This window comes from Lactuca serriola, chromosome 8, assembly GCF_051521515.1.
Source record: "Lactuca serriola cultivar US96UC23 chromosome 8, Lser_US96UC23_V15, whole genome shotgun sequence".
NCBI classification, from domain to species: Eukaryota; Viridiplantae; Streptophyta; class Magnoliopsida; order Asterales; family Asteraceae; genus Lactuca; species Lactuca serriola.
In genome coordinates, this window is record NC_136415.1 from 63994893 (window position 1) to 64066981 (window position 72089).

At 36.1% G+C, this 72089-nt stretch overlaps 2 protein-coding genes across 2 annotated transcripts; one reads left to right on the forward strand and one right to left on the reverse strand.

The window, feature by feature from the left end:
• The first annotated feature begins 12030 nt into the window (after positions 1-12030).
• On the forward strand, positions 12031-16149 carry LOC145069069 (protein ESMERALDA 1-like). The gene is made up of 10 exons (XM_079016046.1): positions 12031-12670; positions 12780-12846; positions 13017-13084; positions 13174-13262; positions 13490-13687; positions 13772-13976; positions 14706-14873; positions 15072-15239; positions 15458-15648; positions 15752-16149. Exons 1-10 carry the CDS (start codon positions 12317-12319, stop codon positions 15918-15920), a joined length of 1677 nt encoding a protein of 558 aa, XP_078872172.1. The 5' UTR covers positions 12031-12316; the 3' UTR covers positions 15921-16149.
• Positions 16150-19366: 3217 nt separating this feature from the next.
• On the reverse strand, positions 19367-21657 carry LOC145070526 (uncharacterized). The gene is made up of 7 exons (XM_079017467.1): positions 21447-21657; positions 20851-21094; positions 20687-20742; positions 20507-20585; positions 20115-20253; positions 19912-20025; positions 19367-19805 (listed from the first exon to the last, which is right to left on the reverse strand). The coding sequence occupies exons 2-7, from the start codon at positions 21027-21029 to the stop codon at positions 19614-19616; spliced, it is 759 nt and encodes a 252-aa protein (XP_078873593.1). The 5' UTR covers positions 21030-21094; positions 21447-21657; the 3' UTR covers positions 19367-19613.
• Positions 21658-72089: the final 50432 nt, after the last annotated feature.

Genomic DNA, 72089 nt, shown 5'->3' on the forward strand with positions numbered 1-72089 from the left:
GACTTTTTGATGGAAGATTATCTAGAAGGATTAATCTTAACCAAGTTGTAGTGTATGTCACAAGGTTTCCGTGCATATAAAGAACGCCAAAATCCGAGTTATAACGAAGAAGTTATGACCTGTCGAAGTTTCACGACAGAACCGGCACGACCCAGCGCGACGTAGATAGTGAATTTAAGGTAGATAGATATCTATCCTTAGTGATATAAATGAGAATTGAAGATCTCATCGATAGTAGTGCAACGAAGGAAAGACGGACGGAATCGGAGTTCAGATGAAGGAGTTATGAGTTTATAACGGAGTTTTCCTGTCCCGGCCTACTAAAAATACTATATAAGTAATATGCTTATAATATATTAAAAATCAATTCAAAATTATCCAATGGAGTCTAAACGAGAGTTGTAGAGCATAATCTCACCTTCGCGGCGATATAAAGAACGTCGAAAACGGAGTTCGTATGCGAAAGTTATGAATTTCTGAAGTTCGGGGCGCGAAACCCCAAAACTGTCAGAGCCCACGACGTGGAACAAGGTTGCCACGACGTGGCAAGTGTCCTAACACCTCCGGAAGGCCCCCAGATGCAACTTGGGATGACGCATGCAGTGACGACCAAGCCCACGACGTGGAACAAGGTTGCCACGACGTGGCAAGGGCCAAATTTGCCCTATAAATAGATTTGAAGGGCCAGCCGTTTAGGGTTGCTATTTTCTCTCTTCTCTCTCCCGTTTTGCATCGATTTGCATGCCAAAAATACCCCGAAGCCCCGGTATTGTTCTCGAGCCCCGAGGCAAGTCCCGAGATCCCGAAGATCCCGAGAAGTGCGGTTCCCGAGCCGAAGCTCTGCCCGCGAGAAGTTCGATTTTTGTGGAGATCTTCCAGATCTGCTGTGGATTACTACTTCTGCAAGTTGTAGCGCTGTCCGATCATCTTCTGATCAAGTGAGTGTATACTACCTTTCATAAACACGATAATAATACAAGTATGGTTTGAGTGTATTAAGTATATTGTTGTTTATATGCGCGAGTGTGTAGTTACTTTCTTCTAACACATAAATATGAAGTATTTGCTATGAAATACGTGCTATGTGTTTATATGTTATTTTCTATTTGAGATGGGCATGGAATTTGGAGTTTTATACAGGTGTTAAATGATTTAAACTGTGTAACTGTTTATATCTACAAAAAAAATTGTTGGGTAGAACATGGGTAGATGAGATAGTTGGTGACTATGGAGTTAGCGCCTGCTGTTAGATAAACCTTGGTGACTATGGAGTTAGCGCCTATTATTAGATAAACCTTGGTGACTATGGAGTTAGCGCCTATTGTATAAACCTTGTCAACGATGTGACTTCGTGCCTATTTGATGAACCTTGGCGACTATGGAGTTAGCGCTTGTAGAGTAAACCTTGGTGACTATGGAGTTAGCGCCTATTGTAGAGTAAACCTTGGTGACTATGGAGTTAGCGCCTATTGTAGAGTAAACCTTGGTGACTATGGAGTTAGCGCCTATTGTAGAGTAAACCTTGGTGACTATGGAGTTAGCGCCTATTGTTGAGTAAACCTTGGCGACTATGGAGTTAGCGCTTGTTAAGTGAACCTTGGTGACTATGGAGTTAGCACCTATTGAGTAAACCTTGGTGACGATGTGACTTCGTGCCTGTTAAGTGAACCTTGGTGACTATGGAGTTAGCGTCGCTTGAGTAAACCCCGACGACTATGGAGTTAGCGTCTGATAACTATGGATTTAGTACCTGATCTATAAACTTTGGCAGCAATGGACTTCATGCCAATTCCTTAGGTAAATCCTTAGGAATGAATGAATGAAGGATAGTGGATTCTTAGGGTAAAACCTTAAGAAGATAATGGGGATGGGTATTTGGGTTGATTGTTTGATAATTGAATATAATAAATGTATTTTGTGGGTTGAAAACCCTATATGCTCACCAGGCTCCCAAGCCTGACCCACTCAGTTTTCTTTTCATTACAGGTAATGACACAAGAGTATAAGTCGGCGGACTTGACGAGAGATTTTGGATTATAGATCAGTAGTTGAATAACTATTGTAAGGTCTATTTTATATTGTTTATGCTTTTGGTCTGTATCGGAACATGACATCCCGAGGTTTTATTATTTAATGAAAATACATTCTCCTTGAGAAATATTTTGATAAGTTTTTATCATATCTTATTTTGGGAACAAATTCCGCAACCGTTTTCTTTAAACGATCACTCTGATTTATAAAACAAAGCATAAACAAATCGGTCTTTTCTGGCTGTGAAATTGGGGATGTCACAGTTGGTATCAGAGCATTAGTTTAAGCGAACTAGGAATTTGTAGGATTTCTAGACTTAAACTTAGAATGCTAAGCAATGATTACGAGTTGAGTGTGTCCAATATATTTTAGGTAGTACACCTAAATTGACACAGGCACTATTTTATTTTAGGAAAATTGCCTAAAAAGCTTTTACGTGCTAAATGTTTTGTGTGATAGCTATATTGATGCTATTATTTGTTCGGATCTATGGTCTGTTGCCGACCGGATCTGGAAACCTTATGTGTTTAGGATTCTAAGCGTATGGCTACGATATTAGAACTAGCATGTAAACGTTTCGGAGTGATAAGGAGATTTATACGTTTATTGTAATTAAAGCTTTCTTATCTTAAAATTCTCGCCTGGTACACCGAACGTCTGCTTGGATATAGAAGAGGTCATGGTGAAGACTCGTAGAGAAATTGAGTAAATGGAGGAAATGAAGAAGGCTTATGATAGTGGATGACACCTATCAGAAGATATCGTAAGAGTGGTATCTTGCCTTTAGAGTATGTCTTATGAAATAACAGTACGTTTAGAGGAGTATGGTACGTCTGAAGTACACCTTCGATTGGCAGGATGATGGAACGATTGATGAAATTCTTGAAGTTGTCTCATCGTCTGATATTTTCATCACCAATCGAGTTGAAGTAGAGTTGATGATTAAAGATTGAGCAATGAAGAAGTCCTAGTAGAGTCTAGGGAAATTGTTTATGATTATTTGGACACATTCGTACGTGTTAAATTGTTTTGTGATTTTCTTGTTTGGTGACTTGGTCGACTGCGGGACAACACTTGGGACGAGTATGAGTAGGTGTGAAAGGTAGTAGATGCATATACTACCGGAAGCACAGGACTCGCACTTGGATCAGGGAAAGTCACAAGGTTACCAAGAAACTAGTAATTGATTCCGTTTTGTTCAAGTGTGTCATTACCCTTGTTTCGGTAATGACTAGTAATATGGTTCTTGTTCCGACCCTAGTGGTCATATTTAAATTTGAGTTCGACGGCGAGGAGTATGTACGTGGTCTAGAGGACCGAGTTAGATGTAACATCTGACTTAAGTCAGAAGGTTGAAGTTAATGCGATTGATAGTGTCGCTCTCGTTGTTAAAAGAAGTTTGTAGGTAGAAATGCTACATGCTGAAATGTGATTATATCACATTAGAATATGAAGGAAGGTATATTCCATTCTGGAATTTAACTTTATTAAAGACCGAGTCTAAGCGTCGCATCGTGCGATGAGAGGTCGATAGAGCACGACCCATCGGTTTGTTACATTGGATAAAGGAATATATTTATCCTAAGAAGAAGAAAGAGTTCGCAATAAGGACTTATTTTGTAACTCGAAGGTTATGATTGAAAGTCCAAGATAGTACGAAGAGCAGATGCAGGATTGAGCATCAAGGTTATTACTTAGGATGGAGAGATAACGTATGGAGTCATTATACGAATCCTGTTTCGTTGATGATTCCGGGACGTAATCATCCTAAGGGGGAGATAATTGTAACGCCCGTAGATCAGGGCTAGTCAATTTAGAGACGTTAAGCATCAAAAATGACTTTTTGATGGAAGATTATCTAGAAGGATTAATCTTAACCAAGTTGTAGTGTATGTCACAAGGTTTCCGTGCATATAAAGAACGCCAAAATCCGAGTTATAACGAAGAAGTTATGACCTGTCGAAGTTTCACGACAGAACCGGCACGACCCAGCGCGACGTAGATAGTGAATTTAAGGTAGATAGATATCTATCCTTAGTGATATAAATGAGAATTTAAGATCTCATCGATAGTAGTGCAACGAAGGAAAGACGGACGGAATCGGAGTTCAAATGAAGGAGTTATGAGTTTATAACGGAGTTTTCCTGTCCCGGCCTACTAAAAATACTATATAAGTAATATACTTATAATATATTAAAAATCAATTCAAAATTAGCCAATGGAGTCTAAACGAGAGTTGTAGAGCATAATCTCACCTTCGCGGCGATATAAAGAACGTCGAAAACGGAGTTCGTATGCGAAAGTTATGAATTTCTGAAGTTCGGGGCGCGAAACCCCAAAACTGTCAGAGCCCACGACGTGGAACAAGGTTGCCACGACGTGGCAACTGTCCTGACACCTCCGGAAGGCCCCCAGATGCAACTTGGGATGACGCATGCAGTGACGACCAAGCCCACGACGTGGAACAAGGTTGCCACGACGTGGCAAGGGCCAAATTTGCCCTATAAATAGATTTGAAGGGCCAGCCGTTTAGGGTTGCTATTTTCTCTCTTCTCTCTCCCGTTTTGCATCGATTTGCGTGCCATAAATACCCCGAAGCCCCGGTATTGTTCTCGAGCCCCGAGGCAAGTCCCGAGATCCCGAAGATCCCGAGAAGTGCGGTTCCCGAGCCGAAGCTCTGCCCGCGAGAAGTTCGATTTTTGTGGAGATCTTCCAGATCTGCTGTGGATTACTACTTCTGCAAGTCGTAGTGCTGTCCGATCATCTTCTGATCAAGTGAGTGTATACTACCTTTCATAAACACGATAATAATACAAGTATGGTTTGAGTGTATTAAGTATATTGTTGTTTATATGCGCAAGTGTGTAGTTACTTTCTTCTAACACATAAATATGAAGTATTTGCTATGAAATACGTGCTATGTGTTTATATGTTATTTGTCTATTTGAGATGGGCATGGAATTTGGAGTTTTATACAGGTGTTAAATGATTTAAACTGTGTAACTGTTTATATCTACAAAAAAAATTGTTGGGTAGAACATGGGTAGATGGGATAGTTGGTGACTATGGAGTTAGCGCCTGCTGTTAGATAAACCTTGGTGACTATGGAGTTAGCGCCTATTATTAGATAAACCTTGGTGACTATGGAGTTAGCGCCTATTGTATAAACCTTGGCAACGATGTGACTTCGTGCCTATTTGATGAACCTTGGCGACTATGGAGTTAGCGCTTGTAGAGTAAACCTTGGTGACTATGGAGTTAGCGCCTATTGTAGAGTAAACCTTAGTGACTATGGAGTTAGCGCCTATTGTAGAGTAAACCTTGGTGACTATGGAGTTAGCGCCTATTGTAGAGTAAACCTTGGTGACTATGGAGTTAGTGCCTATTGTAGAGTAAACCTTGGTGACTATGGAGTTAGCGCCTATTGTAGAGTAAACCTTGGTGACTATGGAGTTAGCGCCTATTGTAGAGTAAACCTTGGTGACTATGGAGTTAGCGCCTATTGTTGAGTAAACCTTGGCGACTATGGAGTTAGAGCTTGTTAAGTGAACCTTGGTGACTATGGAGTTAGCACCTATTGAGTAAACCTTGGTGACGATGTGACTTCGTGCCTGTTAAGTGAACCTTGGTGACTATGGAGTTAGCGTCGCTTGAGTAAACCCCGACGACTATGGAGTTAGCGTCTGATAACTATGGATTTAGTACCTGATCTATAAACTTTGGCAGCAATGGACTTCATGCCAATTCCTTAGGTAAATCCTTAGGAATGAATGAATGAAGGATAGTGGATTCTTAGGGTAAAACCTTAAGAAGATAATGGGGATGGGTATTTGGGTTGATTGTTTGATAATTGAATATAATAAATGTATTTTGTGGGTTGAAAACCCTATATGCTCACCAGGCTCCCAAGCCTGACCCACTCAGTTTTCTTTTCATTACAGGTAATGACACAAGAGTATAAGTCGGCGGACTTGACGAGAGATTTTGGATTATAGATCAGTAGTTGAATAACTATTGTAAGGTCTATTTTATATTGTTTATGCTTTTGGTCTGTATCGGAACATGACATCTCGAGGTTTTATTATTTAATGAAAATACATTCTCCTTGAGAAATGTTTTGATAAGTTTTTATCATATCTTATTTTGGGAACAAATTCTGCAACCGTTTTCTTTAAACGATCACTCTGATTTATAAAACAAAGCATAAACAAATCGGTCTTTTCTGGCTGTGAAATTGGGGATGTCACAGATGACAATACACGAAGGGCTCCCACTGGAACCGTGGATACATGATACATCACTGGTCATCTTAAGCCCAAGACTCTAAATAACTCTGAAATCGGGACGCTATACGCGGAAACCACAGAACACCCTAACAGAGCATCACGATGTCCTGTCTCTACCACTGATTCCCTTACTCCCAGCACCATACACATACAACAATACATTTCCTCTGAATCCCATAACAATTTCCTATATCACTCGATGCGCAACTTCAGTGCATCCAAACACTCAATTGGAATACAAGGAAGGCGCTAACCCTTCAGAACACACTGATGATCTTCCGAAACCCTTTCCACTACTGCTCAAAATCCAAGCAAGAATACACATCCCAGCCCGGGAGTTGGCTACTCGACAATCTTCTACCCATTTTTCAACCCAGAAGTTCTCAACTGCCCATACCATCATTACGAGCCTTCCACTTGAGACGACTCTGACCACCACCAGATTCCTGATCATTGACCACCCGCCGTGGAGACACCCATCCTTCTCTCAGACATATACCACATGCATTATCTCGCCCTACACCTTTCCTTGATCACCAATGACCCTGATCTTATGAATTCAAGCCGCAGGTTTCTGCATCCAACCCCTAACCGCTCTTGCACAAATCTCCGGGTCTCTCAATAAACCACCCGATTCTCCCCCACTTAGGGTTCGAACCATCACTATCTGACACATCAACAACCTCACGAACTATTTTCACCAGCAACAACGCACCTGCCCCTGGAAAGTGCTACGCAACGCCCAATAATCCCCTTTAAGGAAATCAATCGATCTCATAACTCTGAACCTCAGGTGAAATCCTCAAGAACTTCTCGTCACGACTGCCTCTAGTCGTTCCAAGTCTCGTACCAATCCAATACCAAGCAACTCAACTATCCAATAACATCACTGACTCATAAACTAGACCACGAAATCATCATATTCCCCCACCTCGACTCATCAACCGACGTTCCAACACATGGATCATCCCAAGAACAGGGACCCACTCCCATATTTAATACCCAACATAAATAGGAAAATCACTGCACTGATTAACTCGACTGGACTCCCCCACTGATACCTCTACAATACGCCTTACTATACTCAAATAGGTGTAACGTGGTCCTCGACTATCTCAGTCCCATCTGACTATCTGCTCATGGTAAATCACTGTCTCGCAGCACACATGCTACCTGAGACTCTGATGGAAAACCATCATCAATGACAACCTGCAGGGTTTTACCCCCAAACCCGAAACTTAAACATCAGGCCTCTCATGTTCCACACACGAACATAAACAACACCACTCAGGTCATAGAGGGTGACATCCCCTCTATCGACTGATTGCTCAACTCAGACCGAAATTCGCCCCTCCCTCTAACTCCTTACCAAAAATACTCTGATAGGCTCTCGACCTCCCTCTCAAGGGATGCCTCTTCGAACTTAATCATGGCCCACAGGCCTAAAACCCATAGCGTCCAATCTCTACCTCATCAATCGTGACCGGATAACCGGAGAACCACAAGCATCATTCACTACGAACCATGGTACTCATCCCATGACATCTCTTCTCAATATGCTCCGGTGTATGGTACCCGAACCATAGCATCACTCCTCCATCTGCTCCGATGTATGGTACTCGAACCATAACATCATTCCTTCATCCGCTCCTATTTATGGTACTCGAACTATAACTTCACTCCTCGATCTGCTCCGATGTATGGTACTCGAACCATAACATCACTCCTCAATCTGCTTCGATGTATGATACTCGAACCATAACATCACTTCTCAATCCGCTCCGATGTATGGTACTCGAACCATAACATCACTCCTTAATCTGCTCCGATGTATAGTACTCGAACCATAACATCACTCCTCAGTACGCTTCGATGTATGGTACTCGAATCATAACATCACTCCTCCATCCGCTCATTAGAACCTTCAAAATATTCCCTGTATCAAGTATGGGTCCTCTGCTTTCAGTAGTACGGGCCCATACTACCTGCCACATCTACCCATACTTTCCACACGGACTATCTCGGAGCTCCTAAGTAGCTGCTCGACCTTTTCGTTCACAAATTCCGTCGCGCGCTCGCTCCCCAGCGAAATTCTCTACTCTGCCAGCGCACTCATCTGGCTAAGGTTACTCCCTAGGCTCTTCCTAGATTCCCACACTTCTCTGCCATCAGCTGCTGAAGAGCTCCTAATGATGCCAGCCATCTACCTCCTGAATATCGTCATATTCACTTGGTAGCTGACTCCCATCATCGAGAGTTCCACAAAGCACGAAGCAAGCAACATTCGAGCATCGAAGAATATATATGACTCACTCTGGGTGATAACTCCGCTTGCTCTGCTCATCCTCGAAAGTACCACCGAACTCTGCAACTCTTCCCCTCGCGGGTTCTAACTATTCTTTCTCTAAGTACCATGGTACTTATCTAGGTATCTCCCCTAGATTACTCCTCTACTCAAATCCCCTAAAGGATTCCACCTAAATATTCTCACTCATCACATACTCAAAAGCACATCGCATATAACAGCAATCCCTAGGCTAAGGCATCACAAATCAGGCCACTCTAGTCCTAAGATATGAAATACCTAGCCTGTCTCTAGCATGCAATAATATCTCATAAAGTGCATCATAAATATCTCATGACACAAAAGTAAGGGTATTTTGGGAAATCACCGTTCGGGCTCTGGCTGATTGTACACACTGCTCTTTCTCGCTTTCTCTTTGAACTCTTATTCGCTTTAGAAAATTATTCCTTTGAAAAATTTTCTTACTTCCTCAGTTTGAGTCCAGATTTACCCGAAGGCGCATCCGAATCCCTCAAACCAAGGCTCTGATACCAACTTGTAACGCCGAAAATTTCAAAACAATTTTTCATTTAAAATAATCGTTTAATTCTTAAAAACACTTTGTTTAAAATCTCATTCATAATCGAATTACAAAACATAACTCCATTTCCACTTGTATGATAAACCAGGATCCTCAAAACATGACTCTTTCTCTGGTGTGTACAATCGAGTCGGTGCCTTCCCGTGATACTGTAATAACCTGAAACACACAACACAAAACACTGTAAGCACGAAGCTTAGTGAGTTCCCCAAAATACCACATACAACACACATTAGCCACTCAAGGCTATAACTCTGTTTGACCCTCTGGTCAATGTGTCTCAGTGGGACCCTCCAGTCCCTCAACTCTATGGACCCTCTGGTCCTAAGCTCTTTGGACCCTCCGGTCCGGTTTGCTTGTGCCTTCCGGCTCATGAATCGTTGGACCCTCCGGTCCGGTCTGTAAACTCCGCATAGCATAAATCACAAAGACATAATGCATAGCATGTCACATACAATAGGATAACATAATACTCAATGTAAGCACATACGACCTTCCAGTCACACAAAACTACCACTAAAGGTAACGTATAGTGAGAAGACTCACCTCGCGTATATCGATAACTCGCAAATCCCAGAAATCACTCGCGCTCGATCCTCCAAGCTATAATCCTCCTATAACACCATAGATCTCTAATTAACACTTTCTCAACTAAGGTTGACTACCCTTATCAAGTCAACACTGGTCAACTCTGGTCAACGGTCAATGGTTGACCCGACTCGCCGAGTCTGGCGTGGACTCGCCGAGTCCCTACGGGAACCCGATCCCTCTAAATCTCTTCCGACTCACCGAGTCACTCACCCGACTCGGTTACTCCACCCCTGGTTCGTAATCACTGAACAACCCGGACCAACTCGCCGAGTCTGGGAATGGACTCGGCGAGTGCATTCCATGCACAACCCCAAACGACCTTCTGAGGTCAGATCCGCTTCACTAACTTATAGATCCAGTCTCCTTAAGCTTATTGACCACGTAAAGTTCAAGTCTTGATGCTCATCAAGCATTGAATAGCTCATGAATGGTGTTTTAGCCTCAAATACATTGATCCCAAGCCAATACCTCCATGGATGCATATAAAGCTTTGGTAAAGAGGTGCTCTGGACCTCTATGGGTCCAGATCCAGGACCTTAACTCGCTAAGGGACCATGAGGACACTAGATCTAGCCACAAATGGGTTCAAAAGCCCTAAATCTACATGAACATCACAATAACAGAGAATGATTCGAGATTGTACCTCATTTGTGATGTTCTGGACCTCAAATCTTCAAGAATCCACCCCTCTCTTGCTTCCTCTTGGTTAGATCTCCTCTTTCCTTGCTAGACAACAACTCCAAGATCAATAATGGCTCCTTCCCTCACTTGAATCACTCATTTGCTCTAGGGTTTCACTCTGGGGACTGATGAGTGCAAATGACGGCCATAAGGCCCTTTAAATATGCCTCAAACCCGAGAAATTAGGGTTTCATTAAACAGCATGGACTCGCCGAGTCCGGACGCGAACCCGCGCCCAAATCGCGATCATACTCGGCGAGTCTGAGCTCCAACTCGCCGAGTCCCCTCACAAATCACCAAAAATTATAAGAATAGCTAATACCTGGGAATCCGGGCTGTTACAGCGGGTGTAGTTTAGCTTAAGTTTAAGATACCCATTTTCATCATTTGCCATCTTTGACGGAAAATGTGAGAGAAATCGGTTTGAATGAGGGTAAGTGAATCGATGGTTCCGATGGAACCCTAGACCAATGTCTGTAAATAAGAGGGAATCAATTATGCCTGCATACGTGGACATCCATGTACTCATAAGCAACCAGTTAACCCGGTCAAAATGGTCATATTCCCTCTTTTATCCATTATTTGAAAGTGTAAGGATCCAAAAAGCTTAAAAAATAGAATAAGGACCTTTTAAACCCAAAATGAAACGTACGTTGGTGAACAGTAGCAATAACCCAAATCTATTATCTAAAATACATGAAATTTATTAATTTTGTAATCTTAATAATTCACTTGGATCCATCTTGATATCAAATCCACTAGTCAGGTCACTTATTTTCATAAAATTTCATTAGAATTCATTTATAATTTTTAACTTATTATATCAAAATAATACACCTAGATAAATCTGAGATGGAAGTGGATTCTCTATTAAGATAATCTATGGTTTCAAGTAAAAACGAAATGAATGTAATCATTTTAACCGTTTAGATTAATCGTAGATGCCTAACTAATATTTTTAATTTGTAAACTTTTTCATTCAAAACAAATTTATGTTAGAACATCCACAATATAATGATCGTAGTTTTTATTAAATTGTGAATGTTGTAACGTAATATCTTATTTGAAAGATAGATTGATATTGATGTGTAGTTAATTAATTATTCATAATTATATAATCAATGATTTTATGTATTTTTAGATAATAGATAAGTGTTAAAAATAAAATAAAAATATTATCAAATTGTGAACTAAACTACCAAAAGATAATGACCTATATAAAATATTTTACAAGTACTATTTAAACTAAAATAAAATTAAAAAAATAATAAATTATAATTTTTGTTTTTAAAATACCATTATAACCAGAAAAAAAAAACTATTAATAAATGTTTTAAAAACAAAAGTTAATATAATTTTTTTTGACAATGTCTTTTTCCTAATTTAATATACATTTCAAATAATTTGTTATAGATTATCATATCAACCCATTTTTTTTAATATTGGGATGTGAGAGTTTAATGATGTTTGATAATTTGATGTCAACATTGGAGCACGACCATTGAGATCCGGCCGAATATCCGATCCGTCTAAGATCCGAAAGTCCGATGTATATTACTTTCTATCATCACCATCGTCTTCCTCCTTCTCCACGTGATTCACAAAACACACACACACAGTCCTTCGTCTTCGTCTTCTTCTTCCTCTTCTTCATCCAGTTTCACACAAACATAAACACACGTTAGACATTACATTCTTTGATTCTCTCTTCCTCTCACACACACATCTGTGTGTGTTCTTCATACTCTGCATATATATAATCTCCGGCAAACAAAAAAGGGCGAGGGGGAACGCCGTTAATTTGGATTCCCCACCCATATCATGTGATTCATCCACCAAGAAATGCACGCCAAAAATCGGCTCCCCACCAGCGGAAACAACAGCCCTTCACCCCCTGCCTCCCCTCGTCACCTTCACCACCGCTCCTCCAAGCCCTCCGGCCGATTCACTCACCGCTCTTTCCTCCGACGTTTTTCCCGGTTCATCCTATCCGTCCTTGTTCGACGCCAACGCGTCCTACTCTTCGCCCCACTTCTCTACCTCTCCAGCATGATCTTCTACATGGGGACTGTTCAATTCGACGCCGTTTCCGGTTCAACTAGACCATCAATGGCTGTCGGCTCAGTCTACCGGAGTCCAGAGCTGTACGCTAAGCTCCGGCATGAAATGGATGTTGATAATTCGACTGCTGATGCGGTTAGTGATTTGCAAAGTTTTCCCTAATGTAATTTTGATCCCTCTTTTGTTAGGATCTTGTTCCCATTTCGAATTACTGCTTTTCTTGATTTATTCATCTTCTCTGTAGATTTCAACTCTATGGAAACGTGCTAAAGGTACAGATTGGAGGCCTTGTATTGACAAGTCTTCAGGAGGTATGAAAACTATCAAGAGTTATGTTTTAGTTTTAGAACAGGTTTGTCAATTGTCACATTTAATCTTCATATTGTTGTGATTGAATTTATATATTCTATTATGAAAGAGTTCATCTATCAATTTGTTTCTTTTCTTAGCTTTTATAAGATTCTTCTAACCTTTGTTATAGGCTTACCAGAGTCCAATGGATACATATATATTGAGGCAAATGGTGGCTTGAATCAACAAAGAACATCTGTAATCTAAATGTTCTCAATCCCATTACATTAAATTTCTTATAAAATTAAATAATAAATACATATTTTGTTTTATGCTTTCTTTTCTAGATTTGCAATGCAGTTGCTGTGGCTGGCTTTCTTAATGCAACATTAGTCATTCCCAATTTTCATTTTCATAGCATTTGGAGAGATCCCAGGTTTGTGAAAGTATATTCTTTTGTGAATAAATTACCAAAATACCCCTCTACTATATTTACATGAGACTAACTAATTAAGCCATTTGACTTTGACTTGTTGCAATTTTGGTCTAAACAAGCACTATATAACATAACATGTTTGCTAATAGAATGATCAAATGCAAGTCATGTTTGCTGTTTTCTTGAGGGCATTTTGGTCATTTCCATATTTCTCCTATTGAGTGCAGCAAATTCAGTGACATATACGATGAAGATTTTTTCATAAAAACATTGGAAAATGATGTACGTGTTGTGAACACGATACCTAAATATTTAATGGAACGTTTTGATCACAACATGTCAAATGTAATAAACTTCAAAATAAAAGCATGGGCACCAATTCGCTACTACAAAGATACAGTTCTTCCAAGGCTACTTGAAGAAAAGTGAGTGTAACTTTTGATCCATTAGTTAATGTATATTCTTGAGGGCAATTTGGTCATTTCAACATGTTTGTAACATTTTTACAGGGTTATAAGGATCTCTCCATTTGCAAATCGGTTGTCTTTTGATGCCCCTCCTTCTGTTCAACGCCTTCGTTGCTTAGCAAATTATGAAGCTTTACAATTTTCAAAATCTATTTTGAGTATAAGTGAAAGATTAGTTTCTAGAATGAAAGATCGAAGTGTTAATAATGGTGGAAAGTATATTTCTGTGCATCTTAGGTTTGAAGAGGTCTGGTTTCTTATCTTTTTAATCAATAATCTTGAGTTTTATTATTATTATTATTGTTAATAGAGTAAATTACACTTTGGTCCTTGAGTATTATAGCTCCATAAAAGCACTTATGATTCTTATTTTGAAGTTTTGTAATGTTTTTGGTTCCTATGTCGTCTAAGTTAACAGCATAACTGTTAAATATTTTAAATGACCATTTTGCCCTTGGAACAAATTGGAAAAAAAAAACCAAATTTCAAAATAATGATCCTATGGACTCATACCTTTGTATGTAGTGTTGTGGTAGATCGGAAGAACATATAGAGTAAATAAAAGAATAATATATATATTCTAAATAGCAAGTTATATTAATTTATAAATAAATTTAACTTAATATATTAACAAATAATCAATTTACAATATACACTAAAAGTAATATAAAAATTAAAAAAATTCATATACATGTATAAAAAATCTAATAAACCTTAATTAAAAAGTAAGAAAAATACCAACTTTGTCCCCATGGCATTCTTTTTTCCCCAGTTTTGGTCCAAGGGCAAAATGGTCAGTTCCAAAAATCTAACTTAAACATCCAAATGAGAACCAAATTTACAAAAATCAGCTATAGTTAGGGACGAAAATTGTAAGTAACTCGTATTATTATTGTTAAGAGTGTAGTTTGCATATGAGGAAATTAAGAGGTTTTTGAATATTCTTTTTATATAATTGTTAAAATACTTTTTATAGGATATGGTTGCTTTCTCTTGTTGTGTATATGATGGTGGAAAAAGAGAGGTTGAAGACATGAAAGCTGCAAGGGAAAGAGGCTGGAGAGGTAAATTTACAAAGCCTGGTAGAGTCCTTCAGCCTGGGGTCAATAGGGTCAATGGAAAATGTCCACTCACTCCTTTAGAGGTAATAAAATATTTAATTAATATCTTTTTTTTTACTGTAAGGGTAAAATGGTCATTTAGTCTCACTCAGACAGAAAGGAAAGATAAAGAAATAGACCATAATGAGATTAATGGATTAAGCACTTAATATTGTGAAATCTGTTTTTTTTTTGGAATGTAAGGGTAAAATGGTCATTTTGTTGATTTGGAAATTATTTAGGTGGGATTGATGCTTAGGGGAATGGGATTTGATAAAAGTACATCGATATTTTTAGCATCTGGACAAATATATAATTCAGAGAGATATATGGCTCCTTTGCTAGAAATGTTTCCTCTTTTACAAACAAAAGAGATGTTGGTATCTTCTCAGGAACTTGCACCTTATAAGGTTTTCTTTTTTTAATGTCTTTCTTTCTATGATGGAATGGAATTGATGATTCCGTCCATTTTGTTAATTTTCATTCCCTATGCCATTTCTCTTGATCCATTTCACGATGGAATGAAAAGAAACAAAATAGAATGAATCAATTGTCATTTGTCAATTCCATTCCTTTTTTTTTCGTTTTCATTCCAATGGAATGAACGATTCCATTCCTTTTTTTTTAGAACTATTCATCAAGAATGGCTGCTATAGACTACACGGTTTGTCTCCATAGTGAAGTATTTGTAACTACTCAAGGTGGAAACTTCCCGCATTTTCTCCTTGGCCATAGAAGATACCTCTTCAATGGACATGCCAAAACAATCCGACCCGATAAACGCAAATTAGCATTGTACTTTGACAATCCCAACATCGGGTATCACATTCCGATTCCATTCCATACCTTCATTCCATTCCATACCTTGATTCCATTCCTTCATTGTAACTTTACAACGATGTATGTTATGTTGTATTGTCAGATGGAGAACGTTCAAAAGACACATGTTAGGTATGAGGGCGCATAGTGATTCAAAGGGAATGGAGTTGAAAAGACCAAATGATTCCATATATTCATTCCCATGTCCAAATTGCATGTGCCATACAAATACAACAATAGAAGACTCGAATACATCATCAACGCAAGGCTAAGATTGTTTTTTAATTGGAAATTATTTCATTCTTTGATTTGTACATGATTCATGGAGTTATAGTTTGTACATTAGAGTTGTTTTGATTTTTATTTTGATTACAAGTGAGAGGATAGGAAGATGTATTTGTAAACATATTTCATTTTAAATATTGTATATTCATTCGTTCATTCATGTATGTTCAAGATTGTGATAGATTTTTTTATGTTTATAACATATGATTTTTTTCTTGGTTGTGTTCTCATGAGTATCAAGTAGACACCTATGAGATTTTTATAATATATTTCATCTATGGGACTTTTGTATTTATATTAGGAGATTGATATTGATATTATTTCATTAATGTCGGGGACTATATGCTTGGATTTTGAGGGATTTTAGGGTTGATATAAAAGAATAAGTTTCATTGAGTAAATCATTTCTACATCCGTTAAATTAGGCATTGTTTTATGACATTATATGATTTAGTGTTGTATGAATTAGATGCCTATATGATTCATCATATGATTTAGTGTTGTATGAATTGATGTAGTTGTTATTGTCACATTTTGGGATATTTGGAGCATGTAGTTAGGAGCATGTAGTTGTACTCATCATGTGATAAGTCACACCAAAGGAGCATAATATGCTCTATGAACTACTTTGGATACGAAACTCTTCCTTCACATTTGAAATATTCACTTAAGATAAAGTCTTCTTGCTACTTCAGATTGTTAAAACGAACTTTGTATTCAACATTCTCTCCGTTTGTGACAAGTTCCAAAAGATGTGGAGTCTTCAATCGAACAACAAATGTGCAACACAAATGTAACACCCAGAATCAGGAAGACCAAGAAAGGAACGAAAAGCTCTAAGTCAAAGGAGTCAACTCGTCGAGTTCAAGGAATGACTTGGCGAGTCAGAGCGGGATCCATGTGCAAGGTTAAGTGACCGACTTGACGAGTCGGCTAGTGTACTCAGCGAGTCTGGTCTGGGTTGGGAAACCCTAATTCCGGGACTTGGTACCCTATTTAAGCATCTCATTCTCATTTCTAGGGTTTCATTTACAACCCCCACTATCCAGAGCAAACCCTAGTGCCCTCCATGAAAGTGTGAGCTATTATTGTGTGTTCTTGAGTGATTTGAAGACTAGAAGAAGGAGAAGGAGTTTGAAGAGCTAAAGAGTGGTTGTAGATCCAGAAGCAGTCCTTCTTCCTCATCATTTTCTGGTAATCAAGCTCTTACCTTGATCTATGGTTTCTTAGATCTCTTCATGTCCCTTTTTTTTTAGAGTTTTGGACCAATCCATGGCCAATTCGAGTATTGAGCTTTTGGAGGATGAATAGAGACTAGATCGGAGCATCTTTGAGCCTTAGGAGCTCTGAGGAAGAAGCTTTTCTCAGCTATGGTTTCCTTTCATGGCTTAGACCTCCATTGTAGCTTGGGTTTGGTGTTCTAGCCTCATAACCCCTTGCATGCACGTAAAGTTAGCAACTTTACGTGCAATGCTAGCATAAGGAGTCCAAATCTATGAGTTGGAAGTGTTGGAATAGACTGAAAGAGACATAATAGAGTTGTCACAAGGAGGACTCGACGAGTCAGTTCATGGACTCGGCGATTCAGGTCGCAAAACCCAAACCCTTCCGTTTATGAGTCGGATTAGTGAGTGGGGTTAGAGAAGGACTCAACTAGTCTGTGTCCGTGATGGACATGAAGATCATGGTACTCGACGAGTTCAAGGAGGAACTCGACGAGTCTAAGGCAATCTCCTTAGCTGATGAAGATGGACTCGGCGAGTTGTAGAACAACTCAGCGAGTCGGTTGAAGATAATCCCGAAGTGTTAGATGAAGGAGAACTCGTCAAGCTCTCGCTAGACTCGACGAGTGGAGTCAGGGTTGTTTGGGATTTGAGGAGCATGGACTTGGCGAGTTGGTAGAACAACTCGGTGAGTCGAGTCAACTGGAAGGTTGACTTTGATCAGCACTTTGACTTTGACCATAGCTGACTTAGTTTGACTTCTAGAGTTCAGTTTGGGACTAAGTGTTATATTGATATTAGTAGCTCGGGGAGCTAGTGGAACAGCGGTTCAGAGAGTTGTCAGATAGCAGCCAGAGGGGTATCAGCAAGTTCAGCAGTACAGGTGAGTTTCCCTTTGTGTGAATGGGTTTACGGCCGCAATGACGACCCATGTAGTTATGAGTAAGAAGACCCGGGGGTTAGGTCTAGGCACTGTTTGCTAGTATGATATTCAGGACCAATGTCCAATGTCGGGCGGGTGCCCAACGAATGGTTTGCATGATAGAGTATACTTGTTGTCTGTGTGATACTTGTATGTGTCTGGTAAGGAGGTGAGTGTGGGCGAGGTCCCGTATCTCAGTATTAGCAGAGTATGGATGGGGTTCCATATCTCATCAGTAGCCTAGCAGGGGCGAGGCCCAAGTTAGGAATGGAGTGAGTGTGGGTTGGGCCCGTATCTCACTATCAGCAGGAGTGTGGACGGGGTTCCATGACTCATCAGTAACAAGACAGGGGCGGGGCCGCGAGGCCTTAGCATAGGAATGCAGTAGAGTAGTTATGGATTATGTGTTATGCGATATGTTATATGTTTGTATATGACTAACGGGCGGGGCCTAAGAGAAACAGATCTGTATCCGAGCGGGGCTCGAAGAGGCGACGGGGCCGTTGTAGCGGGAGATGCTCAAAGTAGCGGGCGTGGCCCAGTATTTGCAGTATGTGATTATGCAGGGTATGTGGTAGGTTGGGGAACTCACTAAGCTTCATGCTTACAGTTTTCAGTTTTGGTTTCAGGTACTTCTGGTAGCAGAGGGAAGAGCTCAGGATGATCGCATGACACACACCATAGTTAGTCAACCTGGTATGTTTTACTCTGATAATAAGAACATTTTTTGAATTAGCACTTTGATTTTATGTTAGGATTTATGTTATGGATTGACAATTGTGGTTTAAGTAACGTTTAAAAAAAAATGAAATTTTTAGTCGTGATTTTTGGGTCATTACAACAAAGCACCGATTTCCGAATTGCAATCCACGATGCCAAATAATCCATTATCTCCTTTCTAGAATAGTTAAGGTTATTTGTGTAACACATCAACAATTGCAAACATGTTTATTGATGTACATCCATGAACCCGAACATGAAAAAACACGTTTGAAATGTTGGATTTTGTCTATAAAATAGTTTTCATGTTCCAAACTACTAACACATAAACCGTTTATTGCTAAGTAACTACACGAGCAAAGTAAAGTACACAACAAAGATTGGTGCTAGACAATAACAATAATGTTATTAATATTATACGAAGACACATTGCTAATCATCGCCTTAAAGAACGAGAAAAAAACAACAAAAATAAGGAGGCCTTCCATATTTAAACATCATGGATCAAGATTTTATCATTGTACATATGAGTAGTGTTGTGATGAATATGAAGTAGACATTGAATATCTTTAGGAAAACTATAACCACAATGATTTAGCATTAAAGAAATATCAATGTAAATTGCCATTTAGCAACATACATGATTTAAGTATATCACACAATGATAACAACTCTAGTCTATAACAAACAATCTTTACTTAATAATAATAACTAATATAGGTTATATAGCCACCGATAAGTGAGCAAAAGCAAAACCTATTTTGACATTTCGACAAATTATATTATTTGATTTGATTTCATTCATTTGACTTTGACTATTCTAGAAGCTTGTTACAAGCACCTACACCAATAGCAGCAGCTAAATGCCAACCCGCATGAAGATATGGAATTTCAGGAAACAAATCATCAGCCACAAAAAAAGCTCCTCCTAAAAGTGCTGACATTTTATGAACATTGTGCACAACTTTTAGCCTTGGATCTTCTAAAGCTCTTCTTGCAAATGCAACCTTTTAATCAAAAATATAAGACACCATAATTATTATTACAAAAATGAACATGACTTGATGTGTCCTTTTAACAAATTGATCATCTTTTGATAAAGCAGAAGCATACCTCCATCATCCCAGTATGAACAGCTGAAACCATAAGTGGTTGAATAGGAAGACATAAAGCAGAAGCAGCCATTAGAAGTTTTGGGTTTTCTTCCCTAAGTGCCCTTGATAAACACTGAAAATAGCAATGTACTTTCATTTTCACATTATATGTGATTTAAGTTATTAAAAAAAATGTAAAACAAATAATTTTTTTTTACTAACCACTGTAGCTGTTGCTATCATTGTGTAATCAGCCCATCTTAAATACTTTCTCCATTTTCCTCTTGAAGAATGGTATAAACTTGATGCAATCCCTACTCCAATTAATGAATTTGCATAAAGTTTTGAGTTCAAATTCTTTCTGAAAATTGGAATAACAATAATTAGACTCCATAGATATAAAAGTAGAGTAAATTACGTTTTTAGTCCTGAAAAGATAATACTTTTACTTAGAACATGATTCAAAAAGGTTAGAAAAACCACAAATAAGGACCATAAGTGTAAGGAAAAACCTTTTTGGGACCAATATTGAAAATATCAGCTATACCCAAGGACCAAAATGTAATTTAGTGAATAAAGTATAAACTTTGATGATATATATGGAAAGAACATGCCTTGGAGCTTGAATTCCAACAGCAATAAAAGGAATTGAAGTAAGAACATTTGCAATTCTCTCAGCAAGATGTCTATCGCCTAGAATAAATTAAAAAATAAATGTTAAAATGTGTAGTGTAGTGGGATTTGGGATGTGAATAAATAGTAAATACATACAAAATTATATCAAGAGTTATTACCATGTAAACAGCTATTAATGGGTCTTAGGCATGATGGTCTTTGTTGCCATACTCTCCTATTATCAACAAAAAAGATAGAAAAATGTTGTAATGTTGTTTACTACATGAAGAATCTATAAGTAACAAGGAATTTGAAGGTAAAAGAGGATAAGTTTTGCACTTACTGCACAGTGTGTACTCTTAAGAGCTGGTTAACTCCTATGGTCAACCTTCCATGGGTAGACTGCTGAAAGTTTCCATTTTGAGAGATTTCTTCTAACTCAAATGGCGAATGTTGAACCACATGGACTCCATGCATGTGTTCTAGGGGTCTCCCTGTGTTTGATTGACTCTCTGGACCCATGGATCGATTGGCAATCAGTCAACAATTCGACTGATTGCCAATAAAGAATAGGTAGAAATGCACAACTGGAAAAAAAAAAGTATGGATTGTAAGCTTGATACTAATTCGCACTAGTGATGAATCCAGGATTTCATATCATAACTAAAAGTTTAAAACCCTATTTCAAAAATTGAAATTGAGTCGTGATTTAAACCCAAATCATCAAGTTTAAGTTTCAATTGCAATCTCGGAACAAAACCCTATTTCGAAGCCAATCTCGATTCATGTTACGTCAATAATCTATCAACGACAACATTATCAATCAATTGAGGGTTTTTGATGAGCAACCTCCATGTTATGTTATGAACTACAAACAAAAGCGAGAAATGAACGCATTTATGGTTATGGAAAGAGGCGGAAATGGAGGGTGCGATGTACCTGGAAATCGTTGTTGGAGCTAGAAAAACTCGTGTGGGTATGAATCAAGAAGCCATGGGAGTTTTAGAAGATATCAGAGTCGTTGGCAGATGCGAATTAAAACACGAATCTTCCAATGATGAAGAGGAAATTCGCATATTCGTGGCACTTTGATGAGCTTCTGATTTGCTAATTTTCCAGTAGGGTAGTCAAAAGTTGTCGACTTGTCGTCATCGTTCCATACGCCCCGAAAAAAAATAATTGAGATGTTGCTTTTTTGTTTGGGATTTATTAGTAACATGTTTGGCCCATATTTTAGCCCACTTGAAATATTACACAACCCAATTTTTTATCCGACCCATTTTTAAACCAAATCGAATCAAGGTAAACAAACAAAATCGTTTTGGACCGAAATCGTATTCGAGTGAAAATAAACTCGAATCCATACGAATTGGATTGGATGGGGTTGAACCAGATTGAAGAAACCGATTGGAGAAAACAAACCTATTTTTTATGTTTTTCAGAATTGAAAATTACAAAAAAGAAAGTTGTAATGGTTCGAAAATAAGTAACAAAAACTTTAGTTTGGTAACTTTATTAAAAATGAAGAAGAATCCACGTCTTTTTTTTTTTTTTTTTTTTAAATAATAAAGTATATAAAATTGATGAGAATGTAATCTTGAAGTCTAAAAATTTAGAACAAAACAAACATTTATAATGCAATGCAATGCATCTTCTTTGTTTTTCTGGTAGTAAAAGTGGTCGTAAGCGAGTTCTTCCGAGTTCCGATACAGACAATCATATAGTAGTGCTTCGTAAGCGAGTTCTTCCGAGTTCCGATACAGACAATCATATAGCAATCTCTTAGCTATTTCTTTATAATGTATTCATTTGTCCTCAAGTTTGTCTTCAATTGGTGAAATATGTTGTACATGTTTTACGCCATACAAAGTCTTTCAAAAAAAAATGCATACCACAACTAATATGGATGAGATATTTTTTTTTCATGGATATATAACCTTGTCACAAACAGAAAAAACGGATCTCGAAGCTGATTTCTTTTCTTCCCACCAAGCCAAAAATATATACATTTTTAAACTCTTGTATACTTATATGTGCTAAAAAAACCCGGTTCTAATATACCTATCAGGCTCGCTTCTAGGGGTGCTAGTACATGCTATTTAGTAGCTTCATTTTTTTAGTCTAATTGATTTGTTACTAGTTGCAAAACCTATATATTACATGAGTTTATTCAGAAAAAATAAATAAACATAAAGATCTAACAATTTAGAAAATTTAAATTTATAAGAAAAAAATAAAATATTAAGTATTAAAATTGAAGTGTTTGGTTATCTTTTAAATTAAAACTAATAATTTAAATAAATAAACAACTAAAATAATTGGATTCAATTTAGAAATTTAAAATTTTTAAGGAAAATTGTATTAATGAATTGGATATACATTTATTATTACATTTAAGTATTATATGAAATTTAATAAAATGAAAAAACCCACAACATGACCCATAAATATAATTTAATCTAAATTTATCACAAAATGGCATGTGACATAATGCATAAAATGATTACAATTGACAAAGTTATTTCATTTATTAGAAATGATTAGCGGATCTAGGTTATTCCAGTGTATTTCTCATTGAGTCATGGGTATTGTACCATATTTCTTTAAATAAATCACAATTATTTTTGAACAAATATTGTTAAATTTAGCTTTTGTCTCGATTGTAAAATTTGCGTTTTTACCAAATAAACTCAAGTTATAAGATATATTGTCAAGTAAATTTCAAACCATGCCAACATTTATCGTTAGGTTCAATGCATCGGCACAAGTAATAACCGGTGACATGTCTTGAGAATATTTTTTTAACTTTAATTTCCATCGGTTGTACAAAACATTTGGTTTTTCATTTCAAAATCATTTAATGCCAAACACATTTAAAATATTTGGTCACGGGTAAAAGAACTTGTAGGATAATACCCAAGAAAAAAGTAGATGTCTAAAAAAAAAAACTTGGTGAATTGTTTGATAAGCACCAAACTACCCTATGAATATGGGTAACCCTGTAACAGTGTGCAAGGTTCTCGTGAAACATTTTTAAAATATCATTTTGTTGTAAACCACATTCAAACATATTACATGTCAAATTCTATTGATGAGATACGTTCAAATTCGACCATAACCAAATGACATTTGCATTGTTACAAGACTTCACATATTTATTATATCGATTGTTGCTAGAATTATAAATATCACATAACATTTGTCTAAATTTATCTCTTATTTCTCCAATTTGCTTTAGCATGTCTTGCACAACCAAGTTAATAATGTGTGCTACACATCCACTATAAGAAAAAACATCTATCACAAAACTAATTTATAATTTATTTTTTAGTTGTCAAATCGCAACGATATTGTTCACACATATCAAAAGGTATATAAATAACTTTTGGTTTGCACTTTAGAAGTTGTTATTATGTAATATTAAATTTTATATAAATTATGACCAGTGTGAATTGTAATCATTTGCTTCCTCATTTCCATGAAAAACTTCAACCACAATGAATACATATAAATTTGACAATAATGCGGTTTAAGACTTTCTTGGATTAACCTTATCGGTTGTGGGTTGTCGAAGTAGTCAAAGGCAAACTTTCTTGAATGTCATTGCTTTCTGGGCAATAATTTACTCGTAATTCCAAATGATATCTTGATCCATCATTGTTGCTTAATCATGGTTTGGACCAAATTCTATCGCAATACACATTTGAATGGTTTTTCGTGTTGAATTTGTATTTTCTTTAAAGATACCGTATTTATTATATCGAGCTTTCCTTTTACCACTAGACATTTCACATAATCGAAATGTTGCAAGATTTCAAGGTTTTTTTTTCGTAGCTTTGATCACAACTGTTTCATTGGTTGAAGAACCTCCGACACCGAGAGAAGATTGTGATTGACCATTTTCGAATGTCATTGCTTGCAAAGAGAATTAAAAAGAGCTAGTAAGTAGTTTTTGAGCGGTATGAGTACCATAACACATCCAACACATATTTATACTAGCAAATCAAGGGCAATTGGGTCATTTATGCAAAAAAATCAACAAATAATGACTATAATAATAATAATAATAAAAGCATTTCTCTAACGGCTCAATAGCAAACCGATTTCTGTCAAACCACTAAGCCAACGCTATATACCGGTCCAAACCATTTTATCAATTCATCGCCCGATAGGCATAATAATCCTTCCATAATAATCCTTCTGTGATCTTATATCTTACTTGTACATGGTCAAAATGATCTTATTTCTAATTAAGATGTTTTATTCTTAATGTTTACGATTTTAACAACAAAAATTATGATGCTTAAGAAGTTAAAGTCGATAATACTATCTTTCGAGCAAATTTGAGTATAAGTTCATTTTTGTAGGATCTTACGTACAATCCTGATTCGATCTTACAACTACGAACTTACAAAACGTAAAACGATCTTAAGTAAGATCTCAATTTTGACAACCTTATTTTTTTAATGGTTTTTTATCTAGTTCCTTGTTATAAATTTTCTTTTATATAATTCCTCTGTTAAAAGAAAAACTAAATTTATCACCATTAACAACGATAAGCATTTGAAAAGATGACATCACTTGTGTTATCTGTTATCCATTTTAAACTTATAAACTATAACTTTCAGTTAATTATTTTTTCTATTTGGTCGAGTTGGACCAACGTTTAAAACACAAATTGAAAGTTGCTTCAAGAATAGATGACTAGGTGAGACTCGTATATTACACGTGTTTATTAAAAGAACCAAAAGTAACGACGTGAGTAAAAAAAGATCATTCACGTAAGTTTTGGTAACCACAAAGTCCATCTTCATAAAAAAATAAGTAACAACTGAGTCTGTAGCATTTGCTAAACCACATGAATTATTTAAGTAATTTGGTCTTAATTAATCTATATTAATAAAATTAATTACGAATGTCAATTCATAAATGGAATGTACTATCTATATTAATATACATATACATTAATTAACGGGTTTATAACCCGTGGGAAACACAATTATAAAATTAATAAAACTTTTATAATAAAAATTTATAATTATTAATCAATTATTTTAAATAAGTCATTTTAAATATATTATTAATTAAGAGATATATCAAAAATTTAAAGTTATTATAACTTCAAATTTAACATATAATTAGAAAATTTAAATTTGAATTTTGAAATGAGTTGCCTAATATATCTACATGACACATGATATAATATTAATGAGAAGTTATATTAGAGTGACACTTGGCAAAAAAAGATTAAAACTATTCATTTATTAGTTGTGAGACCCGTATATTATACGGGTTTGGTAAAACAAAAAATATATATGAAGGTTTAAACAAAAATTTATTTAAATTTGAAATTTTAGATTTGAAATTTAAAATTTAAAATTTAAAATTTAAATTTAAAAGGAAACATATTAAATACAATATATAAGTACTAATATTGTAATTTATTGGCTATTTTTAATTAAGGCAATTATTAATTGGTGTGTAAATTTGATTGTTAATTAAGAAAAAATAAAATAGGAGAAAATGACAAATGGAAAAAAAAAATTATTCAAAAATACCAAAAAATGACATGTATCTAAATTAATGTAAGAGTGACAAGTAGCAAAAAAACTTTTATTTGTTAGAGAGAATTAAAATAGAGAAGATATATTAATAAAAAGAGGAATTCACAAATAGAAAGTTATTATGTATATTAATTAATATATTAAAAAAATTCTACTATAATAAATGAAATTTTTTTTTTGTCATTTGTCACACTCTCATTAAATTTACCAAATGTCATTTTGTGGTTATTTTGAATTAATTTCTATTCCACATGTCATTTTATGATTTTTCTATTTTATTAATTCCACATAGTATTTAAATGCAATAATAAATGCATATTAATTTCCTTAATGAACTTTCCTTTTAATTTCAAAATTACTAAATTAAAGCTTCATTAATTTCCTTTATTTATTTATCTAAATTATTTGTTTAAATTTAGAGAAAAAAACACTTTAATTTTTGTAATTCAATATTTGTCTTATTTTTCTTATAAATTCAAAATTTTCAAATATTTAGAATTTTATATTTAGTTTTTTTATTTTAAATAAACTCATGTAATACATGGGTCTTATATCTAGTTAATTAATATAACGTAACATTTAATAGGTGTAATTTGAATAAAAAAGAAAAAACAACAATAAAAATGACAAGTGAATATTAAATAATTCAAAAAATCTAGAAAATAACAAGTGTCAAAATGAAAAAGAAAATTACATGTGCCAAAATCATTTTTATTTATTAGGATAGATAAACCAACTATTAAGTATATAAAAACATCCATACAAAGTCAATTAACAAACTAAGAATACAAAACAAAAATAGATGATGTGATAACACTATCCGTAAATATTCTACGTTGTGACCGAATAAAGCATGAATCTCAATCTTTTTTTTACACCATCAGTTTTAAATAATCAAACTAATAAGCATTAATTTTAAACAATTTCTTGTATAAACGATAATTTTTATACATCTATATAGAAATTAACTAGTTTACGTTAGATTTGATTACAAACTGATTAAGCTGATAATGTAAAAAAGATTACTTAAAAAGAAAAAATAGGTTGGAGTTATACAAGTGGTCCAAAATAAAATCAATAATATATAACCTCCACGAAGACACGAATGCTTTATGATGGTGATAGTCATGTGAATTTGACTATAAGACATGGCTAATCTAAGATATTTTTCTTCACGGGGACACATCAAACATAGAACTTGACTATATGGTTATAAAAGCTACATAGTATATAAATAATTTAATATATAGTAGAACTAAATAATAAAATAATTAATACAACCAAAAACCTTTCTTTTGCATTTTAGCTGGTCGCAGGTTTGGTCTGTTGATTTTGAAGGTCAAATGTGAAAAATAAAAAATGACCTCTAAAATTCCAGATTAGAATGCACAACATAAATTAATGATGGATATTGATGGAACTGTGACACATTAAAATTTTGGACTTCAAGGTATAGATCATGTGTAGTCGCACACCTAGTACCTCCTCCCCGGGGCTGCGCTGACATTGACTGGTTGATTATGGGAACGAGGGCACCAAATGAAAGAGGTGAAAACAATTTATTCCCTCAAAAACGAAAAAAGTTATATGTAATTGTTAAGTTAGAAATAGAAATAAAAGTAGCTAGATCGACCCATCAAAATTATTTAGGGCTGTCAATTCTCGACACGACATAAAATAAATGAGTTTGGGTTGAGTTCTTCAACCCACCAACTCGCCAACCCGTTTATTAAACGGGCCATATATGAGTTTTTTCAAAAAATAATGGGTTGACCCGCCAACCTATTTATATTTTTAATAAAAAAAATTATTTTATTTTTAAATGTATTTATGTATCAAGTATTAATATTTAATAAGTATTATATAATAAATTACTTTAGCATTTGAATTATCTATGTTTGTATTAATGTTTAGTTTGAACATATTTCTATGAATGTTATAAATCTTTATTTGAATGTTTAAGACTTAAGTGTCAAAATTTGGATATGTTTCCATCAACCATCAAGAATTTATTCATGTTTAATTGTCAATTTTATTTATGAAATCTGACCAACGAACCCAAATCTGACTTACGAGCATGCCAACCTGTGAACCCGTATAAATAAATGGGTTGACGGGTCATATATGGGTTTATGTTACAAACCCGCCAACCCGTGATCCGCCAATCTGTGACATGTATATTTAAATAGGTTGTGTTTGGGTTGACATATTTTGACCCGCCAACACGCGACACGTCAACCCAAACACGACACGATTGTCAGACCTAAGATTATTCAAAGGTTGTGTCCACATAATATATACAAACTATTTTAAGTTGCTACTTATTTTTAGTTTTTGACTTCCAAGTTTTTAAACTTTTCTTGTAGAGCCAATCCGGCTGATCAGCCAGCCTTTTGAATAGCTATTTGTCTGGACAGTTGTACGTATGTCGGCAGCTCGTGGGTAGTCATGGGGTCAACAATCTTGGCATCTGACAGAAAGTAAGGGAGAAAGATATACTATCTAGTAGCCTAATACGTCCGCATGTAGGCCGAGGGTTGCTGTTTGAGAAACTTGGGTTTGATTTCTACGAAAAGTTCTTTTTGTGTGTTAAGTTATTTTTTTGATAGGTGTAAGTAAAGCTTACGTTCGTCTTTCATGTGAAAAACACATTTCGAAAGATCTTATACATTCCACAGATTAAAAAAAAAAAAAATAGTCGATCATATGGTTACGAAAGAAGAAGTACCCTCAAGTCCTCAACAACTTTTTATCTCTTTCATTCCTATTTCTTTTTACTCATTTGTCTTAGTCATAAGATCATATCCACAGTCCACACTATTAGTTAACCTCTTGAAAGTTTATTTACTTATCAAATCAATAAAATTTAAGATTCTTTTATGATACATAAGCTTTTTCTTAAAGTTCTTTTCTACTATTTAAACATTGGTCTCCAATTATTTAAAATGTTTTATAAATTATTTTTCAATAATTTTTTCGTTTTTAAACACACTATATCTTTGATATTTGTATTAGTATATAGTTAATCTATATAAATATTGATTTTATTTGCATATTTACTATATTAAACAAATTAGTCAAAAAAGTAATAAATATAAAATATAAAATATAAAATATAATAAGACGGATAAAATAAAAATATTAATAAAATGAATAAATTACATGTTTTACCTAAATGAATCATTAATAAATATTGAATGATCAATGGATAGTAAAATAATAAGTTATAAAAAAATATTTACCCCATCCATATTGAGTGAGTGATAAAATGATAATAAATCATAGAAAATTTCAATTAAATGTTCTTTGGTTATAGTTACTACGCCGATAACATGGTGTTGATATGGCCAAGATGCAACAACGTGCACACCATCCCTCACCGATATTGGTGTATGTAGTGGCGGAACCAGAATCAAAGTTAACGGGTATCCCAAACGATGGATTTGGTTTTTCGGTTTTCCAAACTCGGTTTTGGGTTTAAACCCAAACCCATTCAAAAGTTTAACTTATTGAGAATTGAGAAACTTGAGTTGCTTATATAACATATGTATATGAATTATGTTTCATGTTATGGTCGATGTCGGACAATTTTAGAATTTAAAAATAAAAGGTGAAAAACTGATAAACAAAATAAAATACACTCATGTAAGGGCCAAGATTCAAAATAAGAATCTCAAAGTTAAAGGTTCAATCCTTTACCACTTGGACAACTCAGTATTTGTGTTTAATTTTCACAAAATCATAATATAATAGGTATAATCCGTATAAAACTATATAAAAGGAGCTGCAGAAATAAAAGTTTGAAAGAAGATTTGAACTTGCAACCTTCATAAACACCCCCTAACGCCTTAATCATCTGAACAAACTACAACTTGTGTTATTATCTCGCTAACCGTATTAATATTATGTATATATACACTACATAAAACGGATTTCTTCTAAAAAAATTACAGTACTGGATTTTTTTAGGGGTATCCCGGGATCTATTGTGGATCCGCCCATGGATGCATGGTGGTTAGGTGATATGTGGTCTGTATAATGCCATGGGACGCGGTGCTGAGAGAAAATGACCGTTTTTCAACGATATATATATATATATATATATATATATATATATATATATATATATATATCCTAAAAATATATAAATTTATCTATAAATACATACAATCTTAACCACATTTTCCTCCTATATTATATGCATTAGTATCTTTTGTATTCTCATATAGTGAGCAAAACCCAAATACACCACCATCAAACTGAAACACAAATACCACACTTGAGAATTAAACACAACACCATTACAATTTCTAGTTTACGATTCACTGAGTAGAAGATTCATGAAATTGCTTCAAGGTTCTCCTATTCCGCATCATAACCTATTCCAACAAACTCTTCAACAAAAAGAATCCACAAGCTACATTTCAACCAAAAATTTTCCAACAACCAATCTCAATTCCACAACAACCTTTTTCCAAGATTCTAAAATCCAACAACCGTTTTTGGTGACATGACAATACTAATTGTTTTATGCAAACATCTTTACACTACTAGAAAAATAGCATTTTACGACGCTCATTGCGCGTCGTAAAAGGCTCAGACGACGCGCAAATGCGCGTCAAGGAAGGCCCTGTCATAAAGAGAGACGACACGCATTTACGACGCCCAATTACGACACACAATGCGTATCAAGGAAGGCCATGTCATAAAGGAAGACGACACGCATTCGTGTGTCATAACCTTACGACGCTCGTGTTAATGACACACAATGCGTATCAAGAAAGCCCCTGTCAAGAAAGGTCATGTCATAAATGAAGATGACACACATTTTTGCGTATCATAATTTTAAATGTTTAAAAAAAATATTATTTATAGATTTATTTATTTTCAAATTAAATTTGTATTTAATGTTTTATAATAGAAAATAAAATATCATATACAAAAAATAGAATCCATTGCATAAATTTAATGTTATACAATTCTATTTCTTACAATATATAAATTTGCATCTAATCTACTGTGTACATCAAATTCCAACTAAGTAAAGTTACATCTTGCCTTTCATAATTCTTTGAGACTAATGCTCCAAACAGCTGATTATATGGATAAGCAGTTGTACGTTGGCCCATCTCACTCAATAATGACTTAGCCATATTCAACTCCAAGTCTTTACTGCATCTTGCTGATAATGCTGCAAGATTTAAATCAAGTGGCTTCATATTCCTTTCTTCCATCAACTTTACTTGATGCACAAGGACCAACTTGACCTGTTTCATCAGTAGAAACAACCAAGTTACCTAGCATATCTGGAGTTGAAGTTTAAGATGATTATTTTACTTGGATTTAGTTACAATTTACCTGTTGTTGATTAGTTTCTTGTATATACGCCTTTGTCTACCAGCTCCAACAACCCTTATACATGTAAAGGACTTGAAAGGGTAAAATTTAAAGACTACATAGCCACTTACAGTGAAAGACAAAAGCCACCAGGCTAGCATCTCTATGTACCAATCTATCATGACCATGACATAAACAAAACTCATTTTAATAAAACTGATTTCATTAAAATAACAAGCTAAACAACAAATCATTAATTTCAATTGATAAAACTTAATTTAAAAGATAAAATAGATTTACCCGATATGCTATCAAAGGTCAAGTGTTCTAAATTTGCTTTGTACTCTTCAAATAGGTTCCCCCAAAAAACAAATCATTAATTTCAATGCACTTGTCAGTTTCTTTTATGTTAATGCGCATTTTTCTGATACTTTGCCCTGCAATGCAATCCAATTATTCAAAATGAAAGCAAGAAAATGATGCTATAAATTAATTCTGAGAAAATGACTCCCAAAAATATGATAGCCTGCCATATAGTAGAAGAGTCCAGAATAATACCGATTAAGTAACCCCCTAGTTTCAATAAAAATGACACATTATGCAGAAGTCCTCTTACTTTCTCTTCTATTTCAAAACAGAACTGCAGTATATAACAGAAGTTTACTTTATATGTTCAATATGAGAGGGAGAGTTCAATATTAACACAAACAATGGAGTTTAACATGCAAATAATGTAATAAGTTATAATACTTGACGGGGGCAAAAAAGTCATTTAATATTTTCAAAACTATTATTAGTAAGTACCTCAACACTGGTGGTATAAAGTCCACCATCAAACATCTCTATCTTGCATTTTTTTTTTCAATTTCACCACAGGGACAGGCAAGTATTCTTCATATAACCGCCTATACAGTTCAAGAGTTTCGACAAACTAAAAATAAATACATCACTAAAATACTTTATCGATTTATCCACTAAACTAACCAATTTTAACAATCAACAACAAGTATACTAATATTGATACGACAGTTGACAATATATTAACCTATTTTATCAATTTGAGTATATAATAATAATATAATACTATAATATACTAAAGCAGAATGTAAAATTTTCACCAGTTTATGGATATAGACAACTAGATTATTTTCAAAAATAGTTTATTAATGGTTAATCACAATAGGAAATACTATTTTATCAATATCAGTATAAAAATACAATAAAGCGTAACATAGGTATTTTTTTATTCCTTAAATTTATAATTGTACCTCAGCGTCCACCTCATCCTTTGATGCAAAGGCAGTGTGTCCTTCTTGCCAAAGAAACTCACGGCTCCTAGAATAACAACAGTTTATTATCATTTCAAGAAATAGAAAATCAAGACAAAAAATCATGTCATGTGATGAATTATGAATAAGAAAGCAAAGAAGCTACCTGATAAATGGAGTCGGATTACTAAACTCCCACCGAACAACATTACACCATTGGTTAAGTTTCTAGGGCAAGTCATGGTGTCCCCTGATCATTTTGGGAAATACGGATACATCACAGTTTCACTTGTTGGTCTAATTGCAATTGGAACTTCCAATTCATAATCCCCTGATCTCGTCAACCATGCAACCTGAACGGGGAATAAGGAGGGCATTCATGTCTTCAAGAGAATAAACAACATGAGATAATGTATCAATGATGCATGTTTTAGTCCTTCCACCAGATGAATCACGAAGAAGACTAGTTAATTTGCTATCCCTGGATTACCTAAATGATAAAACCTAAAAATCAAAATCTTGAACCCATGAATGTTAAGTGTAAATTCTGTATTTAGATGAACAAACACAAGAACATAATCAAAATCTGAGACCTGTAGACATCAAAATGATTATGCACCAAAAATCCACGTGACCACCAAAGCTTAGAGTTATAACTAAGTATGTATGTCTTATGGAAAAGGAGGTACCTGGTGAGGTTTAACAGACGATAATGGAGTACCTGGTTAAGTTTCTAGGGGAAGTCAAAGCCTCTCTGATACCATGATAAAAAGTGTATTTTTGTATTTCATTTCTCATCAATTCATAACAGAAAGGAAATACTTTATAAAGGAGCATAAGAAGCTAAAAAACGACAGAGGCTAATCTACTCCTATAATCAAGGAATTTACATAAAAGAATTTATTCCTAAAATACCCTCATGACAGCTCATGCCAACATGTGTGTGGTGTGGTGGGTTACTTCATCTTCAACAGAGCAGCCAAATGTCGGACAACCACCATTTGAAACTTTCCCTGCATTTGTCCTATTGTGAGAGCCCTGGTACAGAAAATTACCATATTACCCTTCCACCAAGAAATAATATTGACTTTTTATTTAAAAATTATTATATATTATATTGTGAGGGCCCTGGTGCAGTCATATTCTTAATTAAATTTTAAACATCATTTATCCAAACAACACTGAATGGGAAGAAAAAGAAAGAACATGTCAAGTCTATCTGTTCCAGCCAACAGCAACAACTTTGGGACAGGAGATGACAGAAAATTTTCCGAGAGGCCTTCATACCTGAATTTTTTTTATTTACAAAAATAGAAAGTTAAACATAATAAAAAATTTCTTCAATGACTACAAACATCAAAGAGTTAATTTTTACCATCCTCTCCAATAATGGAATTTAAATCAAGAGAAGAAGTATAACTCACTTCTTTGATTTATCGATGCTTCTTGATATAAGATCAAAATCCATGTAGAAGAAACCCATTTGTAAAGTGTGAAATACCAAGTCCATTCTTTTCCCTACAACAACTTTTTTGCCTTGTGTCACCTTTAGTTGTTCTAGTGCTTTCTCCTGGTTGCAATAAAGATAAAAAATGTTAGCTGTTTTTTTTTTTATGCAAATGCTAATTAGGTTAATAAGACATATTCAAGGTACCAGGTGCTCGAAACAGAAATTGTGTATTCTTTATCAGGATCATTAAATATATATTTGGTTAAACAAATGATTGATTTGATAATCATAATGAATTTTTTGAAACTGCTTTTGTTAGCGATTCTGTCGGATACAAGTTTTTTGTTAAATAGAAAAATGTGTTGCATTTATGTTTTATAAACTTATGGTGTATTATGAGTTTTGGTACAATATAGGGGCATTATTATATGGCATAAAAAAACTATGGAGTGGCACTGGAAATCAACATAGTATAAAATTTGCATGAACAGGTAAACTTTATTTGTTGAGTACCTTGTCACCAATCCGGATGTAGAACAAAATTTTTGTAAAATGAGCTTCTCTAACTTCACTTTCTCCTAAATTTTCTTCAGCATCCACGATTCTAAATAAAACAAGAACAAAAAAAAGATGGTGAGACAGGCCAAACCAATCTATCACTCACTTTTGATTTGCATTTTCTTTAATAGCAAACTGGAAGCCATGGAATTTGAGGTCCTGAACATAGATTCCATTAACTTTCTTACGATGGAACATGGCAGCACCTATACATTGTTACATTGCAATACAAAAGCCCAAACTCCAACAGCTTGTATTATGATCTTAAGTTCATGGTTAGATGGATTAGAGTTAGACTTGTTCATTTCAAACCTATTCAAGCATAATTATTGCAACATTTTCATGTAGGTATCGGTGGTTATATACAAAAAATGCCAATGTCATTCAATAACAGATTCAATAACAAATCCATGTAAAATGCAGATGAATTAAACATACGAAAAAAATTTGTTGCAGAAATAAGAACAGCTACCTTCAAATTTGAGGCCGTTAAATCTATGTACATATATATTTATGAAAATAAGCATGGATTAGTAGTGAGATGCAATGAAACATAGCTTACTTTTCATCGAGCTTCTTGAGCTCTTCGGCAATCCAAGACCTTCTGGTCGAGTTCCAGCACGGAATTCACGGCTAGGGTTTCGTATAGCGGCGCCATGTCTTCAAAATCAAAAATCCACACAACATGAAAAAAAATTAACGAAAGTTCATAAAAAATCTATGAGATCCAATCGGTTAATGAGTGGAGATGATTACCGTCGGATTTCTTGTCATTCATGGCTGGATTTTCTTCCGGAGCGATGATGACGATGGCTACGTAATAGGAAAGTGCGACTTGTGATCATTGGGTCACGATCTCCACAACATCGTGTTCTTCCCCCTTGAAGTACAGTAACGATAATGGTGCCCTAGGGATTCCGATGTCAATTTTATCAATCTGATCAAAGAACTTTGTATTTGTCTCCCTTAGATCTGCCAAAACCCTTTGATTTAGTGAGGAATGGAGTATACCGTTGGGGTTGATCACCAGAGGAAATGTCGACGTCTATAGTAGACCAATGGCACGGCTCCGATTTAACCTCCTATTGGTGTAGCTTTCCTTGAGATTCTTGGGATCGCTGTATCATCTTCTCAATAGATTGAGGCATATCATTGAGTAGCTCTTTCATGGCTCTCGAGAGGTCCTTCATTTGTTTATCTTGAGTAACTGAAGATCGAGAGAAGTAAATGGAGGGTATATGAACTGAAACCCTAGTTCCAACAATAGTCGTGGTTCCAACAACTATACCCCTTTGATTTCAATTTCATGGCCTGGTGGCCAAAAAACCTTGGATTTCACTAAAAACGGGAACCGATTGAAGGTTTTTTTGGTATTTGATTGTGTGAGAGAGAGAGAGAGAGAGAGAGAATAACGATTGAAAGAAGGTAGAGGAGAACATGGCGGCTTTTCAAAATTTTGGAATTTCATTTCCCCCGCAAGCTTCTAAAATGCATGTTTATGAAAAAAAAAATATAAAGCGACGTGCGCACACTCCAAAAATATCAAAGGGAGGAAGAGTTATAGCCGCATAATGAGGTCTAGGGTTTACAGAGAAAAGGAGAAGCAGAGAGCGAAGGTTGTTGGCTGGTGGAGAGGATGAATTCGTTATCCCTTCCCGAACATAAACAACTTGATAGAACGAAACCTGCAAATGAGGTATAGGGTTTACATGGAATCCATAAAAGATAGATGAAATGCGGGGTTTTTAATTTTTTAGGATTTCATTCCCCCTGCTATTAAAGGATGGAACGCGCGCTTCCGTTAAAATTTATAAAGCGACATCCTTAGATGACACACATGTGCCCTCCGTGTTTTTGATTTTTTTTTTCTTTAAGACACTAGTCTGAGGGCGCGCAATAATGCATAACCTAAATGCTTAAATTTTTTGAAGAAACGACACCATTTTAAAGTCACTCCCTTTTGCGTAACATAAATCACTGAGCGTCGTGGATTGCGCGTCGTAAAAGGCTATTTTTCTAGTAGTGTTACGTACATGTATTTTATTGGTGTTTGAGACGGAGATTGAGAAACTGAAAAGTAGTTGAGCTTCGGAAGAAACCATAAGGTTTTGAAACTTCAACTTGTAGTTGATATCACTTGGGAAGACACGTCCTTGTATGGTAGGGTGGGGGTCGATGGGGGTAAACAAAGAAGGGTTTCATGGTGAGGTTCGATGTCAGAGACATATGCAGAGGAGTTAAGGGCTTTATAGTGGGTATGATGGAGGTTGTGTGATAATAGTGAGTTGTTTGAGCAATGACAATAGATGGTGAATATTTTGGGTAGATGAGAAAGGGAAAGCTTAATCTTGATTGTAAATTTCGAATTAGATAAAAATGGTCATGTGAAAGCAATGGAAATTGTATGTGTTTTATATGAAAGGGAGTGTAACGTCCAGCAAATTCATCATAAAATTTTCATTTTTAAAACAATAAACCATACAAACGAGTTGTTCCAAAACCAATCAAAGTGAATATATCATGTAAAAATCAGAGTAAAAATCACAAATAGCCAATGCGGAAACTATGGGGGATGTTGTGCAGTCACTAATGGGTTTTAGCCATAAGAACATCCTATGTGCTCATGCAAACCCTAATGCTTGGATCTAGGTTTTTCTATTATACATGCATTCATCCAAGACTTTAAACCCTAGATCCAGCATGTGATGATCGATATTAACATAAGAATATGGTTTAGATCTTACCTTGATTTTTATGTAGCAATAACAATCTCAAATCCTCCTTGTAATTGGCTTCTGAAAGCTTAGTGTCACAAATGTCACACCTCTAATGGCTCACAAACACCAAGAGCTAGAGGATGGCTTAGGAGAAGAGAAGGAGGCACCAAAAACGTCCAAGAAACCCTAAGGAACAATTAGCCACATTTTTTGATGCCTGGGGGTCATTATATAGTGAGGCCATTAGGGTTTTGAAACGGTGAAGTGCAACCCAAATGGACCATGCCGGGTCGGGTCAAGTCATACCAATTATAGTTATGGACTTTGACACTAATCCAACAATTATAATGGTGTTTTTTATTTTATTTTAGAGCATTGCCTTGTAATGGTGTATATGAAACTGTGATGGTTGTAGACAACTTAGGAAATAATGTATTGCATATTGATTCTTCCACTGGTTTGGATAAAGCATCCTTGTGGCATTGTCGTGTTGGACATGTCAACAAGAATCGCATAGGCCAAATCCAAAAGGTTGGAGTCTTGGAATCATTTGACTTAAAGTTAGATGATACTTGCGAATCTTGTTTGCTTGGAAAGATGACTAAATCATCTTTCATTGGTTCCTATGAGAGGGGTGAAGGTTTGTTGGACCTCATGCACACAAATGTGTGTGGACCCTTCAGAACCGCCACAAGGGATGCTAACCGCTTTTATGTGACTTTTACTGATGATTATAGTAGATATGGCTATGTCTACTTAATCAAGCATAAGTCAGAAACCTTTGAAAGATTCAAAGAGTTTAAGCAAGAAGTGGAGAATTAGCGGGGCAGGAAGATAAAGATGCTCTGATCCGATCGAGGTGGTGAGTATCTTAGTATCGAGTTCCTAGACTATCTTAAGGAATGTGGAATTGTTTCACAATTGACACCTCCTAGGACACCACAGCTTAATGGTGTGGCTGAGAGGTGCAATCAAACCTTGTTGGAGATGGTTCGTTCCATGATGAGTCGAGCTTCATTAACTATCTCATTTTGAGGGTATGCCTTAGAGAGTGTCGCCCATATCCTTAATCTAGTCCCTACCAAGAAGGTTACCGATACACCTCACAAGATGTGGACAGGGAATGTTCCCTATTTAGCACACATCAAGGTTTGGAGTTGCGAGGCTTTCGTAAGATGCGGGAGTCACACATCAAGGTTTGGGGTTGCGAGGCATTCATAAGACGCGGGACTCATGACAAGCTCGAACCGCGGAGTGAGCAGTGTATTTTCATCGGCTACCCCTAGAAATCCTTTGGATATCTCTTCTATAGGCCGTGTGACAATGTTGTCTTCATTGCGAGGCGAGGAGTCTTTCGTGAGAGAGAATTCATAAGCCAAGGAAACAGTGGGAGGCAAATTGACCTTGAAGAGCTTCAAGAGTCAAGCGGTGAAGAAACCTCAAAAACTAGTGATCAACCTGAGGAGGAAACTCCCGTTGAACCGATTGACGAGTCTATACCTCTGAGGCGTTCCAAAAGATTTAGGAATACACCTGAGTTTTATGGTTTCCATATTACTACAGAAGGTGATACATTTATCAGTGATAGCACACTGGTAAATTTGGACGAACCTAACAGTTACAAGGAAGCCATGGCGGGCCCCAAGTCTGCAAAGTGGAAAGAGGATATGGACAGTGAGATTCAGTCCATGTACGAAAATCAAGTTTGGAACTTGGTTGACAATGTATTCGGTCGTAAGACAGTTGGGTGCAAATGGATCTTCATGAAGAAGACCGACATGGATGAGAAAGTACACACTTATAAAGCGCGAATGGTTGCGAAGGGCTTTACTCAAACTCCGGGAGTTACCTATGATGAGACCTTCTCACCAGTAGCTAAGATTAAGTCTATTAGGGTTATGCTAGCCATAGCTACATTTCATGATTATGAAATATGGAAAATTGATGTCAAAACCGCTTTCCTTAATGGAAAGTTGGCTGAAGATGTTTAAATGAATCAACCAGAGGGTTTTGTCAATGCAGAGTACCCTAATAGAGTGTGTAAGTTTGAGAAATCCATTTATGGATTGAAACAAGCATCTCGTAGATGGAATCTTTGTTTCGATGAGAAAGTCAAAGAGTTTGGTTTTTCGAGAAGCGAGGATGAGTCATGTGTATATGTTAGAGCTAGTGGGAGTATAGTTAGCTTTTTGGTACTGTATGTGGATGACATAATACTCATAGGAAATGACATACCAACCTTATAGGAGGTGAAATACAGGATTGGGAAGTGTTTCGCTATGAAGGACCTTGGAGAAGCTGCCTACATCCTAGGGATAAGGATATTAAGAAACAAGAGTAAAAGAATAATTGGACTTAGTCAAAGTACCTACTTGGACAAGGTGTTAAAGATGTTCAACATGTAGAATTCCAAGAAAGGTGACTTACTAATCCAAAGCAATGCCAAACTGAGTAAGACTCATAGTCCGAGTACAAAGGTTGAGATAGCTGAGATGAGTCGATTACCATATGCTTCCGCAGTTGGGTCGATCATGTATGCAATGACTTGTACTCGCCCTGATGTGGCCTTTGCTTTGAGCATGGTCAACAGATATCAGGGGAACCCTGGTAAGGCTCACTGGACTGCGGTAAAGAATATTCTCAAGTACCTGCGAAGGACTAAGGACTGGGTTCTTATCCTCGGTGGGAGTGATAACTTGAGAGTGACAGGGTATAGTAACACCAACTTTCAGACCGATAGAGATAATTTTCGTTCTCAGTCGGGCTAGGTATTTACCCTGAATGGAGGAGCAGTTACTTAGAAAAGTTTCAAACAAGAGACTGTAGCTGATTCAACGTGAAAATCAGAGTACATAGCAGCAAATGAAGCGGCGAAGGAGGCGATATGGCTGAAGAACTTCGTTGGGGACCTTGGAGTTGTACCAGATATAAAGGGGCCTATGGAGATTTTCTATGACAGCGACAGTGTAGTTGCCTTAGCCAAGGAACCAAGGGGTCATGGTAGATCTAGGCACATTGACAGAAAATATCACTTTATAAGACACAAGAGAGAAGAAGGACTCCTCATAACAAAGAGGGTATCGTCAGAAGAGAACCCATCAGATCCCCTCACAAAGGGACTGAATAGGGTTAAGCATTTGCAGCATGCGAGGCGCATCGGGCTGAAAGACGATATTAGTTTTAATGATTAGATAATTATTTCTAAAACTTGTAATAGATAAAATGTAATTCACGTTTGATGATTAAATAAAAGTTGTTTTTTATTTATGAGTAAAGTTACTATCTTGTGTCAATTATTTACTATTGTTGCAATTTTGCATGTTTTGACTTCCAAAATAATGAGATTATTCAAACTGTCCACAGTCAATCATACTTTGGAAGTAGGTATTGAATCAAGATTGTCATGAATTTGGCATGTAGATTGTTTGAAATGGTTAGACATTGTTATGACATTCATGAGTGCTCATAAGTAATGAGTATTGGATTAAACCCACGCTCACTTGTATCACTTCATGGAATTTATCTCGAGTGATCGTGAGACGATAATATGAAAACGCATCAGTAACTTGATGTTATAAAACGTGCTGTTGTGTATGATTTGTGAGTAGTTAGTACAAGCATATTATTTGAAGTTTATGTTGGATTAGTGTCTAAGGCTGTAACTATATTTGGTAAGTACTTGACCCGATTGTGCATGGTCATTTTGGGTTGCCTTCACCATAGCAACTTGATAGGGTGATTTAGAGAGAAGATATATTATTATTAATATATTATAAGAATAATATGTTAAAAGAATAATAATATTATTTGATTAATATAAGTCATCAATTAATTAGGAATTAATTTGGTGACTTAATGAGATTAATTGAATAAAAGGGTATAAACTGTCAAATGTGTGAAAGTTGTATTTGAGCTGATAACCCTTATGGATATAGGGTTGGACGATTTTAGGGATATGGATCACCTAGAAATCGTCCAAGGCCTTATCTAGGAAGGGATTTGGATTGCTTTGAGGCTAAGTTATCCAATTAGGGTTTTGGGGTGAAACCCTAGAAGCTCACAATATAAATAGACCCATAGGGTTGAGGAAATCGGCCACCCTTGTGTTTGGAGAAACCCTAGAGCCGATTTCGCTCTTCCTCATCTCTCTCAAATCATCTTCTTTCTAGTTGGTGTTTGTAAACTATTAGAGGAGTGACATTTGTGACTCTAAGCTCCAAGAAGAAGAAGGTTTTCAAGCAAGTAACTCAAGGTATCATTCTAGATTTGTTTTCATATGTTTTAATTATTAGTATACATTAGATCTAGCCATGAAAGTATTGGATATGTTGCATGCTCAATTAGTGAAACCTAGATCCAAGCTATAGGGTTGTATGTGCATATAAGTAAAGTTCTTATATCCAAAACAATCAGTGTATCTGAGACATGATTGGTTTCAATTGAATATGATGCTTAACTGTTTTACTTGCTGAAAATCATTTTTCTTGCCCTCTGTCGACCCAACTCGGCGAGTCAGTTTTTGGACTCGGCGAGTCCCAAAGCTTGACTCGGCGAGTCCGAGCGTCAGACAGAGGATAATTCGAGATTTTGTTGTTGTTTTGTCTTGGATTGCTACCTAAGTCGTTTTATTATGTAAAAATCCAAATTTTAACTTAATTTAATGATTATCCTTGACATAAATAAAGGATAATTTCAAATCTTTTAAATATTGATTATTTATATGATAAATATTGGACTATTTAAGATTATTTGGTAATTATCTAATGACTAAAATTGGATTAGGTCAAATATAGATATTTATGAAATTAATTGTTTAATTTGAATTATTTGTTATTTGATCCCTATTGTTTGAAAAGTTCAATTTCTATCCCGAAGTTTTGAAATTTGAATTTTGTGATTAATAGTTTAATTTAGAAGAATTTAAATTTCAACCCCTAGAGTTTTACAAGTTTAAAATTCAACCCTATACTATTATATTATTAAAAGTTTAATAAATATATAAGTAAAATTAAGATGCTAGTCTTACCGTTAGTAGGCCTCATTCACGAAGTCGGTCTATAAGGTGGGTATAAGGTTGCTGCCTATAAAATGACGCTTAATGGGTGTACACTCACACCCACCGCTTGCTTGACCGGTGGAGGGTCATTAGCCGAACGGGTAGGATAGGGCAACCCTCTCTCCTCATTAATAAGTATAATGAACCTATAAAAGCAACTAAACTATTTTATAAAATTCCCAATCTTAGTTACTTTAGGAAAAGTGAATTGATGCAATCCCATGAAATTGCACTTTGCACCCTTGCTAAGAAGTTAGTGGAGCGTGTGTGGTTTACCGGCAAACTAATTGGTTCTAAGTAAAGGTGCAAAAGGGTGATTCATTGTTTATCATAGTTCGATGGAGTGTGTGTGGTTTACCGGCACATCGAATAGATGATTGTAACAATGAAGGCACCATGTAGATTTGCATGATAATTCACACCCGCTTTGTGATCCTCGGTATCCCAGTCACAAACTAGAGGGGCATATCGAGATTTAAACATGTCATTGAAGAGTTCAATGAATCTCTAAAATCTAGGAATTCTCAATAAAACTTAAGGTTATGTTTTCGTGGTGAAGAATTAGTGAATCGTCATTCACTTACCTCCAAATTATTTGCATGATTGGATTACGGAATCCCTTTTCTAACATGTAAATAATGTTGTTGGGTCCTAGCCCTAATTTTTCATTTTGGGTGTTTAGTTAGGGATCCAAATTCTAATAAAACTTTGTCCTTTCTATTTGTAGATGTCGAACGCAAACAACGCTGCTGCTAACTCATTCACATTAATGAGTCTTTGCCAAAAGGTGACCTTCGATGGTACCAACTTTAGCGAATAGATAAGATACATTCGCACCGTTGCACGCTACGAGGACAAAGAGTATGTCCTCGACCAAAAGCTCGAGAAGGTCAAACCGGAAATCGCTACTCCCGAAGAGATGGATGTCTTTGAGACACACGAACGTGATGCAACGAAAGTACATTGCATCATGATAGCCACTATGAACCAAGAATTCCAAAGTCCTATGAGGACATGTATCCGTATGAAATGCATCAGGACTTGATGGAGAGGTACCACCAAAGCGCGAGGCAAGAGCGATACGAGATCATCACGAACATGATCACCGCTAAGATGGGAAATGGAATATCTGATGGGTTTTAGCCATAAGAACATCCTATGTGCTCATACAAACCCTAATGCTTGGATCTAGGTTTCTCTATTGTACATGCAATTTATCCAAGACTATAAACCCTAGATCTAGTACATGATAATCAATATAACATATGAATTAGGGTTTAGATCATACCTTGATTGTTATGGAGCATAAGGGTTCTATATAGTGATGCTATTAGGGTTATCTAACAAGGAAACCCTAATTTGGATGCTTAAGCCCTAAGCAACCCATGGACTCCTTCCTTACAAAGCCTTGGACGATTTCTAATGGGTTTCCCCATAGAATTCGTCCAACCTTATAATATAAGGCAATCCATAGCCCAATTGCAATTATCTTATAATTACAATTCCAGTCCCTTAAGTTTAATTAATCTCTTTTAGTCACAAACTTAATTCTTATTAATTCTTGACTAATATTAATTAAACAATATGATTTCTCCTTTAATATATTATTCTCATAATATATTAATAAATCATATTTAATCCTTTCTCTCCATAATTCATCCTATCAAGTTGCTTTGATGAAGGCAACCCAAAAGGACCATGCACCATCGGGTCAAGTACATACCAAAATAGTTATGGACTTAGACACTAATCCAGCAATATCATTGACTGTGAACTTGCAAAAGATGCAATGATATGTTGATCGTCTTCGCAAGTTAAATGTTAACTTTGAGGAGGATTTGGCCATCGACACTGTTCTTCATTCCTTGCCTTTATGCTACAACCAATTTAGGATGACCTACCACATGAACAAGGAAGAAGTCACCCTAAGAAAACTCCAAGGACTCCTTAGGACTGCTGAGAGCAACCTAAAGGACAAGTCTGTTGCACCATCTCCCGCACCAACCGCTGCTCCTGTTTTGGCTATAGGGCAGGGAAAGGGCAAGAAGAGGAAAGCTCCGTCAAAGAGCCACCGCAAGGGAAAGTCCCAAGATGGTTCCTCTTATAGTGCGACCAAAGTTGATCCTGCTAAGCCCAACCCTAACCCGAAGGAGGCAGAGTGCCATCATTGCCACAAAATAGGGCATTGGAAGAGAAGCTGCCCGGAATATCTGCAAGCCATCAATGATGGAAAGATCAAGCCATCTTTTGTAGGTATATACACAATTAAATCTAGTAATTCATCTCACACTATTTCTTGGGTTCTTGACATAGGATGTGATTACCACATTTGTTCTGACTTGCAGGGACTAAGAAGAGATAGAGATGTGGAGCAAGGAAGAATAAATCTAATCATGGGAAACAGAAGATCGTCGCCTGTCACCAAGATTGGAGTGTATTCTTTAGTGCTTAGTAATGGATTAGGTCTAGATTTAAACAATTGTTGCTACTCGCCAAATATGGCAAGAAACCTCATTTCATTTCATGGTTTGTTTAGACAAGGATTTAGATATTCGTTTAATAATATGAATGGTTCTATTTATGCTTATCTAAATGATGTTTTATACTTTGATGCTATGCCTTGTAATGGAATTTATGAAACTGTTATGGTTGTAGATAACCTAGGAAATGATGTGTTGTGTATAGATTCTTCCAATAGTATGGATAAAGCATCTTTGTGGCGTTTTCACCTTGGACATGTCAACAAGAAGCGCATAGCCCAACTCCGAAAGGATGGAGTGTTGGAGTCATTCGACCTTAGGGAAGATGACACGTGCGAATCTTGTTTACTTGGAAAGATGACCAAGTCACCTTTCACTGGCACTTGTGAGAGGGGTGAGGGTTTATTGGATCTCATACATACCGATGTATGTAGACCCTTTAGATCCACCACAAAGGATGGAAACCGCTTCTACGTGACTTTCACCGATGATTATAGTAGATATGGGTATATTTACTTAATCAAGCACAAGTCTGAAACATTTGAAAAGTTCAAAGAGTTCAAGAATGAAGTGGAGAATCAATTGGGCAGGAAATCAAGATGCTTTGATCCGATCGAGGAGGAGCGTACCTAAGTCTTGAATTCCACGACTATCTCAAGGAGTGTGGAATAGTTTCACAATTGACGCCACCTAGGACACCGCAGTTGAATGGTGTGGCAGAAAGGCGTAATCGAACCTTGTTAGACATGGTTCGCTCTATGATGATTCGTGCTTCACTACCTATCTCTTTTTGGGGGTATGCCTTAGAGACTGCCGCCCATATCCTTAACCGAGTCCTTACTAAGAAGGTTGCCAAAACACCTCACGAGATGTGGACAGGGAAAGCTCCCTCGTTGGCACATATCAAGGTTTGGGGTTGCGAGGCTTTGGTAAGACGAGATACTCACGACAAGCTCGAGCCTCGTAGTGAGCGATGTATTTTCATCTGCTACCCGCAGAAATCCTTTGGATATCTCTTCTATAGACCGAAGGACAATGTTGTCTTTGTTGCGAGGAGAGGAGTTTTTTGAGAGCGAGAACTCATAAGCCAAGGAGACAGTGGGAGGCAAATCGAACTTGAAGAGATTCAAGAGTCGATAGATGAAGGAACCTCTACCACTGGCGCTCAACCCGAGGAGGAAACTCCGGTTGAACCGATTGACGAGTCCTTACCTTTTAGACGTTCCGAAAGAGTTAGAGTTCAACCCCAGTTTTATGGTTTTCATATTACTACCGAAGGGGACACGTATATTAGTGATGGTACACTAATAAATCTTGATGAACCTAATAGCTATAAGGAATCCATGGCAGGCCCGGAGTCTGTAAAATGGAAAAGGGCGATGGACAGCGAGATCCAGTCCATATATGACAACCAAGTTTGGAATTTGGTTGATAATGTGCCCGGACGTAAGACTGTCGGGTGCAAATGGATCTTCAAGAAGAAGACCGAAGTGGATGGAAACGTACACACATATAAGGCGCGATTGGTTGTGAAGGGCTTTACTCAAACTCCCGGAGTTGACTATGATGAGACCTTCTCACCAGTTGCGAAGATTAAGTCTATTAGAGTGATGCTAGCTATTGCCGCATTTCATGATTATGAGATTTGGCAAATGGATGTCAAAACCGCTTTCCTTAACGGGAAGTTGGCTGAGGATGTTTACATGGCTCAGCCAGAGGGTTTTGTCGATCCGAAGCATCCGAATAGAGTGTGTAAGCTTGAGAAGTCCATTTATGGACTTAAGCAAGCGTCTCGCAGATGGAATCTTTGCTTCGATGAGAAAGTCAAAGAGTTTGGATTTGTACGAAGCGAAGATGAATCGTGTGTATATGTCAAAGCCAGTGGGAGCATAGTTAGTTTTCTCGTTTTGTATGTCGATGACATACTGCTCATAGGAAATGACATCCCGACTCTGCAGGAGGTAAAGTCTTGGCTCGGGAAGTGCTTTGATATGAAGGACCTCAGAGAGGCTTCCTATATTTTGGGAATAAGGATAATGAGAGAAAGAAGTAAAAACTAATAGGACTTCGTCAGAATACTTACTTAGATACGGTACTAAAACGTTTTAGTATGGAAAACTCGAAGAAGGGAGAACTACCGATACAGAGTAATACCAAATTGAGTAAGACTCAAAGTCCGAGTATCGAAGCCGAGATAGCTGAGATGAGTCGAGTACTTTACGCTTCCGCAGTTGGCTCGATCATGTATGCTATGACTTGTACTCGTCCTGATATGGCATTTGCTTTGAGCATGGTCAGTAGATATCAAGGGAATCCTGGTAGAGCGCATTGGATTGCGGTCAAGAACATCCTTAAGTACCTTCGGAGGACCAAGGAATGGTTTCTAGTCCTCGGAGGGAGTGATGACTTGAAGGTGCGAGGGTATAGTGACGCTAGTTTCCAAACCGACAGGGACAACTACCGTTCGCAGTCAGGAAGGGTCTTTACCGTTAATGGAGGAGCCGTAACTTGGAAAAGTTCCAAACAGGAAACAGTAGCTGATTCAACGTGCGAATCAGAGTACATTGCAGCAGCGAAGCATCGAAGGAGGCAATATGGTTGAAGAACTTCATTGGTGATCTTGGAGCTGTGCATGCCATAAAGGAGCCCATGGAAATTTTCTGTGATAATGAAGGAGTGGTTGCCTTGACCAAGGAACCGAGGGATCATGGTAGATCTCGACATATCGACAGAAAATATCACTTTATTAGGCATCGAGTAGAAGAAGGACACCTCATGGTTAAGAGGATATCATCAGAAGATAACCCAGCAGATCCGCTTACGAAGGGACTGAGCATTGTTAAGCACTTGCAGCATGCTAGGAGTATTGGGCTGAAGGATGATATTAGTTTAGATTAGATAGTATTAGAAACGTGTAATAGATAATTGTAATTGACATTTGATGATTAAATAAAGGAGTATTGTTTATAAGTAATGTTACTGTCTTATGTTAATTGTTTAGCTATTATTTCACTTTGCATGTTTTGACTTCCAGAATAATTAAGTTTATTAAGAATAATCGAATTATTCAAACAGTCCATAATCATTCATATGTTGGAAGTAGTTATTAATGAAGATTGTCATGAATTGGTGTGTAGATTGTCTACATGGTATTAGACATAGCAAAGGGTTGCTGCAACGTTCATGAGTGCTTATGAACAAGTTTTGAGCATTGGAATAAACCCGCGCTTGCTGCTCACTTTGGAGTGATCGCAAGATGATAATATCATATGGTCTTAAAACCTAGATATATGGTTTATTATTTACTAATTGGTTGTACATTGATAACGCGAAACCGCATCAGTAAATTGATGTCATAAAACGCATTTTTGTGTATAGTTGGTTAGTTGATAAGTAAATGCATATAAGTCGAAGTTTATCTGTTACTTTTATCCTTAGAGGGTAAAAGCGATATCACAGCCGCTCGATGATTTGATTTGACTTATGTGCCGGGCCCGGTCAGGACTGAATTGATGTGTTCAATTAAGTTCTATGTCAAATAAATATGAGATCGAGAAAATAGTTGTTGGACAATGAGTATGACAATGTCTCATGGAATCGTTTGCACGATATCAAGACAGAGGACTGTATGATCCCTTATCTAAAGGACAAGTTACTGATAAGATCATAGTTGACAGTGTCTTTGAGAGCTACGATTGCTAATCGGATTGTGTTTGCATTTATAGTTACTAGACTTATCCAAGTGGGAGACTGTTGGATTAGTGTCTAAGGCTGTAACTATATTTGGTAAGTACTTGACCCGATTGTGCATGGTCCTTTTGGGTTGCCTTCACCATAGCAACTTGATAGAGTGATTTAGAGAGCAAAGATATTATTATTAATATATTATAAGAATAATATGTTAAAAGAATAATAATATTATTTGATTAATATAAGTCATAAATTAATTAGGAATTAATTTGGTGACTTAATGAGATTAATTGAATAAAGAGGTATAAACTGTCAAATGTGTGAAAGTTGTATTTGAGCTGATAACCCTTATGGATATAGGGTTGGACGATTTTAGGGATATGGATCACCTAGAAATCGTCCAAGGCCTTATCTAGGAAGGGATTTGGATTTCTTTGAGACTAAGTTATCCAATTAGGGTTTTGGGGTGAAACCCTAGAAGCTCACAATATAAATAGACCCATAGGGTTGAGGAAATCGGCCACCCTTGTGTCTGGAGAAACCCTAGAGCCCATTTCCCTTTTCCTCATCTCTCTCAAATCATCTTCTTTCTAGTTGGTGTTTGTAAACCATTAGAGGAGTGACATTTGTGACTCTAAGCTCCAAGAAGAAGAAGGTTTTCAAGCAAGTAACTCAAGGTATCATTCTAGATCTGTTTTCATATGTTTTAATTGTTATACATTAGATCTAGCCATGAAAGTCTTGGATATGTTGCATGCTCAATTAGTGAAACCTAGATCCAAGCTATAGGGTTGTATGTGCATATAGGTAAAGTTCTTATGTCCAAAACCCATCAGTTTATCTGTTCCTTTTAGTCCTTAGAGGATTAAAAGCGATATCTTGGGCCCCTTGATGATTTTGCTTTGACTTATGTGTCGGTCCCGGTCAGAACTCAATTGATGTGTTCGATTAAGTTCTATGTCAAACAAATCGGAAATCAAAAACAAACTGTTGGACAAGAAGTATGACGTTGTTCCATGTATTTGTCCGGCTGATATCTTGAGAATAAAGGATTCTATGATCACCTATCTAAAATGGCACGTTCTAGTTCAGCAAAGTTTTAAGAGCTATGATTGCTGGTCGGTTCCTGAACTCGTACTTGCAACTATAGTTATTAGACTTATCCAAGTGGGAGACTGTTGGATATGGTGTCTAAGTCCATAACTATATTTGGTATGTACTTGACCTGGTTTAGCATGGTCCATTTGGGTTGCACTTCACCGAAAGAATTTGGACTTTTGAGAAGAGGATAATTATGATTTATTAATATATTATAAGTTATAATATATTGATATGAAATCATATTATTTAATTAGTATTGATCAAAAATTAATTTGGAATTAATTTTGTGATCAAAAGAGACTAATTAAATATATAGGGATTGATTGTGTAAATCATTTATTCTTATAATGTGGGCTAATGATTTATGATTCCTTATGTTGAGCTTATCCCATATGGTGACCCATGGATACTCCATGGAGGTTAAAACGCATGGATCATGAGGAATGTGGAAAGTCATGCACATTAGGGTTTACATGGTGTAACTCTAATGTAACCACACTATATAAGAAGCCCTTTGGCTCAAGAAATTGGCACCTAGAGTCTATACAAGAGTGTGGCCGTTTTTTGTGAGCTAGAGAGTCCTCTTCCAAGTTTACAAGTTTTAGTGGTGATTTATGATTCCACTTGAGGCATTCACACTATTGGTGCTAGGCTCTTAAAGCTCCAAGCAACATGCTACAACAAAAGGTATGTTATCTAACTTGTTTTATTACCCAAGTATCAAAGTTTTGTATGCTAGCAAGGGTAATACCTTGAAAAATGAAGTTTGTATATATAATAGAGAAAACATAGATCCAAGGTATTTAGGGTTGCATGTACACCTTAGGAGTGTTAGAATGCTCAAAACCCATCAAGAACAACATTAAGCTTCTTAGATATTGCTAGCAGAGCCAGATCATGGGTCCACTTCCTATTTTCTAGTTGCGTCTCCAAACCAAGCTCTTGCTCCTGTATCACTTTATCAGTCATGTCAGCTGACTGAACGAATGAAATATGCTCCTAAAATTTGGTGACCAACCTGTTAGGGATACGTCCAATAATGTCAGGTAACTCCTCTTGTAAGGTCTGTGAGACATCAACAACAATCCAATCATGGGTTCGATCTCTCAGAAAGCAAGATGCAAACCCCAACTTCAACCCCTCATGGTAGAGACTAGTCCGTTGAGCATTATGCATGTCAGAGATCCATTACCCACTAGAAATAGGGTCCTCCTTCCCGAAGGACTCTGGGCTTCGAAAATCTTGGACACCTGACAAGAGAGAGCTTGCGCCTCAATCTGGCCAACCACAATCTCTACACAAAAAGCAGCAAGATGCTCATCCAGCAGCACCATGATCCCCAACTTAATGGTACCAAACATCATAGGAGTCGTATCTAAAATACTATGAGTGATCTCAGACGAAATGAAATCAACAATCATTTCATCAATCGGCTCAACACCAGGGACTGTACCTGAACCAGAACTAAATCCTTTCCATTAGCATATTGAAAAGCAAGCAAACAATGATTAGAACCTACCCCTGAATCCTTATCCTACAGGCTTCCTAGAATCTCCATCAATTTCCTTGATTCGAGTATGGATCATGTGCTTTCAGTAGTATGGGCCCAATACTACCTTCCAAACCTATCCATACTTTCCTCACGAATCATCCCGAATCATCCAAGTCACCTTCTGAAAATTGGGGATGTCACAAAGTGAAATCAAGGGTTGCATCGAGGGAGAAACCAAAGAGATGGGAGAGGGTTTCCAGGTGGAGCCTTCCTATTTCAAAATTTGAACACTAGAATTTTGGTATATAGAATAAGAACACAAAGAGACCAAAGACTGCCGCATCCCATATTCGATAAGAATGTGCATTGACTTGTACCTCTGTAACATCCCCTATGGCACGTATCACAATATTGTTCGCTTTGAGCTTCTGACACAAAAACTTCCCAGGAGGTCACCCATCCCTGAATTGCTCTCACCCGGGCACACTTAATTGCAAAGTTCTTATGGGATCTGCTGCCCCCACGGCTTTAAAACGCGTTGTGACAAGGAAGGTATCTACACCCCTTATAAGGAAATGTTTTGTTCTCCTTCCAAGCCAATGTGGGATCAGGTGCAACCCACCTTCACCCCCCCTCCCCATTATAGGTTTTGATGTCCTCGTCGAACACATCAACCCGTGCCCCAACTCTGATACCATTTGTAACATCCTCCTCTGGCACGTATCACAATATTGTCCGATTTGGGCTCCTGGTGCGAAAACTTCCTACGGCGACACTCATCCCTGGATTGCTCTTGCCCGAGCATGCTTAACTGCAGATTTCTTATAGGATCTACTGCCCTCACGAATTTAAAATGCGTTGTGATAGGGAGGTTATCCACACTCCTTATAAGGAATTTTTAAAATGCGTCAGGGTACACCTGATCCCACATCGGCTGGGAAGGAGAACTAAGCATTCCTTATAAGGAGTGTGGATACCCTCCCTATCACAAAACATTTTAAAGCTGTGAGGGCAGCAGATCCCATAAGAACTCTGCAGTTAAGCATGCTCGGGTGAGAGCAATTCAGGGATGGGTGACCCCATGGGAAGTTTTCGTGTCGGGAGCCCAAAGCAGACAATATTGTGATACGTGTCAGAGGGGGATGTTACAAATAGTATCAAAGCTAGGGCACGAGTCGATATGTTTGACAGGGACATTGAACCCTATATTGGGGGGGGGGGGGTGAAGGTGGGTTGCACCTGATCCCACATCGGCTTGGAAGGAGAACAAAACATTTCCTTATAAAGGGTGTGGATACCTTTCATATCACAATGCATTTTAAATCTGTGAGGGCAGCAGATTCTATAAGAACTCTGCAGTTAAGTATGCCCAGGCGAGATCAATCCATGGATGGGTGACCCCTGGGAAGCTTTTGCGTTGGGAGCCCAAAGCGGACAATATTGTGATACGTGCCAGATGAGTATGTTATAAACTCCTAGTTTTAATTTTAAGACTTCATATAATAGGTGCTTGTAAACTTTATGTATACATTATATATATATATATATATATATATATATATATATATATATATATATATATATATATATAATATATATGAGAAAAAATTAGAACGACAACAATTTATAACCAAAAAGCTACCATAAGTACATAAAACAAACACAAACAATGAAAGTTGAAGTAGCTACCACAATACAGTTGATACAATAGACCAAATGTACACATCTAATGCAAACAGTAGCAATATACTTTAAGGGAAGTAAAAAGCAACAAACCATAAACAAAACCAGTAGGACTAAAATTGGGACATAAACACCTTAAAAACAAAAAAACAATATGGAGAAATTCTTCCCATCACCAACGAATTAAAACAACACCATAACCCATTTATGAAGAAACGACATAGTGAAGCTTTATGAACGACCAACTTTGACTGTAATCGGGTATATTGATTCAATATAGTCAACCCTCTAACTTAGGATATTATTGTGTATTAATTTCAAGTCCTTACATACATCATTCTTTGTAATTGTATATTTGAATCCTTTATGATAATCAGTTTATTATGGTAAAGTTATCCTTCTCAATATGGTATCAGCCAGATAAGCAATTCTCCTCTTCCTTCCCTCATCGCTAATCTCTAAGCCATATCTCTATCTCTCTCCTATCGACCTCAGCCATGTCAACTCCTTCTTCTTCATCTTCAATGAACTACACCCTTCCCAGGAATGCTCTTCTCCATATGATCACTATCAATTTAACCTCTTCTAATTATTTATTATGGTGAAATCAAGTTGCCCCCTTTTCTAATTCATCAAAATTGGCTCAGATTTGTTAATGGTTCCAAATTGGTTCCAGAGAAATTAACCATGGTTGAAGGTAGAAATAGATCAACGGATTCTTCTTCTTCTACAATAATCTCTTACAGAGGAATCCATGGCTGAAGTCCTTGGCTATACCACCTCTTAATCCCTCTAGTCTGCCTTAAAAGTCGCATACAACTGTAACACCACATTTTCGTCATATAGTATAAATAACCAGTTAGGTATATAGGCTTTTTTTATAAAGGACTATTAAGGATAAATAGTCTTGATGAAAGTCATAGTAATTGGAAAATCGAACTCGTGCGTATAAAAAAAGCCTAAATTTTATTTCGTATGAGGAAGTTATGATTTTTCAAAGTTTTGGCACAACAGTGCACAACACTGAAATCAAAATTAAGATCGATTGAGTATTAGGAGAACAATCCAAACGAGATTCGAAGATCTCGTGAACAAGAGTCCTTCGATATAAAGACTGTCGAGAACGGATGTCGTATGGATAAGTTATGATTTATATACAAACTTTAACAGTATAAGCATGCTAAAAATATAAATTTAAAAATAAATTGAGAATTATTTAAAGGAGTCTAAATGAAATTTTTAGTACTCGTCGATAGCAATACATGGATATAAAGAACGTCGAAAAAGGAGCTCGTATGAGAAATATACGATTTCTAAAGTTTTCTGAAAAACATCCCATGCAGAGGCATGACCCGCGCTTCTAGAAGCAGGGGCGTGGACCGCAAGGCTTTCAACATGTGGAAACAAGGAAAATGAGAGTCTTCACCCTAAGACGCGGCACGACTTCCCAAAAATCAGTATCAATAGCTGCCAATCCCCCTCCCCTTCAATTTCACACCAAACTCTCTCTAAAGATCGACTTTCGGGAGATTTTAGGGGTTTGGAGGAAACTTCCTTCTAGCAAGGTTAGGAGGCTTCAACGATCATAACGGATAGAGGAGTATGGTATCATGGTTCTGCCTTTGATCTTCCTAGTTTTCACCATAAACTCCTGTAAGTTGAGCTACACTTACTACGATTTAAGTGCAACTTATATTTATATTCATAGTCCTTGTTATGAATGAATAAATAAGAGTTACCAGTAATTCCAGTCATAATACTAATTGATCTACTTATAGAGATGTGTCTAGAATGGTCACATTGGCTTGGTTGTTGGATTTCAGAAAGGCTATATGCCGAAATGGTCCTGCCTCCCTACTGTCCTATCTAGTTGATCCTTATTTAATAGAACTCTTAGTATTCATTGGGATTATTAAAAGATCTACCTTTCATTACCAGACTACCATAGATATTAATAAGTTATAATATTATATATTAATACATGTAAGGCACATTACTCGCCAGTTGGAATGCCAATAGGATCACCCAGATAGTTGTCAATCGTTTGAGTAATTGTCCATGTGAGTTTTCCATACTATGCTATATAATCTAGTATCTATCGGATATAGTTTCCGTGTAGTATGCTATTAGGAAATTAGACCAGCTTAGTAGTTTCCTGTTGTGCGGAGTGTATTGATATATTATTTGGGGAGTTGAGGGAAGACCAGCTTCGTGCTGAAGGCCAATAGAGTCGAGCGGATCAGCTTTACGCTAAAGGCTAAGATGCGAACCTGATTTACGTTGAAGGCAAAAAGGGGTGGACCAACTTCTTACCTTCGTGCTAAAGGCCAAGTGGAGGACCAGGTTTATGTTGAAGGCCATTATGTGTATGTATTTTGGTATATGGTATTCCGGGGAACTCAGTAAGCTTCATTCTTACTCAGTTGATTATAAATGTTTTCAAGTACTCAGTTCATTATAAGGGCAAGGCTCGACTATACACACACACACGTATTCGCAACATATTTCCGTGTAATATAATTATACTCTAATATTTTGAATAACTGAAAACAAAAAATTTGGGTTGAAACTCGGGACGTTACAACAGCCACATCTCCACTGAATGTGATCAAATTATTAAGGATTCTCTCAGGAATTTGAAGAAAGGAACCTCCTATGTGTCAGATTATGGAAAAAACTTTAAATCCCTATGTGACCAGTTAGTAGCCATTGGTCATTTTATCTCTGATGATGAAAAATCTCATTTGTTTTTATGTAGTTTAGGTTCTGCCTTTGAAACCTTCTCCACAGCCTATCGAGCAGTTCAACCTAGACATCCCTACCATGATCCCTTGGCCCTAGTTGAAGGTCATGAATTTTTTCTCACATCTCTTCATGTTTCTTCTACACCACAAGCATCTTTTACTACATCTCAGCAGCCGTATTCCTAAATAAACACTTCTCGAGAACGAGGTCATTCCTTTTATCATGGTCGTGGAGGTTATGGGAGTCAAATTCGTAGACCTCCTCATTTCCAGTTATGCAGAACGAATGTATAGTATGCAAATTTGTGTCCATAATTGTCATCATATGCGCAATAGTCACCTTCCTATGTGTTAAATATAGCCCAAGCTTTTCACTAAGAATGCCATTTGAATGATTCTACACCAAATTGGTATGTGGATTCTGGTGCTACTGTGCAGATGGCTCCATCTTCTGGTCATGTTGATTCATCCATTCCTTATAATGGTAACAAATTCTTTATCTTTGAGAATGGTAATATTCTTCCTATTACAAAATTCGGTACAACATCACTCTCCTCTTATATGTGATGTTCTTACTGTACCACATATCAGGTAGAAATTACTTTCTGTGAGAAATTAAATAATGATCTTCTAGTTGATGTTATTTTTTCCCATTCTTATTTTGCTATTCAGAACACAGACACCGAGGAAATCCTAGAAAAAGGCATGCATAAAGATGGACTCTACATATTGAGTTATAGATCTCAAGCTCTTTTTGCATCAACTATTTGTTCATCGAAAGCATCTTTTGAAACATGGGATCAATGTTTGGGACACGTCGCTTTTGATGTTATTTCTCATTTAAAAGAAATTGGTTATTTAGTTGTTTCTTCCATTTTACTTAAACCTGTACTTTGTACTTCATGTCAACTTTCTAAACAACAACATTTACCTTTTGTTTTGAATAATAAACGTGACTTCAAAGTACTTGACTTAGTACACTATGATTTTAAGGGAACCTGCACCGATTACTTCAACAGAAGGTTATGGTTTATATGTCATTTTTATTTATGACTATTCGCGGTTTGTGTGGTTCTACCCCTTGCAAGGAAAATATCAGTTTCTAGATGTGCTAAAAACCTTTATTCCTTTTGTTCAAACTTAATTTCTTTTGCAAGCTAGATGTATTCCAAAGTGATGGTAGTACATAATTTTTAAGCCATCAAGCAAGAAATTATTTCAGAAAATGGCACACATCATCAACTGTCATGTCTCTATTCATCACAACATAATGGTCGGGCCGAATGCAAACATTTTAATGTAACCGAGACCTCCTAGCTATGTTATCCGGAGAAAATGTTCTAATAGCTCAATGGGTAGATGCTTTCTCTTCCGCTATCTATATTATAAATCAGTTGCCCAGTTCATTGCTGCAAAATAAATCACCTTTTGAGCTATTATATCACTCTACACCCACTTACAACAATTTCAAAGTTTTTGGGTATCTTGTTTTTCCTTATTTGAGGCATTATACTTCTCACAAGCATAAACCAAGAAGAATAGAATGTGTTTTCATTTACTATAGTTCTTAACATAAAATTTACAAGTGTCTGGATCCAAGTAAAAATATTGTTTATATCACCCTTCATGCACGCTTTAATGAATCGTTCTTTCTCTTCTCTAGAAAATATCATATGTTGATGTCTCTTCCCTAAAACTAATAACCTACACTGATGACACTTCACCATAACCTCCAAGTGACTCGCCTTCTGCTCACTCGCAACCTGACATAACAACTTTCATGAAGCCATGCTCTACGTGCCTCTTACCTGGACATCAACCAACTCCTCTTGAACCACCCGTTAGTTCCATTCAACCCTCAGTTGTTTCCTCACCAAGCATCCCCGGTGGTATGCATCAAACCCATCATCAACAAACTACGAGTTCTACCCCTTTTGATCCTTACAAATCCTTCTCAGCATCCCATGGTTACTCATAGCCGAGATGGTATAGTTAAACCCTGAAATTTATTTAATCTGATCTCAATCACTCAATATGGAATGTACTTGGCTTTGTTTGTAGAAACAAATCCTAAAGGGTTCAAAACAACATCCGAGCACAATTTGAAAGATGCGATGAAAAAGGATATTTTAGCTCTTCATCAAAACAATACTTGGACTCTCGTTCCTCGTCCAAAATCTTCAAGGTTGTACCCAAATTCCAGTTTTTGATTTTTCGCACACTTTTAGTCCTGTCATTAAAGCATCCACAGTTAGATTAGTCTTATCTATTGCTATTAATAGTTGTTGGCATCTTCACCAACTTTACGTGAAAATGCTTTTTTAAATGGTTATTTATGAGAGACTATGTTTATGGAGCAATCTCCTGGGTTTATTGACTCTACTCACCCTGATTATGTTTTTTTGGCTCAACAAAGCTCTATAATGTCTTAACCAAGTCCCGAGGGCTTGGTTTTACAACTAACTATTTTTCTCTTACAACAAGGATTTCGTTTCAGTTAAGTTGCACATCCTTGTTTGTTTTTCATCTAGTTTCATGCATATTATATCTTCTCGTATATGTAGATGATATTATTCTTACAAGAAATCATGAGTAATCTATAAGGCAGTTCATCGATCGTTTTCATTGAGAGTTTGCCATTAAATATCTTGGAAAATTAAACTATTTTGTGGGTCTCCAAGTCAGCTACACTTCATATGGTTTATTCTTAAATCAAACCAAGTATGCCCACGATATTCTAGTTTGTTCTTTGTTATTGGATGCCAAAACTGTGGCGACTCATCTTTCCATGAACGATGTTTTCTTAAGTTCAAGAACTCCTTATTCAAATCCTACACAGTATCGCTCCTTGCTGACACACTTTAGTATCTTCTACATGAACTCAATGCCTTACCTCTGGACCATCAAAACATTTTGTGACAATTTGAGTGTTATATTTCTCAGTCAGAATCATATTGCACATCAGCGAGCTAAACACATTGACATTGATTATCACTTCATACGAGAGCTTGTACTTGCTGGAAAACATCACACAAAGTTTGTTCCTACTGAGCTTCATGTGGATGACATTTTTACAAAACCACTTCCAAGACCGTTATGTGAATCCTTTCGGGAATGCTTACGGGTTGGTCTGGCTCCAATTTCGTTTAAGGGGCGAGGGGGTAATCGACTATATTTATTAAATATAGTCAACCCTCTAACTTATGATATTATTGTGTATGCATTTGTATTCCTTATATATGTCATTCTTAGTAATTATATATTTGAATTCTTCATGCTAATCAATTTATTCTGGTAAAGTTATCCTTCTCTATAGATTACACCACTGACAACTAAACTTCAAACTTCAACAAACTCATATTGAGAACAAAAGCACTAGCTAAACTTAAAACTTCAAATGTATATTGAGAACAAAAGCACTGGAAGTCCAAAATAGCATTAAACTTTTGGTGAATTCTCAAAATAACATTTAACTTTACAAAATCAAATCAAATCAGCTAGAAACCACTGTATACAACACCAAACTTCGAAAATAATTATTCTTTAATTCAAGGAATGCAATCACCACTTGGAAACTATAACCATCAAAACAATTGCAGGCCAAAGAAGAAATTTAATCAATAAAATCATCCCTCTAGACCATGATACCATAAAAAACTTCTCGAGTCCTTATAAACCTTTTAAAAATGAAAATTTAAATATCCTAATATTTTTCCTTTGTGCCTTTTAAAATTGTGACAAATCTCCTAAACTATTTTTGGGAAATAAAATTGTATGTTTGTCATAATTTTAAATGAATAGGAATGTGGATATAAAGTAAAAATAAGAGGACATGTTTTTTTGAACGGAAAATCTAAACTTTTTATAATTCCACCTATGTCCCAATGTTTCAGACTAAAATTAAACCCTCAACCTTAAGGTGAGAGGATAGTATTTGATACTATTGGGCTTGAAGTCCTTTGATAAAAAAAATATAAAAAAAAAATAGAAAAACATTTGATTTCTATTTAAAAATTAATATAACACGAAACGAAAAAAAAAAACCCAAAAGCACTCCCTAAGGGAAAAAATATACCTAAGAAAGCCACTTTGAAGTTTAAACAAGTATAAGGTGTTGTTTGTTTTTTTTTTTCAAATAAAATATCTGCATATGTTTATAATAGAAGAGGTGGACCAAATATCTGTAGTCTGAAAGAAGAAGACTGTTTGTCTTTTAATGTCTAAAGGCTGCTAAAACAAACTAAAATCTAAATAAACTTTTTTTTTAAACTTACAAAAGTTTTTCAATACCTTTATGTCTTTATCATAAATAATTAACAAATTTGCATCAAATTTTATGTATTGCTGTATAAAATATGAAAATAAAATAGTACGAATTATCGTGTATATTTGATAAAAATCAACAAGATTTTGTTATAAAATTATACATAAATATTATAATTAAGGATCAAATAATTTAACATATAAAATAGATGAAAATAAATTTCGATTTTAAAATAAAAATTTTCATTTTAGTTTTTCATTTAAATCAATTAAAAATTGGCAATAAATTTTTTTTTTCAAGAAATGAATGATTTTATATTAAATAATGTTTTATAAAATTTGGCACAAAAATATAAGACGATATTAGGAGTTTTTAGATCTATATAAATAGCTCCTATGACCATTATTGTAATTAAATCTTTATATATACATTTGTCACAAATGTCATTTTTGTGTCGTCAAACTTTTTTTCTTGAAGTATTGATTTTTTTTCCAAATTGTTTATCATAGATAAAGTTGGAATAAATTTATATTAAAAAATAAAAATAAAAAACAAAGATATATATGTTTTTCTGGCTATAAGATATCTAAAGGGGTTAGAAGACTCTGGTCCACATATATACCAAGAAGAGAAACTGCAAACATTTTTAGATTTGCAGTCTTAAAAAAAAACAGTATGTCGCATGTGCTCTCCACAACACAGTGCATGTGCTCTCCACAACACAGACAAAAAAAAGCCAAGAAGAATTACAAACAAAAAATAACATCACCTAAGTGTAGTAAGAAACCAGAAAAATACTACTACCTAGCTCTAAACAAAAAAAAGAATAACGCACGCCAAAACAAACATGCTAAAAAACACCCATTTCAAAATAAATTACTAATGTAACTTAAACCATTATAATAATTTTTGAACAAGGGTCAAGTATCACATTGCTTACTACACATACATATTTAGATGACTTCATATGTTAAAATAAGAAAAAGAAAAATAACTTAAAAGGGTAACAAACTATTGATTTTGTCACATATAATTTCTTTCTTTTTTTGCACATCATATACCATCAAACTTGTTGAAAATGTTCATATTTTGCTATTGTGACTGACTGATGTAGATTACAAGGGTAAGATGTGAATAATTTCAACAAGTTAGATGATATATAGTATATAAAAAATGGACTAAATGTAAATAAAATTTAAAGTTCTTTTGAGAACCAATATTTGCATGAGAACTTGAGATTTTTTTCGTCCAATTTTTTAAAATCAACACCACCACACCATCATGACAATATACATATATACCTACATTGTACACATAATACATACATATATTCAAGTTTGCATACAAATACAAATACATATATACCTATTTTATACACATATACCTATATTATACACATAATACACACATATATTCAAGTTTGCATACAAATACAAATAAAAATACATATATACCTACATTATACACATATACATACATTTACTATTTACATACAAATACACATATAGATATATACATACATTCACTACTTACATACCCATGGTAGCCTTTTTAAGATGGTACTTCGGTGGTGAACTAAGGCAAATGGTGGTGGTGTTACTGTGGTTTATTCTTAAATCAAGTCAGTTATACTTAGAGAGAGAGAGAGAGATAGAGAAAGAGAAAGAAAGAGAGTGAAGGTGTAAGGGTGGCCAGTGGCACCTTTAATCGGAGAAATGACTAGAACTATCACCGGTGGACCAATCTCCTCTTCATCATGAAATGGAGAAAAGCTGACAGATTGGGGATCTTAACTACAAACACTTTTAGCGGCGATACACATGCATTAGCGGCAACACTTGAAATAATTAGGGGGGAAATGTCTGAGGCATTTTTTGGGATATTAGCGGCGATACCCGTCGCCACTATTTCCTTTTTGCGATTATCAATTGATTTTTAACCATTAGATCGGCGATATTAATCAACGGCAGGGGTTCGTCCAAAAACACTCATACAGATCGTGGTTACCAGGCATTAGCAACGGCACAAGCAATAGCGGTGACGCTCGAAAGTTTTGCCGCTATTGCTTGCATCGCCGGTAATGATTGTATTTTTTGTGGTGGTTATCAATGTATATAGGGATTTTATGTGTCCTTTTAATGGGTTTTCTATCAATTCGGTTAATCAGGTTTGTTACTTCTAAAATATTAACCGAAAACAAATCAAATAAGGATTGGGAAATCGACTTTCAGGTTATTTTGTTTGGTTCTCGGTTAAATATGAATAACAAAAATCAACATGTCAAGTGTATTAAGAAACAATGATTTATCCAAAAATAATTTAACAAACAATGTCTAGGTCAGTCGTAAGTCAAAAATACGAAAAAAAAACGATGAAAATTATAAATATCCATTGTGTATATATATATATATATATATATATATATATATATATATATATATATATATATATATATATTGTAGAATATTCAAGTTTAAATATACGCACATTTGTGCATATATGCACATTACAAAAAACATCATTTTTTATTCTTATGGTGCGGCTAGCTAGATGATGCATTAAGGATGGAATGATGGTGTTATTTTTGAAAAAAATTGACCGGAAAAAAATCTCTATTTCTCACACAAATAATGGCTCTAGAAACATTTAATTTTATTCACATTTAGTATTTTTGTTTGTAAATTATATACTATCTAACTTGTTGAAAATGCTTATATTTTATTCTTATAACCAGCAGCTGACCATAAAAATAAAACTAAAATGTAAATAATTTCAATAAATTTAATAATACATGGTGAAAAAAAAATAAACTTGAACAAAATCAATTATTAGTCGCCTGAATCATTTTCCCAGTTAAAATATACCAAAACTTTCCTCAAAGCCACTAAATTGTTTTTAATGATCAATGTCGCTTTAACTAGTAAATACCTTTTCAACGTACACCTTTCTAATATCAATATAACAGCATTATAATAATAACTCAAACCTAGATATAGAAGCTTGTAATATTCATATAAAAAATGGGTAATATTAATTATACGATTATGTAGCTTCAAAAGAACTTGGGCAAACTCTGACCATTATAATTTCTTATATGTTTGATTATAAGTTATTAATATTAACAGTCTCCCTTTTATTTTTGTGAAGAATATATATATATATATATATATATATATATATATATATATATATATATATATATATATATATATATATATAATTAATGTGTTGGTTGAAAAATTATATACCATCAAAAGTAGTGTATAGTAGTTTCCTATGAAGAGGGGATCTGATGGAAGTTTTATACTATAAAATAAACGAAAACGACCAAAATTTTAAACATTTACTCATTATACTATTTGCAATAAGTTAATGATATTCAGTTAAAGATACCAAAACACGAGGTTGTAGTAGTTTAAGTGGTGTATTTAACCAAGTCAAATTAAAAGGTGCAAAGTCCAAAGATTCAGAACCAGAAATAATAAGATATATATAAGAAGGTTCCAGGAATCAAGGGTCACGATCATGTGACTTAGACCCATAAGATAAGGAAGAGAAGTAGAAGTAAGAAGCTTTACACTGAACCCCCTCCCCCCTCCCCCCTCACCCCACCTTCCCACCTCTTAAAAGGGTTTTTGTCATTTAACTTGATAATAAGACACCCAATTCCCCTTACTTTGTGCAAGTCAAAGATCTCACTCTTAGCTTTTAAATTAGTCTTCTGCAAACAGTTTTTCAAATGGCTCAAGTTTCTCCGAAGAAAGCATCAGCAGAAAGAAGACGAAGGACGAGAAGTGATTCCAATTCAACATTTCAACTTTTTCTCATCGGGTTCATCTTAATTCTCACTCATTTACCACCGTTATCCGCCCATCACCACCACCACCACCACCGGAGTTCAGTATCTTCTAGCCGGAAAGCTATGTTGTTCAAAACACAACCACCGGAGCACAGTGGAGTTGTGTCAGCTCCAATTCAATCACCACTAGGAGCATCCGGAGAAGAAGGCAATGTGTATGATGAAGATAAAAGAATAATTCATACAGGTCCAAACCCTCTTCATAATTAAATAATTCAAAAACTTCGATCAGTCCTTCAAAGAGCTTTGCTAATGTTGATTCTTATTTATTTTTATTACTTTTTTGTTTTATTATTTTACCTTCTGAATTAGAATTAATGGTAGCAAAGCTTTTGGCTTTATCAGCTTGAGCTTACAGTCTAGAATTTGTGAAGAGGGACAGGGTGGGAATTTACTGTTACTGTTAGCTTTTTTTAGGGTTGAAAGGTCAAAATCTGAATACAATTTGTAATGCATAGTGTACAAGTGAAAAATTCTCTCTTTTAACTTCTTGTTTCCTCTGAATCCCTTCTGGCAAAGAATTTATTGTGTTGGGCATTAAATTCTATGTGCTTACATGTCTGTCATTTAATTTACTGCTTTTACTTTGTGGTTCAGTTTTTTTTTAGCCAAAAATAGCATTGACTTGTAGTTAATGTGTGTAAAGACACTTTAATCCTTCGCATAATCATGGGTTCATTGGTACTGTGTGAGGGATAAATTTGGAATTTAAAATTTACATTTGTCGCCTAGGGTTTTGTCATACTTTTGGCTACTGTCGAAAGGAAAGAAGACTTTTTTGTTCCTAAAACCAATACACTGCCATTTAATTCAGCAGGTGCTTTTTAGAACCAAAAAAAGGAACATGAATTGATTGTCAAATATAGCAAATCCTAAGCCACTTGAATCAAATGAACATTAGGGTTTTATCATTTATGTATAGGTGTTCTTTTTTTTTTCAACTTCACAAATATTATCAAAGATTTGATCAAGTCAATTTTTATTTAAACATCTTTTTGCTGAGTACTACTTTAGTATTTATATACTTACAAACACAAATATTGATTTCGGTTAATTACATGATCCCAAAGCAAAATGATTGTGTTGATTTAATTTTCACATGACCCTTATTGTAATTGAAATATTTAAAAGTGTCAAAAACAACTTAGATTATCATCTAATATAGCTCACGTGTGAAACGTACATTAATATGATATTAGTTTGATCACAAATACACAAATACAATCAGCGACAACTGACAAGATCAAAGTGGTCATGCTCCTTTATGAGACAAGTATAAATGAAAAAATGTTTGGATGAACCCAAAGCTAAAAAAAAAAAGGATGAACTAAAACAAAATCTGCGTAAGTACGTTAGAATTCTTCAGAGTTGTATAAAGTGCCCTACAAAGTTCGAGAGCGATAGTTCTCACCAAAATTAACGATGGGAAGAATGTATTCACCATTAGTGACGGATAAAAGACAGATATTATTTATAAGTGTGGGTGAGAAAAAAAATCAAAACCAAAAGATATATGAAAAAAAAGAGAAAGAAATCTTTTTGAAAAAAACGACTTTACTTTTGGTTTTTGCTTTTAGAAAAACCGGTTTTTTCGGTTAGTATAAATCTAACAAAACAAACCGAACCTAAGTGAAATAATCAATATGATATTTGTATGTTCGTGTTCAGTCTATTATGATGTTAAAAGCTTAAATAATTTTATATGTGTCTACGGATTTAATTGAAAATTAAAATAATAAGTATTTTATTTAATAAAGCACGTTGTTTTTATTTAATTTTATTCGAAGCAGTTGATTAAGAAACCTAAAAGTAAACATAAAAATTGAAACGGATAAATAATCAAACCAAAAAGCAACACAAAAATATCGAATGGTTGGTTTTCCAAAGTAGAAAACCAAACTTTTTGGGTCGGTAAAAAACCAAATCAACCGGACACATGTAAGCCCCTAATTTTTGTGATTTTATATAGTTTTTGTTTTTGTTTTGTTTTTTTTTGAAACGGTTAAATTATATAAAACACCAAACTGAGCAAGAAGCAAAGTAAGGGAAAAACATAAACAAACATGAAAAGTTTTAACAATTACAGAGAAGAAAAAGAAGATGCTAACCAATCCTTCCAATTACAAATCGTTTTCTTACCCCTATATTTGATCCACGTGAATGCTAACGATTTGATATAATCCGCTCCATTTGTTGGATCGATAAAGGTATTACAAAAGATCCTATCATTACGAAACTTCCATAAACTCCAAAACATGGCATAAGTGATAATTGTCGACCTTTTTCTTTGTCTTGGACATTTGCCCCATTTGGTAATGGATTTCAGTAACTCCTTGGTGTTGGATGATGGGGGTAACGATATGCCACACTAGTTAATTATTTTGTCTCTAATAGCTTTAGCGAAGGGGCATTGAACAAGAAGATGATTGGAGTCATCAAGTTCACCAATACATGAAGTGCATAAAGGTGATGTTAAGTTGACTCCTCGGTTGATTAGTGTTGATGTTGTGGGAATGTGTTCTTGTGCAGCTCTCCAACCAAAACATATAACTTTTAGAGGGATTTCTTTACACCAAGTAGACATTTCAGTGTTTGAGGAAGACGCAGCGTCAATTATTTTTCTAAGTGATTCCACTGTGTAATTTCTACAGTAAGGAGAGAGCTCCATTGATCTTTTCCTATGCTGAGTTTGGTGTTTGTGAAGTCACTGTTGGAACTTTATATATAAAGGAATTGCAAGTTGGCAATTTCTTTTGTATCACACATTGGTGGGGGAAAGAAACTTTTGAGGGTTTATAAGCCTATTCCCTTGGTAAGCCTTCAAAGGCTTTAGTGGATCAAAGGAATGGGCCAAGCCCACGCGCGCACCTAGCCTAGCACTAGCCGACGCCGCGAGTGCGCGAAATAGCGCGATTTAGGCGCACTTCGCTGGGAGCTGAGGAGCTTTTATTTTTGACGAGTTCGGGTCAAGCCGGTTTGACCGATCCGGTCAAATGGTTGACCACCGTTGACTTCGTGGAGGCCAAGTCAAGGTATTCTAGAAGGATCAGGAAACGGCTTGCTTGGAAAGCAAGTTGTCGCCCTAGGGTTTCTGGGGCCGGCCTATGGGGGCCTGTTTGATGCCTTCTAGGGTTACAATACCTATAAATACAGCTCCCTAGGAGCCGCATTTACTCTCACGAAAATCTAAAAGCTCTCTCCCTCTCTCTGCGTTTTTTCTTCTAGTTTCCGAGTAGTCGCTTTGTGTTTGACGATTTCCAGTGCTGTTGGAATATCGATCAAGCTGCATTAAATCCTGAGGTTTTACTCTGTTGCTTACAGCCAATAAAAGCGAAGTAAAAACCTTTAAGGACAGGAGTCTGATCCGTGCAGTTGCTTCAAGATCAAGATCAGCAATCAACAGGTCGGTTTTATTTTTCTGTCTTGTGTTTAATTCGTCCAATAACAGGACAGTCTTCTTCTACCTTTCTTACAATCAGATCTAATCGTGAAGGATAGATCTGGTTTCTGGACGAAACTTGGTAAATATAATAATAATAATTGAATCTATTATTCGCAACTAATCGACATATAATTCACAATATTATATGTCGGTTTCCTTGCGCATCTTTTAGTTTGATTTACAACAATCTTAAAGGGTTTTTTTATATATTTTGTGATAAATCAACAGACTAATGGACACTACTGCTAGCCTCCACTTCATGAACCAAGAGCTTGCCAAACTTGACCAATTTGATGGTCAGAACTACACTCGTTGGGCCGAAAAGGTCAAGTTCATGCTTCATGTCTTGAAGCTCTCCTTTGTGTTGGACCCAAAACTGGCACCAATTCCTGATAATCCAATTCCCAAGGAGGGGGAATCTGTGGACCCAGCGGTCATTGCAGAACTGGAAAAGCAAAGGATTCTACATAGAGAATCCGAGGAATTGTGTGTGGGTCACATCAAGAATTCCCTATCTGATCGGCTCTATGATCTTTACTCGCCGGTCAAAGATTCAAAAGAGCTATGGAGTGCGTTGGAACTTAAGTACAAGGCACATGAGGAAGGTACTAACAAGTACCTTGTGTCCAAGTACCTTGTGTCCAAGTACCTTGTGTCCAAGTACCTTGCGTTTCAAATGGTTGATGACAAATCAATTATGGAGCAAGTGCATGAACTCCAAGTCATGGTCAACAAGTTGAACGCACTCTCTATCTCTCTTCCAGAACTCTTTCAGGTTGGTGCGATCATCGCAAAACTGCCACCCTCGTGGAAAGATTTCTCTAAGAGAATGATGCACAAATCTGAGGACTACTCCTTGGATGATCTGATGAAACACCTCCGCATTGAGGAGGAAACTCGCATCAGGGACAAGCGAGGTAAAGTTGGACAAAGTGTGCATCATGTGTCAGCTGGGAGTTCTAGCCACAAAGGCAAATCTGGGGGACAGAACAAGAAGAACTTTGGACCCAAGAAACAAAACTTCAAGAAACCGGGTCATCAGAATCCCAAATCAAAGCCAAAAAGGGTCGGTCCTTGCCACGTCTGCGGAGAGATTGGGCACTATGCGAGAGAATGCAAAGATCACAAATCAGTACCGGTTGCACAAGCAGTCGAGAAGGTGATTGACATGGTGGCTAGTGTGAACCTTGGAGAGATCTTCATGATCTCCTCTCTTACTCGAGCAATCTGTGCTCGAGGTTGGTTTATGGACACTGGAGCCACTGTGCATGTTTGTGGGCAACGAGAGAGCTTTCGCACTTACCAACCCATGCCACATGGGACGGTTGTCGCCTGTGCTGATGGCCACAGAGCTGAAGTTCTAGGAAGGGGTGATGTTCGGTTGAAGTTCACACGTGGTGAATGGGTGAATCTTCGAGATGTTCTACATGTTCCTACTATCTCGAAGGGTTTGGTTTTTGCAGACAAGTTTGACAAGGTTGGGTTCAAGATGGTGCTTGAGAGAGGCAAAATTGTGATCACTAAAGGCAGAAGACATGTTGGGAGGGCGAACAATACTTCGGGAATGTATCGCTTGTGTCTTAGTGATGAGGGTAATATGAGTGGTCCTAGTGTTGAAAGTGGTGTTTCTAGTGTTGCTAGTGTGTCGAGTGTTGGTAATGATGTAATTGATGGATTGGTTGCTAATGTGAATGAAGTGAACTTTTCTGGTTATATTGTTTGTTCAATTTCTTTATGGCATAAACGTTTAGCTCACACTAATGTTAAAACATTGAAAAAATGCAAACTAAAGGTATGTTAAAATATGACACAAAAGATTTTGAAAAATGTGAAACATGTGTGAAATCAAAGTTCACTAAGAAACCATTTCCATCAGTTAAGAGAAACACATCATTACTTGAGTTGATTCATTCTGATATATGTGAGTTAAATGGAATCCTTACTCGAGGAGGAAAAAGGTATTTCATCACATTTTGTGATGACTTCAGTAGATATCTACATGTTTATTTGCTGAGATCAAAAGATGAAGCTTTTGATGCATTTAAACGATATAAGGCTGAGGTCGAAAATCAACTTGAAAGACACATCAAAATTCTTCGCTCGGACAGAGGGGAGAATATTTCAACCAAGAGTTAGACACATTCTGCAAAGAGAATGGAATCAAACATGAGAGAACATCACCATACACTCCTCAACATAATGGTTTGGCTGAAAGAAAGAACCGAACCCTTTGTGAGATGGTCAACTGTATGTTGAACCAATCGGGTCAACCAAACAATCTGTGGGGGGAAGCACTATTGACTGCTTGTTATGTTCATAATAGGACCACTAGTCGTGTGATTCCTACAAACCCTTATGAGTTGTGGAAAGGTAGAAAGCCTAACCTAGACTATTTGAAAGTGTGGGGGTGTGTTGCTTATTATCAGACTCCCGATCATAAGAGAACCAAATTGGGAGCACGAGCTAATAAGAGTATATTTATTGGATATGCTCAAAATAGTAAGGCTTACCGATTAGTAGATATTGATTCAGGTGTTGTTGTGGAATCCAGAGATGTGGAATTCTTTGAGGACAAGTTTTCTAAGGATGAAGAAAACTCTAGTCATACAACACCTACAAGTACCTCTCGAGAAATACTCCCACCTCCTACCATTGTGGAGGAACCAAGGAGAAGTACTAGGGCTAGAATTGAGAAAACCTTTGGAGATGATTTATATTCTTATTTGGTCGAAGGAACACAAAAGAAAGTGACGAGAGAGGTCATCTTTTCAATTAATTTGGACGATGATCCTAAGACCTTTACTGAAGCCATGACGTCTCGGGATGCTCCTCTGTGGAAGGAAGCAATCAATGACGAAATGGATTCAATTATGGGTAATGGAACTTGGGAGTTAGCTGATCTACCCAAGGGGAGAAGACCCATAGGATCCAAATGGATATTCAAGAAGAAATATCATCCTGATGGATCCATATTTGCTTATAAAGCAAGGTTGCTTACAAAGGGCTATAAGCAGCGAGAAGGGATCGATTATTTTGATACCTATGCCCCAGTTGTTAGAATTAGTTCAATTAGAACTCTCATAGCAATATCAGCTTTGAAAGGATTGTACATTCATCAAATGGATGTGAAGACAGCCTTTCTGAATGGTTATCTCAAAGAGGAGATTTACCTGGAGCAACATGAACGTTTCATAATACCTGGACAAGAAAACAAAGTATGTAGACTTGTTAAGTCTTTGTACGGGTTGAAAAAAGCTCCTAAACAGTGGCATGAGAGATTTGACACCACTATGATTGCCTTTGGTTTTCAGCACAATAGTGCTGACAGATGTATTTATTCTAAACATACATCTGATTACATAGTAGTTATATGTCTTTATGTTGATGATATGTTGATCATTGGCACTCACCTAGAAGGTATTCTTGAGACGAAGAAATACCTATCCTCGAACTTTAAGATGAAAGATCTTGGGGAAGTTGATACAATTCTTGGTATCAAGGTGAAGAGGACAGGTGGTCAGATTTCTCTGAGTCAATCTCATTATATAGAGAAAATTATGACAAACTTTCAACATTTGAACATTAAGGAATTCAACACTCCTTTTGATTCAAGTGTGAAACTTAAGGTGAATTTTGGTCGAGCTGTGGCTCAACTGGAATATGCTAGTGCAGTTGGGAGCATGATGTATGCTACTCACTGCACTCGACCTGACATCGCATTCGCTGTAAGCAAACTGAGTCAGTATACTGTTAATCCAGGGACGGAGCACTGGAAGGCAGTGGGTAGAGTACTAGGATACCTGAAAATGACAAGTACTTTTGAATTGACATACTCGTCATCTAATGGAATACTTGAAGGTTATTCTGATGCCAGCTGGATTGATCACACCAGTGATTCAAAATCCACAAGTGGTTAGGTTTATACTCTAGCTGGTGGTGCTATTTCTTGGGCGAGCAAGAAACAGACATGCATAGCTCATTCAACGATGGAAGCAGAGCTAATTGCCTTAGCAGCAGCGGGCAAAGAGGCAGAGTGGATTCGAGATCTACTTATGGATATTCGTTTGTAGGATATTCTGATGCCTTCAATACCCATGTACTGTGACAGTGAGGCCACACTGTCTAAAGTATATAATGCGGTATCTAATGGGAAGTCAAGACATGTAGGTCCGCGGCACAATTTTGTGAGACAACTAATTGAAAGTGGTACCATCAAGGTTGTCTATGTCAAGACAAGTATGAACTTGGCAGATTCGTTTACCAAACCTCTGACGAGAGATTTGGTTACATCTACTACGAGAGTCATGGGTCTAAAACCACAATAGAATCGTTTAGTGATGGAAACCCAACTTGACATTAGTTGTAACATCCCCTAATTTCTCGGCCAGAAAAGACCGATTTAATTTATGATTTTTAAAATAAAATCAGAGAAATCTTTTTAAAAGATGTTGTAGAATTGGTCCCCAAACAACATATGATAAAATTTTATCAAAATCCTTCATTAAGAAGGTATATATTTTACATATATATCAAAACCTCGGGATGTCATGTTCCGATACAGATCAAAAGCATAAACAAGACATTATAAGCCTTTGAACAGTTATTTACAACTACTGGCCTATAATCCAAAAATCTCTCGTCGTCCTCCGACTATGCTCGGGGTCCACTACCTGTAACATAAAAAGCTAAGAGGGTCAGGCTTGGGAGTCTGGTGAGCATATAGGGTTTTCAACCCACAATAATAATAAACTTACTAAGTTCATGAATCAACAATAACCCTGATTACCCGTTCCCGTTATCCTCACTTTACGCCCCTAAACACTTTTCACAAGGGACCTAGCCTAAAGAATATCATCGGGATGGACACTACTGCTAAG

What these genes read in the sequence shown, in the direction of transcription:
- LOC145069069 (XM_079016046.1), top strand. Translation starts at nt 12,317, where the DNA reads ATGCACGCCAAAAATCGGCTCCCCACCAGCGGAAACAACAGCCCTTCA. An exon ending in TGAATCAACAAAGAACATCT is followed by an intron (nt 13,085 to 13,173) that starts GTAATCTAAATG and finishes TTTCTTTTCTAG; the next exon opens with ATTTGCAATGCAGTTGCTGT. An exon ending in AGGAACTTGCACCTTATAAG is followed by an intron (nt 15,240 to 15,457) that starts GTTTTCTTTTTT and finishes CTTTTTTTTTAG; the next exon opens with AACTATTCATCAAGAATGGC.
- LOC145070526 (XM_079017467.1), bottom strand. Translation starts at nt 21,029, where the DNA reads ATGGGTCCAGAGAGTCAATCAAACACAGGGAGACCCCTAGAACACATG. An exon ending in GTTGGAATTCAAGCTCCAAG is followed by an intron (nt 20,254 to 20,506) that starts GCATGTTCTTTC and finishes TCCAATTTTCAG; the next exon opens with AAAGAATTTGAACTCAAAAC. An exon ending in TTCATACTGGGATGATGGAG is followed by an intron (nt 19,806 to 19,911) that starts GTATGCTTCTGC and finishes TTTGATTAAAAG; the next exon opens with GTTGCATTTGCAAGAAGAGC.